This window comes from Rhamphochromis longiceps, linkage group LG10 (assembly GCF_057381845.1).
Source record: "Rhamphochromis longiceps isolate RC_006_pf linkage group LG10, R_longiceps_female_GT1.1, whole genome shotgun sequence".
NCBI classification, from domain to species: domain Eukaryota; kingdom Metazoa; phylum Chordata; class Actinopteri; order Cichliformes; family Cichlidae; genus Rhamphochromis; species Rhamphochromis longiceps.
In genome coordinates, this window is record NC_140566.1 from 17,314,868 (window position 1) to 17,375,257 (window position 60,390).

The 60,390-nt window shown below is 40.4% G+C and overlaps 3 protein-coding genes across 7 annotated transcripts in view; 1 reads left to right on the plus strand and 2 right to left on the minus strand.

Moving 5' to 3' along the window:
• Nucleotides 1-7,722, minus strand: part of tmigd1 (transmembrane and immunoglobulin domain containing 1) — a 19,898-nt gene extending 12,176 nt beyond the window's left edge. The window contains exons 1-2 of one of the 3 annotated variants that reach the window (XM_085420639.1): nt 7,593-7,722; nt 6,590-6,724 (exon numbers count right to left, since the gene is read on the minus strand). The gene's annotated coding sequence lies outside the window, so the exon portion shown is untranslated. Of the gene's footprint in view, nt 1-6,585; nt 6,725-7,592 lie in introns of all 3 variants that reach the window. The other 2 variants (XM_085420640.1, XM_085420641.1) reach the window with 2 other exon arrangements.
• slc47a1 (solute carrier family 47 member 1) overlaps nt 1-21,377 on the plus strand; it is a 24,481-nt gene extending 3,104 nt beyond the window's left edge. For all 3 annotated transcript variants that reach the window (XM_085420636.1, XM_085420637.1, XM_085420638.1), the window contains 17 exons: nt 1-73; nt 429-530; nt 10,655-10,723; nt 10,841-10,989; nt 11,348-11,390; nt 11,640-11,684; nt 13,638-13,735; nt 14,297-14,394; nt 14,484-14,597; nt 15,580-15,647; nt 15,748-15,856; nt 15,951-16,026; nt 16,111-16,180; nt 16,310-16,442; nt 18,772-18,866; nt 20,202-20,306; nt 20,400-21,377. The exon at nt 1-73 is cut by the window's left edge. In XM_085420636.1, coding sequence (XP_085276762.1) covers nt 1-73; nt 429-530; nt 10,655-10,723; nt 10,841-10,989; nt 11,348-11,390; nt 11,640-11,684; nt 13,638-13,735; nt 14,297-14,394; nt 14,484-14,597; nt 15,580-15,647; nt 15,748-15,856; nt 15,951-16,026; nt 16,111-16,180; nt 16,310-16,442; nt 18,772-18,866; nt 20,202-20,306; nt 20,400-20,765 — 1,813 coding nt within the window. In that variant the 3' untranslated portion in view covers nt 20,766-21,377. The remainder of the gene's footprint in view (nt 74-428; nt 531-10,654; nt 10,724-10,840; nt 10,990-11,347; nt 11,391-11,639; nt 11,685-13,637; nt 13,736-14,296; nt 14,395-14,483; nt 14,598-15,579; nt 15,648-15,747; nt 15,857-15,950; nt 16,027-16,110; nt 16,181-16,309; nt 16,443-18,771; nt 18,867-20,201; nt 20,307-20,399) is intronic.
• A 4,550-nt stretch (nt 21,378-25,927) lies between these two features.
• On the minus strand, nt 25,928-42,698 carry LOC146660657 (multidrug and toxin extrusion protein 1-like). Its single transcript, XM_085419604.1, has 18 exons — nt 42,559-42,698; nt 39,226-39,356; nt 38,923-39,112; nt 34,163-34,264; nt 33,921-33,989; nt 33,643-33,791; nt 33,480-33,522; nt 33,326-33,370; nt 33,050-33,147; nt 32,785-32,882; nt 31,823-32,004; nt 31,200-31,308; nt 30,935-31,010; nt 29,756-29,825; nt 29,523-29,655; nt 29,332-29,426; nt 28,104-28,173; nt 25,928-28,024 (listed from the first exon to the last, which is right to left on the minus strand). The coding sequence occupies exons 3-18, from the start codon at nt 39,109-39,111 to the stop codon at nt 27,816-27,818; spliced, it is 1,737 nt and encodes a 578-aa protein (XP_085275730.1). The 5' UTR covers nt 39,112; nt 39,226-39,356; nt 42,559-42,698; the 3' UTR covers nt 25,928-27,815.
• Nucleotides 42,699-60,390: the final 17,692 nt, after the last annotated feature.

Below are 60,390 nucleotides of genomic sequence, written 5' to 3' on the forward strand. Positions count from 1 at the left end.
TTGCATGAAACGCTTGTTGCCGCAGGCTTACAGAGAAGAACTCTACCAAGTGTTACGACTCACAGGCCCACTGGTAAGTAGCAGAAAGTGGTCTTCTTTTTCTTCTTTTCCTTTTTAGTTGGGGGATCCCATGATTATAATACGCACAGTCAGCACACTCCTGCAGTGCAGAATTACTGTTTTTAGTGCAGGTTTACATAATGTAGTGAAACTAGTCACTATTTCTCAAATAAAACTGAATATACTGCATGCCTAAGAAAAAATGTTGTCTATACTGACTGAATATTAATGCAGACAAGTCTGTGCCTTGTGATTTCACAACACTGCTTTGCCAAGTACTGACAAGTCCCCTGGACACAGTTAATGGCAATAAATCACTGTGCTTTCACCGTACCAGCAAATTATTAAAGTCCTGCTTGTTTCTACAGCTGCTGTCGCGGATTCTGAACTTCCTCCTGTCATTTGTTATCACCATATTCTGTGGTCACATTAGCAATGCAGCACTGGCTGGATATGCACTGGCCTCAGCGGTACGTACTGTACTCCTTTTCAGAACAGTTTATTTTAGCACCACTGCTTTGTCTGCTTCTTGTGGGTTGTTATGGTAGCGCAATAAGACCACTTTCTCTCTAAATTGTTTGTCTTTTTGCATACTGGAGGTGATGCAGGTTTGCCTGAATGTACTGGTATGTGTAAAATACAGTGCAGGTCTACATCTCAGCTGAGTGACATAGCCAAGCAGCAACCTCTGTGGATGAGTAGCCACTATGGATGGCTCCATAAGCAATTCAATTCACCAAAATTAACCAAATTTAAAAACAATATGGTAAAAAAAAACAAAAACAAAACTTTGTAGCTTATGCATCTTTTCAGAACAACTATACAGGAACTTTATTATAACTTATTTGCAAAGCAGAAATTCAACTACTATTTTGTTTATTGAGTGCAACAGAAGAGACAAATCCACGTGGTGAAACAAAGAGCAGCAACATAGCTAATAACTCTTATTACTATAGTGGTTTCTATAGTTAGTTATATGAGAAGTGAGAAAAGAAAAGGAAAATCAGAACCACTGATGCATGCAGTGAAGGGATCCAGTGGCTCTGTTACGCCGTGAGGTCCTGTTACAGGTATGAGTTGGGTCCAGTTGTCACCTCAGAGGGAAGGGACACTGCAAATTAATTTAAAAACAAACAACAAAAAACAAACAAACTGGCGGTTGCCAAGGCTACCCCTCAGCCTCCTAGTAGATGTGACAAGTGGTCTAAATGGTATAAATCTGAAAATCCTAGGAAAGGACCTATAACCTTGAGGTCGAGGTCACCAGGATTCAAAATCATCCAAGATTTTTCGTAGATACGTCTAAGATATGAATTTGAAACTCCTGGTCACCTCATTCTCGAGTTATTGTATTTACAAACTTGGGTGTTGACGCTGCCTTCCCACCTGCCCAGCGAGTGGATAAAAATATCTCATCAGCCTTTTACAGCTGAGGGGTAAAAAATACTGAGTTACTGGGTTTAGCCTGTTAAGCAACATTTCTAGCCTGTTCCTACGTACACAAGGCATGAAGGGTTGATGAATGGTTCCTTAAGGCAAAACTTTAATTTGTGATAGGCTTTAATTGTACTTATTCATAATGTTAATGAACAGCCTACTTACAGTTCTGACTGCACTTAGAGGGCAAACACTTCACTTTAAGCTTTTTGGGGTTCACTTTTTTTTTTTTTTTTGCCTGTCCTGTTTGGCTCTTTTGCCATCAGAATTATTGTCTAAAGGTGAAGAAAGATGCCCAATGGATTTACTTTACCAAATAGACCATCCCAGCCTTGCCGTAATGGTCTATTTGATTCACCTTTTATTATTTATTTTATTTTATTTTCACTTGCTAAATACGGGACAGACTTGACTGGGGAAAAGAAAGGGGAGAAAGAAAGAGGGAAAGAAAAACAGTGGAGAAGAGGGACGGGGATAAAGTGCAAAAAACAAAAACCAACAAAATAAGCAGACAAAAAATACATATATCAATCACCTGGATCACCTGTTGAGAAAGAAAAAAGAGAAAACAAGCAGAAGAAAAAAAAAGAGCAACACAATAAACAACATCACGATGATCTATGGGAATATAACAGTAAATACTAAATATTAAACACTACTGTGTAGCACGTAAGATCGACAGCGCACAGTGTGCTTAGAGGTAGGAGCCAAAAAGGGTGTAGTTTGTGTGGGTGAGCACCTGTGTGTACACCTGTGAGCATGAGCGCGCTTGTATTTAAAAGGTTCCTACATGTAATGATCTGTTAGAGCAGCGGTCCCCAACCCCCGGGCCTCGGGCCGCGAGAGTTGAGGCTCAGGTGTGAAATGTATGGTTTTCAGGGTTTTTATCGGTTTTCAGCGTTATTTTGTTATCGTTTTTATCGTTTACTCGGTTTTCCTGGGTCTTTTCACGTGTGTTATGAATAAATCTTCTTTTTTTCAGTACCGGTACTAGTTTTGTTTTGTTGTATTTATCTGCGACACCTGAAAATATTGTTGGTCATAAACCGGTCCGTGGCGCAAAAAAGGTTGGGGACCGCTGTGTTAGAGGGTGTGGGGAGCCACAGCCCCGTCCTCCAGGGCATGAAGCAGGTATGGAGGAGATCAAAACTCCAGACATCCAGAGGCCCCCAGAACACAAGAGACCAAGGAAGACCAACAGAGGGGCAGCCGCGCCACTATCCCAGAAAGAGCTGAGGAGAGCCCCAGATGAGGGCTCACTCAGCAGCCGCGGAGCAGAAGCCAGGGGGGGGGGTTGCAGTGACGTGCCCGTGAGCTCTGTCGGCAGCCAGCTGTGCCAGAGTGACCGAGCCCCAGGCTGAGAGGCTGAGGGCACCCCACCCCGGAAGTGGCCGAGCGAGCCCCAGGCTCCAGGCCCCGACAAGCAGCCACCCGGAGTGAGCCAGTGTGTACCTGGACGCCCATCCTTGGACACAAACAACCACCAATGCACCGATGTCTGAGGGAGTCCGCCACTGGCAGGGGAAGGGGTGGGGGGAGATAGGCCTCCATACCTTGGAGGTCCTGAGATGTCCCCAGAGAGGTTTCATCTGATACCCAACCTGACATATAGACACAGACATACAGGCACACACAGATACAAACATCCATTCCCACCCTCATGCTCTCATATGCACTTACTCCACACTCAACCAACGTGGAGACAGACATAAAGAGACGCTGTACACACGATCACACTCCCCAAGCGTACTCTATACCCCAGGTCTAGGTACCCTTGCCCCTGGAGGGGGAAACTGCACCCAGACCCAGGTAGTGTTACCCTTTTCCCTGGGGTGGAGAGAAGCAGACTGCCCCGACTCGGCAGCAGCAGGGAGGCCCCACATTCCAGACCCCAATTGGATGACCAGCTCCTCCTCCTAGCCCCCCCCGCTCCAGCAGGCTGCAGAGAACGGGGGTGTGTGAAGACTCCAAACCTCCCTCCACCCGCTCATATGTAGTGTTGATGCATGTGTGTTCTAAGGTGCATTTAAAACGCAGGAGGACATGGAGCTACCTGCTAGAGAGCAGCAGGTAAGCGCATAGCCCCTCCTGATAGCCCTCAATGTCTACATGTATTTAAAATTGAGAGGTGTGCAACGACGCCAGGGGTGAGGTGTACACCCTGATGGTAATTTGGAGTCCGTGTAGCGTGCCCACCCCTAAGATCCTATATGTATGTGTAATGAGAGTGTGAGTAATGTGAATGTCTAAGTTGTTGGATAAAACTGAGGCACAGGCAGCCAGAAGGGGACAGATGGGGGGGGGTGCCTCCCCTGCACCCTGGTGACACACCTTTACCCCAAGGCCCTGCATGTGTGGGTGATTGTGGTGGAGCGGGAAGAGGGAGGCAGCTGGAGATGGGGAGGGAAGGAAGGGAGGGGTAAGTGACCCCTCCCTGGGGCCAGCTCCCCCGCTGACCCCAGTAGGCACCCCCATTGTCTGCAACCTGCCAGGGAAAGGGGGCCCAGGCCCATCCGGACCGGGGCCCAGTTCAGCAGCACCGCCTGGCCCCACAGAGCCCGGGACAGCCCACCCGACCCCACCACAGAGAAAACTGCACCCACCCCGTCATCCACTCATCTTCCAGACTACACAAGACAATAGACGCCCAGGCTGAGAGCTTCCTCACCTCTCCTATATCTCCCCCTCCTGCAGAGTGAGTTCCTGAAGAGAGGAGACCTCCTGCAAGATGTAACAGCCTCCCCCACCAGTTGAAGAGCCCCCCAGATGGCTTGATGCACTGGCGGCACCCTGCGCCAGGGCTGGGCCCCCATACACCCACCCGCCCACAACCCCGGCAACACACCAACCAGGACCCAAGCCCCCAAGGCCCAGCCAGGGCCCCAGCCCAGAGACGGGGTTCACTTTAACATGTTAACCATTTTGTAATTTAGAGCACTACCCTGGGCTAAAAGTTGATGTTGGGTTGTTTTGGCTGTCGTGTGCACAACCTTTCTGACTGTAATTGAAACCTTTTCAGTTTGAGATGGCGAGGCACTAGTTGGATATTGAGTTTCTGAATGTGGCTTGTTGCACATTTAACCCTTGTGTGGTGTTCATATTTTTGTTACTCAGCCAGTGTTCATGGGTCTGGTGGACCCGCTAGAGTTTTGGCTTTCCAAATTAACACTATCAAACAATTTTATGTTAAATTACTGAACAGATGTTTACTTCATCCCAATTACAAGACATGTGAACAGCAAACATGGTTAATTTTTTCCCTTTACCTTTGTTAGATCACATTTATGAATTAATGTGCTCCTCGTTTTTTTTAGTTTTTTTTTTTATAAAATGTTATAAAAAACATAAATCAGTTATAATCAAGTGGAGTGAGTGGAAAGACACAACACATTTACACGTGAAGCAATATGTTCCACAACTAAATGGGATCAGCTGCTCATCAATGGTGACATTAGGCCCAGGGTTGTAAAACAGGGGAGGTGGTGCACACACTTATCCCACACTGTCCTGATGGCAGCTAGCTTGTCTCTTTGCCGTCGAGCTGGTCTGTCATCTCGGTTATCAAAACGGATAATCCTGGAGATTTTGTGGAAGTTTTCCAGAGACATTGATGCACGGAAAGGTTCTTGCTGGTTTCTGCATCCCACAGGGATTCTGTCGATTCCCCTTTGGACCTGAAAACTCCTGCAAGGATAAGAACCCCAAAGTAGGCCTTTGGGGTTCTTAGATGAATTTGGTCCATCTCCTTCGACCTCTCTCCAAAAAAACACCTTCCTTCTAGATTACTGCAATCCAGAATAATTTTCTGGATGGAATCTGGGATGAAAAGCTCAAATGAAGACTTGATGTCCTGCACATGAGTAACTGTCAGCCGTGTTGGCCCTGGCTTATCCCAGTAACAGCTCTGCAGGGTGGCTCATTTCTTGGGCAAGAAGACCATTCAATTTCACCAGTTATTGACATCCATGTTTCTTCACTTGCTGTCTGGTGGGCTTGTTCTGGTCCTGGAGCTGGCTGCAGATGGGGTACTCGTCTTCGTTTTGTTACTAAATGGTGCTCAACCTCATCCTCTTCAAAGTCACTGTCAGACTCTGAATTTTCAGAAATGTGAAATATTCTGAAACCTCTTTGTCAACATCATCATCCGAAGCCCCTCTCTCTTCCAAAATCAATTGGATGGCCCTCGCCGCAGATAATCTTTTGCCATCTTGATCAGTTGGGATAAAGAACCACACTGGCAAAGTCTTATTTATAGTATTATGCCCCTAATTTGCAGGTGGGACAGGGTATGAGAAAATAAAATTTGGATCCCTCAAGAAAGAGGGTAAAATGTGCAGGAATGTCAGAGCAGACGGTGTTGATAGTTGAATTTTCAACAATGTTGCAACTTTGTGCGGGAGCAGGAGGGGAGGAAATCACTATCAGCAGCACCAGAAAGGAGGAGGACAGAGTGTGGGAACACAGGACCTACACTTTCAACACTTTTATTAGACCTGGGTCCAGTGGACCCAAACACCTTGTATGTAATGTAAATGCGTGGGGGGAGGTACAGTATGAGGTCATTGAAAATTAGTTTGGATTTATGTTCTTCACAGAAAATAAGCCAAAGCCAATGAATTTCAGGTTGAAAAAATAATTAATTGTTTAATTTTTCTTTTGAAAAAAACTGAAAATGGGTCTCACAGACCAGAACACCATACAAGGGTTAAAACACAACTGAATGAAATATTTAGAAAATTCAAACTTCTACTAAGCACTGGTTAATATCAACTAATGAATCATGTACATTCTCTTAGGAGGGGCTGTCGCCTGTACTCTAACTGAAAAACAACGTTGTTAAGGAAACAAGCACAATAGCATACCAAATCTAGTTATTATCAAAAACAAAATCTCATGCGTTTATGAATTTTAAGAATGCACATAAAAGTGATACTGTAAAATATTAGATTGATCTTATTAAAAAAGTGTTTTAAAGTCGACTAACTGCGCTACAAAAACAAAACCCCAATAGGTCATGTCACTGTCCGAGGTGCTGAAGCGGCAAGGAGATGGGCAAAGAGTAACCAGCCAAGAAAAATATCTACTTACTCACCTGTCCTTGCAGAAGAAGGACTTTGCCTTATCCTTCATTGTAGCTCCAGCTCTCGTGTAACAGAGGATGCCTTTATCAAGTGGACAGGAGACAGGTGTTTCCTTTCTAGCTTTTCGTGCAGGAACAAGTTGTTATCTGGTCCAAAGCAGAAGCAAAACTCAATCATCCACCTCAGTGATAGTGCTGTCCTTTCAGCTCAAATGCTAAAGCTTGTTGAACTTGCTTCGATGAATTAATGAATACTTCCTTGTATTCTCAGGGATGTCAAACTCATTTTACATCATAGGCCAAATACACCACACTTTGATTTTAAGTAGGTCAAACCAGTGACGCTGCACTTTCTTTCAGTGTAAAGACATTTAACTATACATTTAATCCCCGAGATATCCTAATGTAAGAAAAAGAAGTGCAATTTCAACAGTATGTGTCAGTTTTCCTACATAACAGAGAAATGCTGGTGTAGTAAATGAAAGCACAAATTTTTGGATTGAAATGGAAAAAAACAAATGTGTAAAGTTACAGAGAAAGTTCAGGCAGCTTATTGCCCAGGCTGTCCTATAATTATAAAACAGAAATTTCATAGAAAATATTTAAATGTAGAACCACTGTAAAAACTACAGTATACTCTTAAAAAACAGAATCTTTTCTGTCATTTATTTGCTTATCTTCTACTGAATTACTTTGGTGTAGCATGAATGGCAGTAGAGGAGGTCTTTCTCAGTAAGAAATTTTTAAATATTATGTAAAGATAGTTAAAAGTACAAAATCTATAACCTCTAGCTGTCCAGTGGGCCGGATTGGAGCCTGTAATTATGTTTGAGACTTGTGGTTTAGTGTTTAAAAGTGAATGAACTGTAGTTGCTCCATCATATCTTTGATATGGTGTTAGCCACTTTAACAGCTCTGAAATGACCCTACACATTTCTCAATATGCCAGGAATGTAGTCGTTAATGCTAAGTGTTCTGTTAGCATTATTTTTAACTTGGTAAAAGTTTACACCACCTGCATAGTAGTCCACCTCCTGCACGGCATGCCTGCTTCTGGCCTGCTATCCCTCTCCTTCACTCGATTATACTGTACCTTGCTGATTGCAACTTGATCCATCCTTGATCCTGCAACATTTCAGTCGGAGCTCCTGTTTATAAATGACTTCCAGACTCCAGACTGGGTGTGCAAGCATCCAGGTAGCTGCCTGACCGGTACAACAAGAGGCAAGTCCGGTTTAGCTTAGTGCTTGAAAGTTTCCATCTAAAAATGACAGAGCTTCTCCTTTACCTTTGCCTGTGAGTGCGGTCCAGTCTCAGGATTTGGTTTTGGTTGAGTTTCAGTTCAAAAGCAATATTTTAAAACTTAAATTTTATACAAACTCTATCCCCTCTGCTAACCTGCTAACTTCCCGCTACTGGCGTGAGGTTAGGTTAGGCTAGCTCCATAGCCTTACTGCAGTGGGGCTTGATTGGTTATAAAGCAGTTTAATCTTTTCTTTTCTTTTCTTTTTTGTTCGTTAACATTAAGCCTAAAAAGTAAACAAGCAAACAAAAACAACAACAACAAAAAAAACTGGTTGAATGATCTATTGCTGCTTGCTTACTAGGTTGTAAGCCTTAGAGCTGTTAAGAAACACCCAAAAGGATCATTTCACTGACTATCAGACAGATCAGAGGAGATCAGCTAAGCACTAGTACAGTGCACTGTGTGAATTGTTTTTTGTCCCTTGCCGCCAGCAAAATCAACTCAAAATGTCAAAGGAACAATTAGCAAGGGGACTGCAAAACTCAGTAAGAATTAATATATTGTGTTTTCTGTTAATGGGAGATTAGGTTTCCTTTCCTTTCCAGTAAGAAAAAATCAAACTATATTTTATTGTTTAAAAAAAAAATCAAGATTATTATTATTATTATTATTATTATTATTATTATTATTATTGTTTAACTGAAATGCAACCAGAGGCTGTAGTTACTAGGATCTGCTCCTTTTAGGGGTTGTCTGAGCATATCATCTGCCACTATATTACCTGGTCACTAGCATCCTCTTCTGCACACCAACCCTCTGCATGGCCTCCTTCATTGCATCCATGAATCCTATTTGTGATATTTCTCTTTTCCTCATGCTTTGTCCAGTAGAGTCAATTTTCAATTTTTTAACTATGTCTCTAAACTACTCAGTCTCAGCTCTCCCTCTGATAGATTAATTTCTAATCTTGTCCTGGCCACTCCCTGTGAAAATCGTAGCATCTTCTTTGTCTTTTCTTTTCTGTTGGTATCCCTTTCATTTTTGATAACTAAGTACTGACTTCCTGTTAAATTTAGAGTCGATTTTAAGATCCTGGTCTTGACCTACAGAGCTGTGCATGGACTGGCTCCTGCCTACATCTTTGATCTGTTACAGCCCTATGTCCCTAGCAGGTCTTTGAGGTCATCTGATCAGGGCTTACTTGCTATAAAAAATACTAAGAGGAGGACTAAGGGTGACAGAGCTTTTGCCACTGTGGCCCCTAGACTGTGGAACTCTCTCCCCCAAGCATTAAGAACTGTGGACTCAGTAGCTGTTTTTAAAAAACAACTCAAAACTTACCTTTTTAAAACTGCTTTTGGTTAATTTTTTGCCTGTTTTATTTTCTCTTTTTAAATCTTTTATGACTTGTAATCTTATGTGCAGCACTTTGTGATTCTGTCTTGAAAGGTGCTATATAAATAAAAATTTATTTATTTATTATTTATTTATTTATTTATTACTCTGCATGATCTTTTATGTTTGGATTGCTGAACAAATTCAAAGAAATTTCATTCTCCAGGGACAATTTTTTTTTAGCACGATTTTAGTACACCTCGTCTGATTCATTTAAAACAATTTGGAAGTAAACAGAACTTTATCTATCAACGCTTTAACGACCTTTGTTTTCATCTGAAAATCACTCCACTGACACGAGGTTGCTCACTGTTGTTTCTGGCCTGTAACTTGAAATTAGGATCATTGAAGTGCAATGTATCAGAGATGAAAACAGCTCTTATTTTCTCTATGTATGGCAGAAAATCTACAAACATTTTTGCTTTTTCATTTGATCAGTAAGAAAGTTTTTAAGCTCTGAGCATATACTCCGAAAACGGTCCAGTGCTCTGTGTTTGCTGAATCACCCTACATCTTTGTGAGGAGCAAATCAAGTTGCACTAACCTCAGTGATGGATGTTTATAATAATAATAATGGATTGCATTTATATAGCGCTTTTCGGGGCCCTCAAAGCACTTTACAATTTCACTACTCATTCACTCTCACACACTGGTGGAGGCAAGCTACAGTTGTAGCCACAGCTGCCCTGGGGCAAACTGACAGAGGCGAGGCTGCCATATTGCACCACCGGGCCCTGTGGCCATCACCAGTAGGCGGCAGGTGAAGTGTCTTGCCCAAAGACACAACGACCGAGACTGTCCGAGCCGGGGCTCGAACCGGCAACCTTCCGGTTACAAGACGAACTGCCAACTCTTTGAGCCACGATTCGCCCCTATTGTTTTTATATTGTGAGTCTGTCTCTCTCTCTTTCTGTGTTCGTATGTGTCACCATTTTAAAATAGTGGGAACAGCTCTTGGGTGCTTTTCAGTACCTTTCCAGGTGTTTTCTGTCTGTGGACCAATTTGTCCACTCAGTAGCTTCACAATCATTTAAGACTACTGTATAATGTAAGTAAGCTCAAAGTGAAGTCTGTGTTTGAAGACGGGTGTTGCCAGAATGGATGGTGTGACTCCATCTCAAGATCTGGTCTCATTTTATATTTTATGCTGCTTTGTGGCATAAAATATACAAAGGAATGGAGTACATGACACATTTCAGTTTGATGCAACATTAACCCAACTTTCATCTTGGTGTGCAAAACTGCCTCTCTTTGACTTGATACGTATTTTGATTGTCAAAGGTTGAAGTGTAATACATTTTTAATTTAAGAATAATTTGAAGGTGACAGCAACCCATGATCTTAAATTTATTTATAATACAACTTCAAGTTTTGGACATAATGAATGTATGAACTGTTTACTAAAGTGTGGCTTTTTTTTATTCTTCACCTCTCAGACCGTTAATTCGACCACAGTTGCAACAGGCCATGGCCTTGCCTTGGCTTGTGATACACTCATCTCTCAGGTGAGCAAACCACACTGTGCGTGTGTATTATTGTTGCAGCGGTTTTATCCACGGGAAGGTTATAATTTCACTATGGAGTCAAATCCAGTTCCCATTAGCATTGTTTGTGTTTTGCAGACTTTTGGCAGTAAAAACATGAAACGTGTTGGAGTGATTCTTCAAAGGAGTTCACTGATCCTGCTGGCGTTTTGCCTGCCATGTTGGGCTATTATCATGAACTCTTACAGCCTACTGATCCTCATGCACCAAGAGGAAGAGGTGGCGAGGTAAAATCATGGTTTTTAAAGCTGATGTAGCATCTTTGAATATATAACTGGAAAAAAAGGAATACAAATCTATATTTTTAGTTCTGTTGTTGGCATTTTTATCAGCAGTACTAATACTATTCTGTGCTTAGAAAACTTCAGCTTTATATGTGTTTTCAGAGTTTCTGAGTAAATTTGTATGAGATTAAATTAAATTTGATTTCAAGGGACTACGATTGAAAACTGATGTAATGTGAAGACAGTGCTGATGCACTTTCCCACAATGAATGAATTTACAGATGCACTTTTTGCAAACTTGAATGATTGTCTTTATGTTTGCTTCACTAAATGAATATCATTTTGTTTGCTTCCCTTTCAGAATTGCCCAGATATATGTGATGGCATTTCTACCAGCTGTTCCAGTGAGTTTAATGAACTGAGACTGAGACTTAGTTCACTTACTTCCTAACCTTGACTGAGATTATTAGTTATTGTGTACTTATCAGCTGCAGTGTTTCAACATCTGCATTTAGTAACACACATGCAGCAGTTTAGTAAGCGCACTAGTATTGAGTTGTTTAACCCTCATGTTTGAGAATTATTACTGCCAATTTAATTTAGTAAAAAACAAACAAACAACTAAATTCATGTTGTCTTTCTTTCTGCTACAGGCTGTGTTTCTGTACCAGCTGCAGGTTGCCTACCTGCAAAACCAGGTAGGTTCATGAGATGAAACAAGTATGCTTCTGGTGTGTAGGAGTCAGACACCTTCCAGGGGAAACTAAAACAGAAAGGTCATGTTGTTATGTTGTTAAGTGTGGTATCTACGAAGGAGATATCCTCCTTCTCCTTTTACTAAGAAGTACAGCAAGCACTTGAAGAGGTATACCAGGAGAATAAACCAGAGGTTGCAGACCACAGCAACCTCTCTGAACAGGGGCCAATAACCATCATAGTGCAAACATCCAAGAATGAATCTCCAGTCTGAATAACTGGCAGCACAAATAAATCAGCTGCGAATGAACAAGAGACACCCGTAATGGCTAACTGAAGGCCAGACAGTCCTGATTCCCAAGGATCCCCAAAAGGGACCAATCCCATCCAACTACCGGCCAATAACCTGCCTCAGTACCAAATGGAAGCTCCTGTCAGCCATCATAGCCACGAAGATGAACAGGCATCTTCGTGTTAGAAAAAAAAGGTAGGATTATTATTATTGCACATTTACCAAGATATTGCGCAGGAAATTGTCAATAGCAAAAACAGAATGACTGTATGGGAGAGGTCTGCTTGCACGTGCATACCCACGTCCACACACACCCACCCTCCCATGCACACGTACACACACTCAAGGTTACCATAAGTAAACAAAGGGGAAGACTGCAGAAGTGTGTCAGTGTGGTGTCAGTGTTCTGGTGCATTGAGACTTCTGTCAGCCCACGGGAAGAAGCTGATCTTTAGTCTGTTGGTGTTGCATCTGATGGATCTGAACCTTTCTCCAGAGAGCATGATGTTAAATAGGTGGTGGTTAGGATGGAAGTGGTCTTTTAAAATTGCCCAGGCCCTGGAGCGACATCCAGAGCTGGCAATGCACTCCAGGGAGGGGAGTGGACAACCGATTACCTTCTCTGCAATTCTGGTGACATTTTGGAGTCTCTTCTTATCAGCTGTTGTTCAACCAGCGTACCACATGGCGATGGCGTGCACCAGCACACTCTCAATTGTGGCTCAGTAGGACACTAGTAGGTCAGTCTGCAGCCGGTTCCATCTCAGAATCCTCAAGAAATGGAGGTGCTGCTGGGCTTTCCACCATGATGTACAGCAACAAGATCGGAGTGTCATTCGGACTGGAGAAGTGTAGTCGGATGGAAACAAAGAGAGGGAAAGTAGTTAGAACTGAGGGGTTGGAACTACCAGAAGGGAACACCACATCTTCCTGAGAAGAACTTGAGACAATGTGGATCGTGAAAGTTTCCGTGGTCCCAGTGATTGCCGGAGCACTCGGTGCAGGGACTCAAGCTAGGCAAGTGGCTCCAGCAGTTCCCAGTAACAACATCTGAGATTGGTGTGTAGAAGAGTGCAGTCCTAAGAACAGCAAATATACTGTGCAGGAACTTCCAGCTCCCAGGCCTCTGCTAGAGGACCCGAGCTTGAAAAATAAAGACTGCCCACAGGAGCAAGAGGGGAATAATATATAAATATTCAGATATTTATATGTATATTTGTATATATATGCATATATAGACACTGTGCCATGTTGTGCCATTCCAGCTGTTTACCCACACTATCAGCTAATGTTAGCACAATATTATATATAACATCGTAAAGCGCCCTTTTAAGGTTCAGACTTGTGATTTTCTGTGACAGAAATGTAATCATGCACATACTATGAAATTTTTTTGAAATCCTATATTGTCCCCCTTTTGTCTAGTTCAACTGTCAGGTCTATTTTTTTTTTTTTTTTTAGCACCAAATACATCATAAGCAGCTAATGTGCAGTTTCAGTGAGATAATGTCTTATTCTAGTTTCCACCAGTGTGCTACACTTACCTGAATTTGTCTTTGGGAAAATAGTAAAGTAATTTAAGTAAATAAATACTCTTGCCGAAGGAATGGTGGCTCTGCATACTGGATTGCTAATCATGTCTTTTAAAAAAAAAATCTTTCAGGGGATCATATTGCCACAGATGTACACAGCGGGAATAGCGAATGTTTTAAACTTGGGCTTCAACTACGTCTTGATCTTCACCCTCAATTTGGGCATCATGTAAGTGTGTCACACTGCCTCAGTTTGCCTTTTCATTTTTATGTACTTTTTGATGGTGGAATAACAGATACAATCTATGAATAAAACAGAAAAAAGCCCTCTGTCACTGCCATGTTCACTACACTGTTGTCCAAAGAGGGGACTGAGAGGAGAAGAAAATTTGTTTTCTGTTAAATGTGAGTCAGCAGTGCACTGATGTTTATTATTTTTGAAATTTATTTAAGTGAGGGGGGCAGTGTAGGGCAAAGGAAGAAGAAAGTTCTCTGACAGGAGTTATTCCAGCTGGAAAAACATTTGATTCATCAGGCAGATGACTCAACCCAGGCCTCAGTCTGGGCCCTGTTTCTCCTATCCCTCACATTTACCAAGCACTCACTCCTACTAATTGTGAAAAGTCTTTCCTCAGCTCATGAGAAACCTAGTGTGCCAAACCACAGTCTTTCTGTTAGTTTTTTGGTCCATGCCTCCTCAGCGTATTCCTGTGTTTGTTAATGTTGTTTGTTAGTGGTCATTCCTCTGGCAACCACAGGTATAAATACGTTTTATCATCTGTGTTTTCAGTGGATCAGCAATCGCTAACAGCCTCGCTCAGATCACCCTCTTCCTGCTGCTGTACGGCTACATCAGAATAAGGAAGCTCCATCAGAAGACATGGGGAGGTGAGTGCTACACATGAATAACACAAAGTGAATGATACAGCTTTTCAGACATTAGTTTTACTGAATTGAGTTTTCTGTAAACCTTACAGGTTGGTCCACTGAATGTCTGCAGGAATGGGGCTCTTACATGAAGCTGGCTGTTCCAAGTTTACTTATGGTCTACTTTGAATGGTGGCTCTGGGAGATTGGCAGTTTTCTCGCTGGTCAGTGTTATTTGCCAGACAAACAAACATGCACGTAAACGGCCGATTACACACACTCATCTTACACTTATTTTCTCAAGAAGAAAACAAAAATCAAGCTATTTTTTTCCTTTTAACCTAGCAGTTATCACTATGACAGAACATCTCTGCTGTGCACAAGTCACAAAAATACAGTGATCATGTCTCAAAAACCCAGATTCAGACTTCCAGGGTTTCATATGGAACAAATCTAAAGAAAGAGTGCATAATCTTGCTGGTTTAGGCTAAGTTGTTATAACTGGTTTCTAGGAAAAAGATTTATCTATCATTAGCAGCATATCATTAACTGTGTGATAACTTGACCTTGATATTACTGTTGGTGCTTCTGGTTGTTTTTGTTCTTCTATTAATCCAATATTACACTATGCAGCATAGATTAGAATTAGGGTGACTGAACAGAGATGAGCATGCTCATGCTGGAGGTGAGCAGAGTTGGGGAGGAGTGCATATGCAATACTGATAGATCTACATGTAAAGGAAGCAAAGGGTTAAATATGATAAAATAGTAAATTCTGATGAAGGGGTTATGTTTCAGTGATTTAATAATAACGATTAAATCTTAAACCTTTCTCAAAAATGCACTAAAATGTTTACCAGGGTTGTCTTATCTTTCTGTAAACAAAAATCTATACTCTAATCAGTGGCCTGATATTTCCGGTTAGAATCTGTTCAGTATCAGCGATATTGTAAATTATTACAGTCGAAATGCTGTTAAAATATATTTACTACTTTGCAATTCTCCCATCTTCTTTGAGGTTATCTCCCCAGATAATGTCCTGGTTTTCACTTTTTTTTTTTGCAAAAAAATCATCATGGAAAATGGAAAAGTTTAATTCACAAAATCTTACCTCACTGTAAAATCTTTGTCTCAAAAGTTTGTGTAAAAATGTCGCATTCGTGCACAGCAGCAAAACCTTTCATGAATCTCTCTAAATCATGTCAGGTTTACTTGGTGAGGTGGATCTTGCTGCTCAGCATGTGCTGAATGAAATAGGAACCATTGCATACATGGTACGGATCAGCCATTTACTTAGTTGAACACAGTCATCTTATTATTTAACAGCACTTCTGCAATTTGGGAAAAATGCTTACTCTGGTCTGGACCTTGTAGATTCCTTTAGGTATCCATGCAGCTGCTTGTGTGCGTGTTGGGAATGCTCTGGGGGCCGGGGACACCACCAGAGCTTTGCTCACCTGCAAAGTGACCCTATTTCTGTCGGGTATTAGGATATTTAAACATTTCTTTGAAAATTCAAACATATGTAATACATGATAAAATAAGGACACATGGACTTATATGCATTTTCTCTATAGGAACGCTTGCTGTTTGCCAGGGTATTGGTTTTGCAAGCTGTAAGTCAGTTGTTGCCTTCATATTTACCTCTGATGTGTGAGTATTACAGCAACACACACATTCAAGCCTGTAAAATATTATCATAACACTGTTTTAATGCTCTTTTTCTGCTCTCTGCAGTGAAATTGTGGCGACCGTGTCTGAAAACCTCACAGTGCACATTTTTGTACAGTTCTTTGATTCACTTCTGGTATGCCTTTACACAACAAAAAACTATGTTCTCATCTCACTTTACAAAGACTAGTTCCGAGAGCTGGTTGTCTGCTTGATCAAATCAAACCCTCAACTTTGTTTCCTTTTATTCTGTGTTCCATTTCAGTGTGTCTGCTCAGGAATTCTTGTAGGATCTGGGATGCAGAAAATTGCTGCCATCTCCAACCTGTTGGGTTACTACCTCATCGGCCTGCCAGTAGGAATAGCTTTGATGTTTTATGCCAACCTGAGGATATTAGGTAATACTTTTATTCTATTGTAGGCATCTTTCTACAGACAAGCTATAAGTTGCTGTAGTGGTGCACACGTTTTCACTTTTGCCTCACAGCAAGAAGGTTTGGTATTCATAGCTCTTTTTTTTTAATTTTTTTTTTACAAGTTTGCATGTTCCCTCTTTGCCTGTGAGGGCTTTCGGCTGCCACAGCCTAAAATCTTTCATGTTAGGTCAAGGGTGTAGGTGTGGATGTGACTGTTAGCCCTGTGTTAGCCAGGGTGTACTCAAGCCCCTTTAACAAAGTCACCTGGGATAAGGTGCAGACTCCTGGTGACTGTAGTTGGATAAATGATTAAGAAAATAGATGGGTGGACTGATAAGTCAAAATCAAAGGACTCAACGGCATAACATGAAAAAAAGTTTTGAAATAGGCTTCAAAGCCCCGAGATGCAGTCTTTACTTCAGGCAAGAGACAGTCAGGTGCACTCAGGAAGTTGATCAGAACAGGCAAACCAAGTCTGACAGGGAAGAGCAAGGACAAAAACCAGGATACCAGGTAGGTTCAGACTCACAGATAGAGCTTCATGGAGAAGAAAAGGCAGGAATTCTCAATGCAAAGATAATTTGGCACAGAGACAAGGAACACAAAATACACAGTGGAGAATGCACAATTTGACAGAGGTCATATGACATTAGGGTGAGACAAGTAATAAAACAGCCGATAACAATGTCTGATACCAAGATTTATCACCAGTGGCACTTAAGCCGGCACATAAGAGCCTGTAGGCAGCAACACTGGGTTTCTAAATGTAACTACATGTAACTGGATTTCAATTATTTACGATTAGTTTTGCAGTCTGATCATTTTTAATACTAAGATATCCCATTACCCACAATGCACTTCAGCTGCTGTTGATTTAGGATTTAGTTGTATAACCCAGCCTTTAGTATCAGTCTGATAAAGAGCCAGCTATAGGTCACACTCTTCACCTCAACAGCTGTTTTGTAACATTTTCCACAAGAGCTGAAAAACCTTGATGTGTAAAACTGGATGGATATAGATATGATTAACTTTCAAAAAAAGATTATTAATTATTTATGTTTCTTTTTTTTAATCCAAGCTGATTAAATTAAATTCTCATTCACTTAAAAACAGTTGCACACAACACACAATTAAATATTATACAGTATTGTGCAAATTTCTCATTTCTTAATTTTTGCTTTCAAGGAGTGAGACTTGTAATTTTTAAAGTGTTCTTAAACACATCTGATCAAAATTAATGGAATTATGAACGCAAAAAAATGCCATCAGATTATGATTCACAGTGCAGTGCCATCTTGCCAGCAGCTTAATTTTTCAACACGACAATGATCCCAAACACTCTGACAATGCAGTAAAAGGATATCTGGACAGAAAAGTACACAGTGAAGCACTATCAGCCCGCAATATTATTAAAGCAGTGTGGGACTCATGACTTTTGCACAGTATTGTAAATAAATCTGATTATCCTAATGTACATCAGGGATGTGAACTTTTAATCAAGTGTGTCTGTTTGTGTACACTAACACTTTTTCACTTTTTTGTGCAGTCTGTAGGATTTTTAAAATTTTTGAAGGAGACTTTTTTTGACCCCAAAAAGTTGATTCTGTTCATCTGGACATAGTGTTTTCAGTGGGAGAAACATTTTGTCACTCAACCAAGTGACTTCTTCAGTCTCAGCTGACTGCAGGTTTCCCCAACCTTATAAACAGTATCTTTGCATACTGACTGAAACTAGCACCACTGAGTGAACAATGAGCTGTGAGGTCAGTTCCTGGATCCTTAATGTGCAAATTGTCATGACCATTAATCAAAGACACTCTTGACACTCCTGCAATGATGAGGATGTACGCATCCTGGACAGGGAGGAACGCTGGTTTGAGCGCAGAGTCAAGGAGGCCATTTACGTGAAAAGGGAAAGACCATCTCTGAATCGAGGAGGGGGCCTAAGGGTACATCTTTCACCATCTTACAATGCTGTGATTGCAGCCATTCCCCAACTCTCTGTGAATGGTACTCATGGCTTTCATAGTGGTTGTCACAAAAATAAAATAAAACAATTCAAGTACCATGGGATTGCAAAGATAGTTGGAAATTCTGTACACAGGCACAGCATCCGAACATGGAAGCACAGTCTAGGTGTGCTGTCTCTACTTTATACGAGCATATGGACTCATAGTCTACAGCTGTGAATAAGCAGAGTCGACTGTCAGCTTGGCTGTGTCTTTAAAGACCATTGGTATAAGCAGTTTGATAGCTTGATAGCTAGACTATTTCTTGATGTGTTTGTTTGAATTTCTGTTCCTCCTTTCAGGTTTGTGGCTGGGCCTACTTGTATGCCTTTCCCTCGAGACAGTGTTATTTCTGGTTCTGATCTTTAAAATTAACTGGAAAAAAGTCACTCAGAAGGTAAGACGCTCATATCTTTCTCTAAAAGCATAGATATTATTTCAATCTTCCAAAAAAAAAGTATGAATGTAACAGGTGACATTTCTGAGTTAAATCTTTGGAGGTCTGTCAGTAAGTTTTTTTTATCTGTATATCGTTATTTTAGTTTTATTCTTAGAACTTTTTCTTTTTTTTGTTTAGCTTTAATTTTTTCTTACTTTCAAAAAAATAGATAAGACATAAAAGACAATATGTACTCTCACATATCCCACATACTAATACATTTAATTATTTGTGTATAAGCTTGCCACAGTGGACTGAGCGGATTCAAGCGCAGACAGGGAGAAAGGTGCAAAAGGTTTATTTACAACAAACCGGGTGACTATATACAAGTACTGAGGGGAGGAAAGGGGAAGGGCAGCCACAGGGAATGGTGAGGGAAATTCCACACACGCTCCTCTTCTGCCACGCCACTCAACACACTCCTCTTCACTTCTCTCCATGCTTGTAATTAACACTCACACTCAGGTAGTCCAGGGACGCGAAATAAGGATGGAACCAGGGAATCTAGGTACGGAGACAGATGAGAGAATCAACACCAGGAAAGATACGCAGGAAACACTGGAGATCATTTTACAGCTGGGCAACGCTAACGATAGTCGTTTAACGTTCCAGCGACAAGAAACTCCGAGCCACCATCTTGAACGGTGGCTGGGAGAGGCAGGAATAATGAGACACAGGTGAGCAGTCGCTTGCAGGTGTTTTGGCTCACCACACATTGAGCTCCGCCCAGGCGAGCGAGACAGAAGAGAGAGCGAGCTAGGGAGAAAACAACAAACAACAACGAATACCTGTAGCCTGTTTGAGCCGGCTAGGGAGACAAACCTGCCACATCCGGCTGCTTTAGCGAGCAGAGTAAAGATCTTAATGCCCGGTTGTGCCAAACACATTTGTTTGTCAAGAGTAGCTCTATAAACTCTATATAATCTCCTTGTTTTTGTCAGTTTCTTTTTATTTACATTTTTTGTTTTTTTTATTATTATTTTGTTACTTATAACATGTATGTAACTTTGTAATTTTAACATGTTGTCGCCTCTTGGCCAGGACTCCCTTGAAAAAGAGGTTTTTAATCTCAATGAGACTTTTCCTGGTAAAATAAAGGTTAATAATAATTATTATTCATATTATTGTATAACGATGCCAGAGCTGACAGGTGAGTAGTAATGTGTTTGAAAACAGCAGGAAGAAAGCAGAGGACTATATCTGTTTTTAGATTGTGGTTTACTTTTGTGGATTTATACCCAAGAGTTACCAGATTTTTATTTGCTTCTTGAACCTCGCTCTGACATGTTTTAGGCTCAACTGCGAGCTGGGAAGAAGTTATTGGTAGGACCTGGACACCTTCCTGGTACAGGGCTCAATGAAGCGATGCTGCTGGATGGTCCTGTCTGCCCAGACTCAGTAAGTCTTTCAACACAGCGTGTTTTTTTGTATCTTGTCATATCATAATGGAGCCACTCACACATCCATTAACTGCATCTTTGCACTGTGAAGGCCCAGTCGGATGGTGGAGAAGCTCCAAAAACAGATGGCTACAGTCCTGTCAACACCCTGGATCAGGAGATGAAAGCTGCTCAAGAGCCAGGCATCATCAATACTAATGCAACACCATCTGAGAGGGACACTGAACATAACGAAACCACCAAACCCAAAGTGGTGCTTTCTACAACACAGCTGATTTTCCGTCGGGGAACCGCCTTACTGGTTTCGCTTCTTATTTTGATTATAGGTGTTGCTTGTCATATTGCTTTCCCTGTACCAGAGGAGAGTGCACAGAGCAAGGCCAACTTTACTCTGAACTGGGCCAATGACTCCACTCCCACGCCACTGGCTCCTCTGAACTTTACACCACACTTCTGAGATATTTTTAACTTCCAAATATTGACTTGTCATGGCTGCATATAGTAAGTGTTAAATTCCTTCCTAGTTGCACATCTTCTCATAAACCAGGGGTCTTATTTTCTAAAACTGGTGCTACCTTGTGTAGAGAGAAAAAAACCCCGTCTCAGTGCTGCACTGCTGAGCAAATCCACAGAAAGCTGGAAGCAATATCAAATGAGAGGGAATCTGGCAGGATTAACAAAGGTCTTGTTACAAAGATCGTGTTTTAACCAGCTCAGAGCTGAGATTTCTTAACTGGAGCAACAAGGTAGGTTACAAATCCTCACAGGAAAATCATGTGGGCATCAAGCAACAGATGTTTTCCCACAGATAGCTTTTTGTTTTTCAACCTGTTCTTGACTTAATTTACATGTTGCACTGTGAGGTGTATATCGCAGCTTACTGACCTCAAATCATTCTCTCATTTTTTTAACTTGAAGATTGACTGTAAATATGTGATGCTAAATTTGACATGTCTGTAAGTGAAATATCATCGTCACATAGTCTTTTACTGTTGCTCTGGCTCTGTTTATTTTCAGGACAGAAGTGAATAATAAATAATAAGCTATGTGTCACTGGAATACATCACAGCCTCTAGTCTGAACTCTTTTTTTTCTTTACAAACAAAACACGAAGACTCATATACTAATATGCAAAAGAACCATAGTTCCTTCTGTTATAGATGCTCTACTAATACCTGCAAAGTGACTATCATCACATGAAAAACAGTGTGGAAATAAATCCTTTAAATAATACACTATATTGCCAAAAGTATTTACTCACCCATTCAAATGATTGAATTCTTGTGTTACAATCACTTTCATGGCCACAGGTGTATAACATCAAGCACCTAGGCATGCAGACTGCTTCTACAAACATTTGTGAAAGAACGGGTCACTCTCAGGAGTTCAATGAATTCCAGCGCGATACCATTATAGGATGCCACTTGTGCAACATGTCCAGTTGTAAAAATATTCAGTCACCAACAGCTGACTGTTGGTTATAATATCACCAACAGCTGATATTATATGGTGATATTATAACAAAGGGTCAATGATTGGGAACAGCAACTCAGTCATGTAAAATCACAGACCCGGGCCAGTGGATACTGAAGCGCAGAGGTCTTTCTGCAGAGTCAATCCAAACTTCCTGTGGCCTTCAGGGTAGCTCAAAAACAGTGTGTAGAAAGCTTAATGGAATGGGTTTCCATGGCCGAGCAGCTGCATCCAAGCCCTACATCACCAAGTGTAATGCAAAACGTCAGATGGACTTATATAAAGCACACTGCTACTGGACTGGAGTGATGAAATACACTTCTCTTTCTGGCATTTCAATGAGTCTGGGTTTGGCAGTTTGCCAGGAGGACAGTACTTTTTTGACTGCATTGTGCCAAGTGTGAATTTTGGTGGAGGGAGGATTATAGTGTCGGGTTGTTTTTCAAGAGTTGGGCTCTGCCCTTCATTTCCAGAGAGAGGAATTCTGAATGAAAAACAGTTTTTACCACCAAGCCATATGACACTTCAACCACAACACTTAAACACACACAACACACAGGACGCACTCAGAAGCTACCTTGCAGCTTCACAAGTACTCTGTTTAATCTGCACTGGTCACTTTATTGTTATTGATATTTATATTTAAAAAGTGCAATACTGTAATTTTCTGCTGCTCATTCCTGTGCAATATCCCATCTGCCCCCCCCCCCATCATATTTCTTTTCAAGATTTTCTTATTTAATCACTAGTGTACATATATTTATATTTATAGATACATATATATTTAGTTATCTTTTCTCTTTTACCACGTCTCTCTAATATTTTGCTCTTTACTAATTTTCTATTTTTTTTAATTATTTTATTTTATTCTATTATATTTTCTTCTACTGTACCATGCTGCTGAGTGACTGCTGCTCGTCAAACACATTTCATTGCAATGTTGACCCTGTGCTAACTTGCATATGACAGATAAAACTGAATGCTTAATCACACCAAGACATATTGCACAATTTAAATGCTCCCAACTTTGGTGGAACAGTTTGGAGATGGCTTGTTCCTGTTCCAACACGACTGCGCACCAGTGCACAAAGAAAGATCCATAAAGATGTGGAGGAGCGAATTTGGTGTGGAGGAACTTGACTGATGCAGGTAAGACTGAAACAAAGCTCACACCCCAATCAATAACCGCTAATGTCTATTACATATTAAAAAGAAGCTACAATTGTTTCTGGGCCTAACATACCCATTCAACCTCTTAGCACACAGATACTGCACAAGCAGCACAAATGAAGTATTCAAAAGAGTGGCAGTATCGAATAGAGCTTATATGATATGCACTCTACACAAAATAAGACTAGAAAATTGTGTAATCATGGGGACAAATCGCACAGGTAATCAGGTTAATTAGTGACAGGACTGGGTATGAAAAGAGAATCCCAGAGAAAAAGCCTAGAAATAACACAGCAAAAAAAAAAAAAAGTCATTGTCACTGATTATGGTTTGTTTGGAAATAAAAGAAAATAAGAAAAAAGAAAATAGAAGAGTATCAATATCCAGGAGGGCATCGGGGTGAATGAATGCTCATAACTGCAGTACTGTGCAAAAGTCCTGAGACACTCATTTCATTAAATTTTGTTAGGAATATTGGAAACAGGTGCAGAGATTTACTGACATATCCAAACACACATTGAAAGACAGTATATAAAAAAACGAGTTTATACAAGTCAATGTGGTAATCCGGTTGTTCAGTGATGACGCGACGAATCCTACTTCCGGGTCTAAAGTAGTCTGCGTTTAATATGGCTTTTGTGTTGTTAACATGTTTAATGCTATGTATTTTCTTCTATTTGATCTCAAAAAGCTCCTAAAACAGTCAGTGATCCCTGTTGACCTCCCTCGGCTTTTATTACCGCTAATCATTTATTTAAGCTCAGTTTTTAAAACCTTAGGATGTAACTACAGCCCAGCCCATGCAGCAGTATATGAATGACTAACTTTGTATTGTGGATGGATTATCTCAGTTGTTCTCCTGGCTGAAGTTTGGTCCTTTTACAGCATCCTGCCATGCGATTACATTTGTTTCTGACCACCGAGAAAACTCACGTTAACTTTTATCGAGTGGAAAAAAAGTTAGCTTGTTTATATTATGCTAACATAGCTGTGTCGCCAGCGGTCACATAGCACATCATTATATACCAGCTAGCCAAACTTCAGTAACCCTACAAACGTCACTGCTGTTTAGTTTTCTGTCTTCATTTATGCTGGAAGTGATAAGAAAGCTGTATGTTTTAATTTGTTTCCAAAACCCCGCAGTCAGGACATGCTTTATTGTATTTAGATAGAAGCTAGCGAGCTAACTCCCTGCTAACTTCTAACTCTGTTAAATGTCATAAATTCCGTTTTCATGGATGCCTGGATGTTAAACTCAATTGTTACACCTGGTAGAGCAGAACGCTGATCATTTTATTAAAGATGAAAGACTTTAGACAGTTTTTCAACTCTCAGTAATGCCACAGTGATCGTTTGATATATGGACCTGCAACGGAGTTTAGACCCAGACACGGCTAGTGACGTCAGACTGAACAACCGGATATTTGGTATGACTACCTGTATTCTTCAAGATAGCCTGAACTCTCTTAGCAAAACTTTCTTGTAATTTCTTTAAGTAGTATTCAGGAATACTTCCAGGTTTCTTGAAGGACATTCAAAGTTCTTCGTTGGTTGTTGGCTGCCTTTTATTTCATTCTCTGCCACGATGACACCACACTGCTTCAATAACATTGAGTTTCAGGCTCTGGGGAGGCCAATCCATGACTCTTCCAGTGTGTAGTTCAATGCAGTATGCTTTTACTGCATTTGGGATCATTGTCATACTGAAAAATTAAGCTGCTGCCAATCAGATGCTTTCCAGATTCTTGTATCCTGACTTCATAAGCATTTGAAATTTCAAATTTGGATTTATCACTCCATCAAACCTGTTTCTCCTGATTTTCAGTCAAGTTCTTATGAAATTTGGCATATTAGAGGACATGACTATCAGGTGCTGTTCATCTGCTGTGATAGGTTTTCTATATTGGCCACTACTTATTTTTTCCTCCACTTTTTCACATTACTCAAATATTTTAAGTACAACAAACCGTGCTTTTTACCTCTTTGAGAATCACCTTGTTAGTGCACATAAAATACTTACTGTTATCTTTGTGTTATCCTTGGCATTTGTCATACCGTTGTTCGAACATACAAGAACAAATTATGTGTTTTTTTTGAGAGGCTGCTTGTAACAAAGTGCCAATTTAAATGGTTCTCTTTGCTAAGTTGTCCAATGTACCAGTTTGTCCCTTGATATATGCCTTTCTTGTTAGTTTTTGTGCTTGAATGATTCATAGTGTTAAGTGCCTTAAGAAAAACAAACAAAACCTCTGAAAATGGTGAACATAAGGTCTGGAATGAAAATGAATGAAAAGCAGACAATATCCAAAGAAAAATAGTAAAAGACTTTCATAAAGCCTGGGAAACGATTTATATTTAAACACCACAAATTAGGAGAACGTTTGGTTCCTTGAAAACAAAATATAAAGTAATGAGAGGTGCTTCAAGACTTATGCACAACACTGTACTGTTTTTGCAGGTTTTGGAACAGCACTTGTTGTCCTGCAGATGATGTCTTTTTTTAAGAAAGCCTTGCTTGTGTCTGTGAGATAGTGCCAGACAACATTATGCAGGTAGACCAAGGAGACCACTATGGCAAACTAGTGCAGGTGATAAATGGCCCTGCCTGCAGTCCAAAGCTGTCTCCCCTTGAAACATTTTGTACATTATGAAATGAAAAATACAACAAAGGAGTCCCCGAATTGCTGTGGAGATGAAATTCCAAGCAACAACACAAAATCATTTTGCTTTCAAAGCTACAGCTGCTGGCTTCCTCAGTTATCAAAAGTGTAGTTTAAAAGTACATGTATAGCCACATAATGGGATACATGCCCCCATCCCAACTATTTTAAAGCATGCGAACTGGCATCGCGTTTAAAACGAGAATGTATTTCTTAAAAAACAAAAAACAAGCAAGAAAATGTGTTCGTTTCAACATTTATTACTATTTCTATTTATTTCCATTTAAATTTGAACATTTAAACTCAGTCCCGGCTTTATATTGTTGCATTAATTCATAATTTAACTGAGGTTCAAGAATATTATTGTGCTTTGTGGTTACAACACCTGAAAAGTTATTATGAGACTCGTAAAGAGACTAAGTTGCAGTCTAAAGATACTAACAGCAAATCTTTAGACAGTCACTTTTCACTTGTTAATGACGCCGCAGCGTGTTACTGATTGCAGTCTCTGGAGGTGAGCAGACCAAGATTATGGTCTCTGTGAGGAGCCTGTGGCAATACCTCCACTGATGAGCAAGACTGAAGCTCAGATGACGATGTAACCTTGTATGAATCAAACCTGATTTACATGTTGAATAACGATAAATTAATATGCAAGTTTTTTTTTAACCGTACTGTTGCAAACATCAAGCTGTAGCAAGTGCAGGGCCTTGTGTGACCATCCATTAGCTGCTTAACATCAAGGTTTAGCATTAGCACAAGTAAAATAAAAGTAATGTAGTAGGGGAATACGCTTGATGAGAAAAAGCAAAAATAAAGCTAGAGCAACCAAAACCTGTTCCCCTGTTTTCTATTTACTTAACATGTTATGAGCGTAATTTGGGAACTTCTCATGCTGGTTGAGTTCAGATTAAAATCAAATAAAAATCAGATTTCTTATTTACTTGTTCTTGACTTGCTCCAAAAAAAGAATTAATTGAAATCTGGCCCAAACACAATAGCATGTCTTTGCTTTAGGACAGACTGTACAAGGAGGAGCCAGGCTCTGGTATAGTCACTGGTCACAATTGAGTAGATAGTGAGCTTTAGAGGTATTTAAATGCAGATTGTTAGGGGTTGTTATCTTTGAGCAGTGATTCCTCTTTCTAGCCTTTGCGCTAACTGATTCCAGGCTAACCTTAGATATTACAGACAAACAGTCAATTTATTTAATTAATAGCTGTGTACAAACACCACATATACATGCCAAAATCCCACATGGTTGACTGTTCATTGTTAAGCAGGTTGAATCCTTTATTTATGAGCAGGCTTCAGCTGTGAGCTGGTTATCTGCTCGGGCAGAGGGAACAGGTGGTTGATTTGCTCAGGGTGACATGTCTTTATCCAGCCAGCATGTTACAGTGAGCACATACAGGCCTTTCATTATCATCAAATTTGGCAACACAGATCAAAGGAACGCAAGATAAACCAAGCAAGAGAGTAGCATTTCTGCCTTTTGATGATGAAAGCACCCTTCCACAGATGTGCTGTAGCCTAAATATAACCTTTAATCATGTTAGGTTCTAATTGCGGCACCAATTCAGGCTATGAATTGTAGGATGGGAAATTTTATTTATTTCACAGTCTCGATTGGTGCTCAGCTTACACAGCATGTTCCTATAAAAAAGAACGTCTTGTCTATACAGTAACTATTTTCAGTTTGGCTTTTCATTTACTATATTTTTCCGACTATGGATTAAATTAGATCTAGAAGGAGCTAGAAAACTGACCTCAAATACTACTACTGAAATGGCAAGCAGATAATATTCTGTGGCTTTAAAGACATTTTGATTGTGCAGTAATGTCAGGAAATGAAGCTATAATTCAGCCCCAAGAAGCGTGTTTGACTTTTAGAAAGCTCAGTAATTACTGCTCATTCTAATGCTGCTATTTGCCATCTCATGCACTAAGTGCAGAAAACAAAATGGCCTAAAATTGTGTAAAAGTTGGACTGAATATTTTAAATGATGAATTAGTTGAGATGGGGCAATTCACAGTCTTCACAGTCATCCTAATTACTTCATATTATGGGTGCAGACAGAACTTCACAGCATCCTGTGATAAATATTAAGCTGGTTTATAAGATATGCTTTACTATGATACATGTCACATATACTCCTAAAGGCAGACTTGTTTGTTTGTTTTGTACTGCACACATTATTCAATCACTTTTCAAGGCGTCTGATGAGAATCTCACTGATGATAACTCCAGCAGCAAGGATGACGAACATTAGCAGCACAGTGGCACCACGTCGTAACACCAGCTGCCTGGTGGATAAGGCCATGGCGCCCAAGGCCCTCTCATCTGAATTGAGTGGCTCTGGCCTTTCTTCTACTGGAATCACAGAACTGGATCGGCTGGTCGTTATGCATTCTTCCCTTGGGTCCAGGGTGCTCAGGGAAACTTTAAAATCACGGTAATCTTATTTCCCAGAAAAATGACCAAAAGCTACTGAAGGAAATTTTTTTTTGCTTACCATTAGTATTCCTCTCTGTAATTTGGACTCCTGCTCTTACAAGTGCCTATTCAGAGATATTAAAAAACAAGAAAAAAAATAAGTATTTTAAAAATAACACAGATCCCAGATTTTACATAGATCGTGTTAACATTACATTAACTACATTTCTTACATTCACACGAAAGAGAAAATGCCCAAAACGCATAAGCTAGGTCTCTGACTACACAGGCCTCAGAACACTGAGAAAAACGCTGAACAAACATGGCTTCTTTGGAAAGGTTCTCAGAAGAATCTCTGTAATAACAACATAGCAGCACAGCTTAGGTTTGTAAAGCTGTATCTGAACAAAGCACAAAAACGTCTCTCTTTTGGAGAAAAATGCTCTTATCTCATCTTGAAAGCAGAGGAACATCATATCAGAAAGGCCCTGAGTGAAAGTGGTTATTCCAGCTGGACATGTTGTGAAAGCTGGGAAGTCCCCTAAAGAATGCTCCACACATTCCAGAAGAGAAGAAGGACAACCGCTGCCTAAGCAAAGAACTTTGGTCATCCTTTGTGTCAGGCTATTTCAGAATCTTACAATGCTGTTTTTCTAGTCATTCCCTAATTCTCTGTGAATGGCCATTAAGCAATGGTCTTGACAATTTGCATGTTAATGATTAGGAAACTGTGCTCATGGCCCAGTGTTGGTCAGTGGTGTTAGTTGGGGAAACCTGCAGCCACGTGAGGTTGAAGGGGTCATTTGGATGACTAACAAAATGGCTTCTCCCACTTAAAACACTACATCCAGATGAAAAGGATCAACTTTCTGGGACCTCATACCAACTGTCACGCACTTGTCACTGTCACTTGATCCCAAGCACAGCAGCAGATCTACAACAGAAAGGGTAAAAAACAACAACAAAAAACTAAATCCGAATCAAGGTGTTGGAGTGACCCAGTCAAAGTCCAGACCTCAGACTGATTGAAAATGAAATTTGGTGGGACCCTAAGAGAACTGTGCATAAACAAATACCAGCAAGTCTCAAGAAACTGGAGTGCTGTTGTAAAAAAAATGCACAACAACATGAGAGACTGAAACTCCTTCTGATAAAGTCACATTGAAATATATTACTTCTAGTTCTTGCTACTAAAAGTGGCTCTGGAAGCTTTTTTCACAGGACTTAACATGTTCTTTTTTACATGACTGTATCTTCCTCTTCCTCACCCAGGACTTACTCACCTCCTCAGTGGCTTTCGTCCAGTTTAGTTTACACAGGAAAGTTATAAAAAACATGGACTGTAAAGAAGTACTAACTAAAAACCCAGTCCAAAGCCCTGCAACAGAGATAGAAAGTCATCAGTTAGTTGTTAGTGTAAATATAATTTAACTATCTTTTGTATATGGTGCAAAAATATATTGTTGACATTAACCAAAAATTCCCATTTTCACAGGGAACATTAAAGATACTCCAATCGGGAACCCAATGAGGTAGTATCCCACCAAGCTGCACAGCGCACCAATCTTCTGCTTCCCTGCCCCCCTGACAATGCTTCCTGACACACCCTGTGAAGGTAAAAAAGCAAATAAAAGTTTTCTGTCGACACATCAGGCTGGTTTTGCTCAGCAGAGGGAAAAAGTGTTTTTGAACTGGGAAGGATCTCACTGCAATAGTCTCAGCAACATGGATGAAACTGTATATCTTCATGATATTAGCCACCCTCTGTATAATGTCTCTGAAATAGAGGAGTAAGTAGGAGTAAGCCAATTTAATTAGATTCAGTTTCATTTATATAGTGCCAATTCACAACAACAGTCTCCTCAAGGTATTTCATATTGGAACGTAAATATCCCACAACAGTAGAAAAAAACTCCAACCCCAATCACGTGACCCATTATGAGCAAGCAAGTGGCTGAAGCTGGGAAGGGAACAAACTCCCATTTAACAGGAAGAAACCTCCAGCAGAACTGTCTGCTGTGACCGGTCGAGGGCGAAGAGAATGAGAAGACAGCAGAGAGAATCAGGACAAGACACGCATCTAAAAAAAGCCAGAGTTCCATAATTATTATTGATTGAATGCAGAGTGGTATATAAGCACAAAGCACATGGTCAGTTCATCACGGGAACCCCCCAGTAGCCTAGTCGTATTGCAGTGTAATTAATGGATAGCTCAGGGTCATCTGATCCAAACTGGGAGCTGGTTCCACAGAACAGGACTCTGAAAGCAGAAGGCTCTGCCTCCCATTTTACCTTATTTTACCTTCAGCCACAAGTAACCCAATAAAGAGAAGCTAATATGGGAGAAATATTGTCCCCCTTTCTAGTATCAGTTAGTATTCTTGCTGGAACATTTTTTACCAACTGAAGGTTATTCAGGGAGCTTTTAAAGCAAGCTGATAATAATGAATTAAAATAGTCCAGCCTAGAAGTAATACATTCATGAAGTAGCTTTTCAGTATCATTGAGGTAAGCCAAAGAAACGCCTTCTAAAATAAATATCAGGTTATAACCTTAGTTATGTCTGAATTTAGAAGTATGAAATGAGAGGTCACCCAGGCCTTTATGCCATTAAGCTGGATGTCAGCTGCATAGCAATGAAAATGTTATTCAGTGTCAAATAATATAATTCAAATAATATTATATAAGGGGAACATGTATAATGTAAAGTATTGGTTACCACTACAGACCCCTGTGGAACTCCATGACTTACTTTTGTGTATTAAGAAGCACAGATGGATTAGTACTGAAGTTAATACATGATGAATTACTCATGACTGACATATACTCATAGTTTCTGCACCAAGGATAAACACACAAGTTTATTCACCTCTCTGTATTACTCACCTCTCTGTGGTAAATATGTAACCAATCACATCCTTGGCTATACCAATACCGGCTCCAAGGAAACATGAGACAATCACTGGATTGGATATAAGAAAGGCGTTTTTTAAAATGCGAGCAATAAATTAACTAGGCATATAATTATTTTCTTGCTCTCATTTTTGAGATATTTTTCATTTGACAACAGCATACTAAAACAGGAAATTCTGATTTTGGTGTGACATCCCAATATAATATAATGTAATGTGCATGTAATATAATTTCATACATGCACAGAGAAGGGAGACCTTGCTGGACAGCTTAGCTTGTTCTGTGTTCCCACCACCAAGAGCCTTTCCAACCCTAACACTGGCAGCAGCAGAAAAGCCTACAGGAAACTGTGGAAGAGCAAATGTTAGCAATTACTTCACAGTAACAGAGTAACATTTTGCTCATGAAAATCATTTAGTTACTTTAGAATTTATCAATAACTTTATGTAATGTGTGTAAAATAAACTCAATATACAGGCTCGCCAATGTGGCAAAAGATCTTTTTTTTCACAATTATTCACCACATGAATAAACATGAATCAATAATTTTAAGTAAAATGAAACTGAAATATATAAAAATATTTAAATAATTAATCATTAAGCAAAAAAAGAAGAAGCTTAAATTGAATTTATACCAATCAAGTACATTTCATTTGACACTGCAATAATGTAACAAAACTATGTGGAGAATTTACATGTAATCAAATAACTTATATCAGCATTTTGGGCATAAATATATTTTGAGTGTGTGTGGATTAGTGACACAGTGTTACAGTTATTATCAATAAGCTACTCAGTTATGAGCCCTCTTGCACATACCTTTAAAAAATGTTTAAATAACTATATCAAAAAACGAGTTACCATGAAAACGACAGCAGACACTTCATAAGCTACAGACTGAGCCGCCAACTCTGTTTCACTGATGACACCAGCCAGGAACCCTGCAATCTCATACAACCACCACTGCAGACAGTACATCAGCATACTGGGGAGGGCCAAGTGGAGGAAGGAACCCCATTCTTGCAGGCAATCTCTAGACCAGCCTGAAAGATAACAGAAGGTATGAAAGGTTTAGCTAAATGCTCACATTTGCCTTCTTTACACTGTGCTGCCATTTAAATTACACTTCTTTCAGTATCTACTATGCTACAAGGCGTTTCTAGCAGTGTGTTAGCATGCTAGCATTCCTTAATTTTTAGGAACTTTATGTATCACACTTGCTTTGAAGGACAAAAATATGCCTAAATTATTTAAAATTGTAATTCTTCTACCTCAGCTATGTTGCTCTTTAGCTAGCTTAAGCACGTTAGCTAAACACTGAAACCCAAATGTCAAAAAATTTGACTTTTACATATATAGACAAGTTTTCAACTCAGCACATATTAAGGAATAAAAACTAAATAAAGTAATGATTTAAAAAACAAACAGCTTGTACATGTTCACCGACAGCAAAGCTGATGTAATTTAATGTAACGATCATGCCACAAATTAATAACAAATCTATAATTAAGGTGTAAATGTGCTTTTTAAAAAAAATAGGTTTTTCAAAAGTATTTGCTGGCTTGTCTTTTAGTATTTTTCGTGTACACTCTGAGGACAATTTAAAAATATAATAGCATCACAAACTAAATCCTCCATAATGATTGTAATGTGGAGTCCAGTCAGTTTAAATAGCAACACCCTTAAAGAGTTTATGCACAACTGATTACTATAATTGTAATGAGGAGCAAAGTATTAGTTCCAAGAGAGTGGCTTTGCCCTTTCTCTGATATCCTGTCACTTAATTTGAAAATTTGAAGAAAAAGTATATCTAGTAAACTTGCCATCCCATGTAGGTATGTGCAGCCCTTTGATGTAGATGCATAAAAACAGGAACACAGCCAGGGAGTACTGTGAGATGGCATTGGCAGCTGCGGATCCGCTTGAATGTTAAGCAATAGAAAAGTAGAAAAGGAAAGTTGCACATACAAAGACGTTCCCAGATTAAGCATTCAGCTGACTATCAGTAATCAACATTATATTGCTTTCCAAAGCTGATTAGTGTAAAATATTAACTAAGGGGAGCAGGGAGTGATGGTGTGTACTTACGCAATCCCCAGATCCAGAACACTGAGGAGGATGTAATTGATAACAGCATTTAAAACATTTCCTATGGCTCCGGATATCACCTGGGGCCACATGATGCCCTGTGAGCCAAAGCAAACTGTATGAAAAACACAGGGTTTTGGTGCACCTGCTGTTATTTTTGCTATTTTTCCCCAAAAAATGTCTCTCTAGCAACACACAAAACAATGTCATTGCATACTCCAAGACATCTCATTAATATTTTGTTTCACACCAGTGTTTTGCAGTCATCAAATGCACCTGATTCTGAAGATACCTCCCCTGCAGATAGTACATGAAGGCAGCCTGCCGAACCCAACGTGTTGAATGGGGGTTAATTAGACTGATAATGCAACACATTATGGAAGGAGATACAAAAGACATTTGGGAAAAGCGTGGTGGCAGCTGAACTCACTGGCAGAGCCGGCATAAAGATCTTCACATACAGCTGTGACAGTCTTTATGGGAGAGAGAAAAGGGGAGATTGTAAGTAAGTGCAGAACCCATACTGAATAACTTTGTGAGTAATAAGTGTATATGTGCCATTGATGTCAGTTTGATTTGTGTAAGAAGGTCACCTTGCAACCTGCGTGCTCTGCTTGACAGCCAGTAAAATGGACTGAGTGTTAATAAGGAGAGCCCAGCAGGGGAAACAGGCTAAGAGGAGGATCAAAACTCCTCTTTGGAGTATCACTCCTACACGCTTCAGGTTACCACTTCCATAAGTCTGAAAGCAAAATGGTAAAAAGGAAAATCTCATAGTATTTGCTGAGGTGCAAGAAAAAGGTAACCACAAGTCTGAAAAAGCAGACTGTGTTTAAGACTGACCCGATTAGATGAATAAAGTGAATTGTACCTGGGTTATGAGAGTATCAAATGTTGATATCAAACCATAGCCGATGGAAATACTTGTGATATTTATGACCTGCATTGAAATTAAACTTTATTACATTACAGAAGAACCTCAGGCTCACAAATGAAAAGCTGAATGCGTGAGTATAATACTTATTTAAAGGCAAAAAAGGCTATTGAAGCGATTTTCAACATTTCACAATAGCAAAAAAAGTAGAAACAAAAAAACGCATCGAGATAGCTTACTGCCATTGCTAACATCATCCCTGCCAGCTCCGTCTTTCCCAGGTGACCGCAGAACACCGCGCTGACGAAGCCGATCAGGAAGCTCATCAACTGTGAAATGAACTGAAAAACAAAATCAAGTGCTTTCGTTTTTATAACAATAAAAAGATAAATGAACGTCGCCAAAAATGAATGAAATGTTACACTTAATATTCAACACATAAAGTTGCTGGCTGGGTTCTTATTCATAAAAGAAACATTAATTCAAGAGGCCCTGAGATAAGAAAAAAAAAGTTCTTATTTGCTCTGGCAGCTGACATGTGTCATGCTTTGATTTTGCTGCAGTTCCTTTGTATTTCTAAATGTCTTTTACTACTTCTCCTTTCTTTAGAAAGTAGTTCTTATGATTGCTGGTGTAGGTTTTTGACAGGTTTTTGGCATCAAAAGGTTTGCACAAAGGAAACTAAATGCCCTCATCTATCAAGTTCTGGCTTTGTGCAATGAACAGCACTCAGTGAAAAGTGGATACATGTTGGGGTTATAACAGTTATAATTTTCTGTTGAGGGGGCACTTGTAAATGTGCCTTATTTTCTGTGGAGACTATTGTTTGAAAAATATCTGTGATTCCACATTTGCTATCGTATTGCATTGAATTTGATGGTAGATGCATTGCAAGGTGTTCAGGGTAGTGTTTTAATTTAGATTCATTTACATTTTGTGCATGACCTGGAACTTCTAGAACATTTTTATATACCCGGCCAATGCATCCAAGAAATGTTGCTGTGTTTGTTTTCTACTACAGTGCTAAAAATAAAAAAAGGGAACACTTTAGCAGACAAAATCAGTTAGACTTTAGGGATATCAGCAGTGTTGGGACTAACGCGTTATTAAGTAACGCGTTACAGTAACTACGTTATTATTGTGGTAACGAGCACGGTAACTAGTTATTATGCCAAAATCAGGAATGCGTTACTCGTTACTGGGATTTAGATAGGCTCGTTATTCGTGGCTTCCACAGATTCAGTAACATTAGCAAGTGGTGGAGGCCAGCAGGTGGAGGAGAGAAAGGGGAGGCAAGAGGAGAGACCCGAAGCGGCCGCCGGTCCGAGTGTCAGGTGAACTGAACTTCAGGTAAGAAGTTATGACCTGCAGTCTATCTGGGTCAGATATAAACCAAGTTTAGTTGGAGTTTATTTTCGTTGTGCTGACTTTTTCGTACTGCGTGCTAGCTAGCATGACGGGGTTTCTATACAGCTGGGTGGTGCTATGTTACTGATGTTGAACTTCATTTTGTTCATACGGTTAATTATTAGAGTTGCCAACCGTTCCCTAAAAAATGGGATCGTCTCATATTCAGAGAAATTATTATGCGATTTGTATTGAGGTGAAAAGGAACAGTTTGTCCCGGACTTCAGCTACAATGAAAAAGACACAAAGCTGGAGTTATTCTGTCTTTGCTGCACAGCTGCCTCTTCTTCTCTCATTCTCTCCCCTCCCTCTCCTGTTGCTACTTCAATCATGAAACTGTTCAATGATCAGCTGATCGGCTTTTCCCTCTTGTTTATTTATCGTCCACTTTGCGCCAGAAAGAGGAAACCACCGGATGTTGCGTTAAACAACAGCAGCACGTTTGATCAGCTGTTGTTAGAATTTATTTAATATTAATTTCTAGTATCAGCTGATGTTTGCTGGAGCCACAGCTGTAAAGCTGCTGGTCATGATATTGGTTTGTATATCTGGTGAGTGGGAAACATGAAGATGAAACCAGGAGATGTCCTTACTGAATCATCAGAGCTGAACAGGTGATGGAAAAACAGGTTCACCTTTTAGGTGACATGAATGAGTTGAAGGGAAGTTATGAACTGTTTCTGAGAGACAAATAACACCAGGATCCTTTTCTAAGTAGCTGACAGCTGGTAACTGTGCAGGGGCGGATCTAGCAAAGTGTTGCCAGGGGGCCAGGTAGGGCATTAACAGGAAAAGGGGGGCACAAAGAAATACTTTCTTATTCTCATTTCAAATGTCTACCTTTTAATAAATAATTATCTGAGTCTTACAACAAATGATTGAAAGATTGATACATATATACCATCAAGACAGTGTACATCACTGTCACAACAGTGTTTGTTTTCATTCAAAGGCTTTATGATTTTTGCTATAATGGCGGGCCAGTCTCTAGATTTTTTGTCCCAGTCCAGCCCTGTATGCAGCTCATCTGCAGTCTGGTGTTGCCTACATCTTCCTATTCAGAAGGCAGAATTTCTGAGTACAATCAAAAGCACCACGACTGCAGTTTTTGTGTTGGATGTAAAAAGCGCACATGACGCTGTAACGTAGGCTAGAATCATGGCGGCGGTCAACGACGGTCCAGGCGTGGGATTTCTCTCGTGGAAATATGCACATAATTTTTTCCTTTGGTAGGTGGCACAGTGCACTTGTGGCAAGTAAGCAAGCTAGAAGACTGGCAATCTTGCTGGGTATCCAGTTAGCAACACATTAACAAGAGAATTCTGAGTAAAACCAAAGTTACTTTCCCTAGTAACTAGTTACTTTGAAAGTAACGAGTATCTTGAAGTAACTGGGTTACTTTTGATGGAAGTAACTAGTAATGTAACTAAGTTACTAATTTAAAGTAACTTACCCAACACTGGATATCAGTTATCAGATTAGGAAGCACAAACCAATGTGAAGGAGTTTCACCTGTTTTGATGCAAATTAAAATGCAGATGCACTACAGAGGTAACAATAAGACCTCTGAATCGTTTCAAGAAACCATTCCTCTCTCCTTATTCAATTTGTCTCCAGTGTTGCTTTTTTTAGTGTCCTTGTGACTACTGCTAGCAGGGGACAGTAGCTGCAGCTCATTCAGGTTGCACAAGTAGTCCAGCTCCTCCAGGATGACTCATCCATATGTCAAAAACAGGTTTGCTGTGTCTCCCAGGACAGTTTCTATTGTGTGAACGAGATATCAGGAAAGGCCATAGAAAGGCGTCAACCCTGCAATAAGACTGGTTTCTGCTCCTTTGTGTGAAGGGGAACAGCAGGAGCACTGCCAGTGCCCTACAACATCACCATCACAGGGCTATTCATGTGCATTCTTTCTGACTAAACTGTCAGAAAATGAACCATGAGCATGGCACAAGATCCTGATATCCTTTAGTGGGGCAAGCACCATGCAGATTGATTGGCATGTGCCACAGATCCACAGAACTGGCAGGTCCACCAGTGGTACCCATTTTCTTCATCGATGGGAGCAAGCTCACACAAGAGTCAATGCTTTGGCAAGCATTATGATGCATGCATATTGGAAGAGAACAGGGCGCCAGAGGTGAACCCTCTGTGGCTGCTAATTGAGCTACTTGATTGTGAATGTGTCCCACTAAAAAACATCAAGTCCTCACGACAGTCTAATGGAGGCTATTTCTGACAGTTTTATCAGAAAGATGTACATGAGTAACCTACTGGAGGTTATTTTAGGGCTTTAATAGTGCTACCCTTTCTCCTTCTTGCCCAGAGGAGCAGATACTTGTCCTGCTGGTTCCTTCTGTCCAGCTCTTCTGGCGTAACAACCCAACTCCAGATATCTCTTCCACACTCTTGAGACAGTGTTGAGACATAGCCAGCCTTCTTGTGATGCCACATTAGATGTGCTATCTGGAGGAGCTGGACTACTTGTCCAGCCTGAATGGGGTCCGGTTAGCGTGTTATGCTGTATTGAAAAAGATCCTAACAGAAAGTGAATGTAGAGAGAAATCAGTCAGCAGGGATAAGGAGACAGCACCTGCTTTTTGAGGGTTGTCTTGTTGTTGCCTCTCTGGTGCACCTGCTTTTTGAGCAGCCTATTTATCTGTCTTGTGTTTAAAGTGATCAGTGTAAGACTGCACAAGTTTGAAATAAAACATTTAAATAAAATAAAAAATACATTACTGTGCTGTATATTGCTGCAAGGAGCTTGGAAAGAAAAGCGTTTGGACTTCTTTAAGTTCCCTGAAGCACCAGTTGCTCTTAGAACTGAAGAATCAATCAGATGAGGGTTGAAAGATCTTCAAGAAACTTAAAGAAGTCCAGAAGCTTTTCTTTCCAAGCTCTTTAGACTACGATGACCTGGATGACTGACAAACTTCACAGACATATACAGCATAGCTTCTTTCTAATACCACACAATTTCCATTAGTCATCAACAATAAGAAAAGATCAGTTTAGTAAAATAAAGGTCAACATAATAACAGGAAGGTATTTTTTGGTTTATTTTCCCTAAATAATTCATATTAATTCAACTTAGTTTAACTCCATATTTTATCCCAAGTCTTCTACATCCACCCTGCAGTGATTGTATCCTCCACCAGGGGGCCCACCACACAGCCTGAGAGCCACTTCTCTAAAGCATACAGTATACTATATCTTAGGTCAGTAAAAGGGTGAAATTAGTTTTAGTTAAAGTGCTATCATGATCATACTTTTATCACCATTGGATAATTATTTATCAGTGAGCCTCAGTGGTTTGAAGCAATTAACCTGTTCATTACTGTTTTAATAAAACAGGTGTCACATTAAAAATAATTACTGGTCTAAAACGAACCCCAAGTTAAAGTAACAAACTTCATTCATGACAACTTGTGATCTACACTGCAAACTGCTCAGTATACACTAATAATAACTAGAGAGCTGTTCCAGCATTTACAAAGATTCACATTCAAATTGGAGTACCTTAGTACCGTTAGATTCAGTCATACAGACAGGGTAAAACTTTGTCAGCTGCTTCAGCTAAACACAGTCTTACCACAGGACCTGCAAGTTTTAAAAGCTGAACCATTTCATGCTTGTAGTCCAAAGGCACCCAGCGCTTGATGCTTTTCAGGCAGGATCCGCAGGATGAGTCAACACTGAGAGCAGCAGAAGGAGGCAATTCGTCTGTTCTGGACTGACCAATTACCCCTCTACATCTACTTTCAGATACTAAATCTTCCATCCTGAAATGAGATTTGGCAGAAAACAAAACTCAGTCCCAAACTAAATGATGTTCGCACAGTGCATTCCCTTCAGACAATGTGAAGGAGGCTGAAAGCAATCAATAACCAATTACCAGAGTATTAATCAATAACCAAGGCTCTTCTTGCCCACGTTGCTCCTTGTCTCTGAAAGTGGACATGCACTGTAAATGGCAGCAGGGATCTCACCACCTCTGTCCCACCAAAAAAGCCAGGACACTGCAAGCTGCATCACAAATAAGGTTGATCATTGAAGAATCACTGGTCTTCACCGCATCAACAAAGCAGTCAAAGTGCAAGTTCACAGTTCTATGGTTAAACACTAACAGGTCAAAACAGTGTTCATCCTGTTTCTCCCTGTGCCTTATTGGTTATTACAGGGGTGGATTTCACAACTTGCTATATAGAAGAAGTAGTTAAATCTCCAAGGTGTTACGATTTAGTCTAAAAATAAATGCAGATCAAATAAAGAGAGAGCTTTATTAAAATCTCATAAAGTCTAACCGTTTCAACATAAAAATACAAGAAATGAAAAAAACAAAAACACCCCCCCCCCCAAAAAAAACCAGACACAACAAAACAGAGGACCTAGGAATCCTGATAACTCACACTAGGGCACACTAGGGAAAGGAAATAACAGGGAGGATTGGACTATTTATACACATGGGATTGATAAGGGAAGTGGAAACAGGTGGGGAAAGTAGACACAAATGCAATCAAGACAGCCGTAGACAAAGAGGTAAAACTCAAAACAAGATACAAGAAACAATTAGCAACAACCATAATTTAAACATATATGAAGTAATACATTGGGTAACATCGGAAGAGGAGAAAGAGTGAGTAGTAGAAAAGGAACTCAAAATATGAACTGAAGCCTAGTAGGAAAAAAACAAGGATTCAAAACCTACACTGGAACAGTAAATCATATTAACACGATTTCGATTCTGTAAACACTAAACAATAACAAGACAACAATGGGAACTAATGCATAAAGTGAAATCAAAACCTTAGCCTGACTATAATCAAAAACCAAAAGCACAAGAACAACGAAGAAAGCCAACAAAAACACAATAATCCAAAAATGCAATAGAAACTGAATCAGGACAAAGGGAGCATTTTGAACACCATCAAAGAAGAATTAAACAGTGCAGGTAAATGACACATTATCCTTGGTGCTAAATATGTATTGAGGGATTAAAAAGACACTGTCACTGGTTCCAAAGATTTAGCCTGCTCTGGATTTGGTCTCTTTTTCTTTTAGGATCCAATGCTGCCATTTGATATAAGCTTTTCTTTTTCTGTTTTCTGTTTTGACATTGATAAAGCCAATAATAATAATAATAATAATAATGGATTGGATTTATATAGCGCTTTTCAAGGCACCCAAAGCGCTTTACAATGCCACTATTCATTCACTCTCGCATTCACACACTGGTGGAGGCAAGCTACAGTTGTAGCCACAGCTGCCCTGGGGCAAACTGACAGAAGCGAGGCTGCCATATTGCGCCATCGGCCCCTCTGGCCAACACCAGTAGGCAGTAGGGTAAAGTGTCTTGCCCAAGGACACAACGACCAGGACAGAGAGCCCAGGGATCGAACCGGCGACCTTCCGGTTACAGATGCGCTTCCCAACTCCCCGAGCCAAAACAACTAACGGCAAAATACTATTATATTAAGATGCTGATTTTACCATAAAGCTGGGTGATAATATACAGTCACGTGAAAATGAAAGTTATCACATGTGTGAGCAATTTTATAAAAAATGAAGTTTGGGTAGTTTGCAGGACTGGAGCATTCAAGTGTGTTAACATGACACTACAGTCTTCCTAGGAATGGAAATCGTACCACATTCACAAGATCACACTGTCGGATGCTCAGAAAAAATGCAAACATGCAAATATTTCAGTTAGCATATTAAATGTTATATGTATCAGCACAAATACCTCATACCAACTGTCAAGCGCAATGGCGGAGGGGTGATGATTTGGGCTTGTTTTCCACAGTACTTGGGCATCTTACAGTTGTTGATTAAACTTGAAGTTTATATACCAAAGTATTCTAGAGTCAAATGTGAGGCCATCTGCCTGACAGCTAAAGGCTGGCCAAAACTGGATCACGCAAAATGACAATGACAATGACAGCATGAAATCTACACCAGAGAGGAGGCTGATAAAGAGAATCCAGGTGATCCAGTCAAAGTCCAAACCCTTATCTGTTTGAAATTTTGTGGCGGACTTTATTCCTGCCAGAGAATTTGCCCACAAAGCTCAATGAAGCAACATTATAGAGTAACATTTCCTCCACAGTGATATGAAAAACCGATAAAGTTACACTGCATAGTGTCCTGTGAAAATGTTTTTTATACATAACATCTGAGAGATTAAAAACCAATCTCGCCTAGCAATATACCACATTATCTCAATATGTGTGTTTACCAATGTAGCTAAAAGTTTAAAATCAAGACTTTGCTATATTTTTGTGTCTGATGCAATCATGAGACCAATGGTCTTTGAGTGGAAGTTGCTGGACAACAGTGTAAGGTTGCATTGACAACCATGCTGACATTTGCCAATTTGTTCATGAATCTGACCTGAATTACAGTTTTTAAACCTTCTCACTATAGGCTCAACATCTGTGAATCACCATGTTCACTATCAGCTAAGGGCAATAATTGAAAAATCAGCTCACCAATAAAAACTGTACTGTAAAAACTATGTGCCTTTTAGTCAAAGGAGAGACATAAAAAGAACTGGGTCTGTGCTTTTCAGAGACAGACTACATTTTGTTTCCCCCCTCACTGAAGTAAATCACTGAGTCACTGCTGCTGTAAAGCGTCGTGCATGCTTGTATCCTGTCAATTTTGCAGCTCATTGCGTAGTATGTTCATGTTCTTTTCTGCCCTAGTAACACCTCTCAGTGAGGCGTTCCTCTCTCCAGCTGTGGCTATGAAAACCTCCCATTGGGTGGTGCTGTTTTGCTCTTGTGAAAATTCAAATGCACAAAATTTCTGGCACCAGCACCAGACTGCTTAACTGAACTTTGAATGGATTTCTTACCATATAATAAATGTAAAAAAACGCCCATTTGTTTATTCTTCAGCTGCTTTAAATAACTGAATACAGTTAAAGAACCCTGTAACATACTGTCGAACATACCGTCAAACACTTGGATAGTTTTTGCAGTTTTAACTGTTTTTCTTCACCTTGGGGGCCAAAAGGAGATGTGAATTAGAGGAAAAAGGAATGAAAATTAGCGGAGACCAATGAGAGAGGAAGGGGTGACATCTAATGTAGGTTCTCATTCATTTTCCTGGTTCAGTGATGCAGCAAGGCCCAACGGGTCCACCCACTCACCAAATTGTATTCCTCTGTCTCCCCCATCCCATCCACATGCACAGAATCACACACACGTAAATATTCTCCACCAACCAGCGGGGCCGGCGTCCGCCATGACGTCACACTGCAGTTCTTCTCGGGCTCCACTGGATGACAGTGGCAATTCGCCGCTTACACGCGATGAGCCGTCATTCTTAATGGCGACCGCTCAGAGTGTGTGTACGTGAGTCCATTCGTGTATGTGTTTGTGTGCAGTTTGGGTGGGGTTTGTATCGGATGGGTAGCGATGGGGTATTGAGGAGGTGGAGAGGGTTTATTGGAAGGGGGTAGGTGGGTTGATGAAGGTGTAGGAGGCGGGGGGCGGGCCGTAAAAATCGCAAATGAGAGGAAATTGTTTTGAGTCAGAGCAGATTTGGTGGAGGGAGATAAGGGCTGATGACGGTGGCGGTGGTGTGATTAGGATTAGGGTGGGGGGTAGGGGTTTGAAAAGAGTAGAAGGTTGTGGAGGTGGTCGTGGTGGTGTGGGAGGAGGAGGAGGGGGAAGAGGAGGACGGTGGGGTTGGTGGGTGAGAGCATTTGCACGCACGCCCTACGACTGTGTGTGTCTATCTACGTCTAGGTTGTGAAATTTTTCCTCCTGAGCGTCAGCGAGTAGAATTGGGGGGAAAGATGAGGAGATGGGTGGTTTAGATAATGGCCGCCACGGAGAACGGACGAGGGCAGAGGGTGTCACGCTGAAAGATAGAGTGTGATGGAACAAGAAAGCGTGGACGAGACAAACGTGAACATTCGATAATAGAGAGGTGAAAACCCCCCAATAAACAAAAAACAAAAAACAATAAACACAGAAAGATAGAGTGGAGAGGGTGTATGGGAAGTAGGGTGGTGGTGGTGGGGGGCTTGGAGGCCTGGATGAGAGGAGAGACATTGAAAGAGTGCCAGAGTGATTTTTGTCATGTTCTCCACCCTCCCTCCCTCCCTCCCTTCCATTTGTTGGCTATGTTGTGGGTAGCTTTGGCGGCAAGAGCTTTAGGGGCTTTGGAGTGAACAATGACGTAGAGGGACCCGCTGCGTCTGCTCCAGCTGATAATGATGATGCCTAAAAACGATAACGATAATAAGTAGCTTCTTGTGGAACCCTAAAACCGCCGGCACGTGACGCTATACGTCACAGGCTATCACACGCGACGCGCCGGACACGCAGACATGACTATCTCATGTTGGCAGAGTGTGTGAGGGTGGTCAGAGGGAGCGAGGGAGACACAAAGAGAGACAGAGGTGGAAACAGAGAGAGAGAGGGAGAAAAAAAGGGGCACGAGGAGGGAAAGAGATTAGAGCCTGTCACCTGCATATACTTGACATTCGCGTATGGGACGAACGTGTAGGAGCTGAAATGAAAAAACAAAATGAAAGCATTTATAGCTCCCTCTATTGTATGTGGGCAATCTTGTGTAATTTTGCTTTTATCAGTACAGAGAGAGAAAGAGAAAAAAAACACTCAAAGGCAGCCACTCAGAGAAAGCTGAACCCTACTGGGAAGCATTATTTTGAAACATGGTAAAAGCTGAATGAGATGGTGGGAGGTGTCGGGTGGGTCCGAGGGAGGTGGGGTGTCGGGAGGTGGTAGTGGTGGTAGAGGGGGTTGTCTGACATCACTTTGACCACATTTTCAGTTTAAATCCACACGATGTCAAGCACGTCATTTGAATTTTGGACTTTGCTAAAAATAAAAAAAAGGGAACCCATAATTGAAGCGTGGACTCATCTGACTGAAAAATGACGATACAGATGAAAAGTAATTCAGCCATGACTAAAGCAGAAAAGAAATTTTGCTGTCTGCCTTTTGATGATGTACGAGCCATTGAGTTTCTTTGGTGAGTCATATAGAAATTACTTGAAACAGTCACAGCAATCAAACTGTAAAGTAGGCGCTATAAATACGCTCGGATGTTTTGGGAATTTAAACTCCCGTCAGCTCGGTGAGGACGGACGGCAGAGGATGGCGGAGGATGGCGGTGGTATTCTTCAAAAACAAATTACACTCATGACATGTAACTGCGGAGCCTCTCAGGTAATTAGATTAGACTATGCCTTAATCAATTCCATGTCTGACCCGCTGCAACAGGCATCAAAAGACCACATTATAATTCCGCTCTTGATTTAGCAGTGCTGTCTTAACGCAACGGACGAGCCTTCTCAAAATGCCACCAACCCTGATTTTTCTTCCATGACTCATCCAGCCTCTGAAACAATGCGACACCATGCCACACGCTCCCTCATGACACACTGTCCTTTCCGTAGCACCCCTGATGAAGCTGCAAGGTTTGTCCGCAGGGATAAACGCAAACCGACAGCTCCAAAGGGTATCTCAGGGACTTCTCACATGGGGATGGTCAAGAGCAGGAAAACAACCCAAACCTCCCCCAAAACAAAAAGAAAACACAGGAAGCGATAAGAGGTAAACATGTTTTTGCGGACATCTTGCATTAGTCAGTCAAAAACCTCTCACTGAGCCCACATGTGACTATGTGCATGACAGGGTCGGCATTATTGATGACACATTTATAATAGGAAGTGATTCGGTGCTTTGTGGACTCACAGTCTGAAGAGGCTCATTGACTGTGGCGGCTGGTTGACCTTGGTGAGAAAGCAACCTGTTTCTCTCACTTTCAGTTTGAACCTCTGGAGCTTTCTTGTGCGTGCCTTGTCTGAAGGAGGGAAACAGAAGATATTCGTTCTGACGTGAGAGTCGGAGGTGAGAGGCACCTGGCCTCACCCTACGGTGCATTATATCTAATGCACAGAAGTGATGCCTTACTGATGATCTCAAAGTCTTTCAGCTCTTTAGACTCATGGTAAAGTATGAAGTATGTTTTGTTGAAGAGGGGGGCATTGTCCTTATACTGGCATGGTCCTGATTACCCAGAAAGATAGTCTTTGATTCGGGCTGAATCATAGCACATGTGCAACCTTTAAGCTTGAAACCTTCACTTGTACACTCACATCACACCTGTGAAACAAAGAGTAGGGAGGGCAAACACACTCCACTTTTTGCTTGAGTTTTCGACATTATATCCTGTAACATTTGTTTGCTGCAAAAAACAAAAAACAAAAACAAAAAACAGACAGTGGTACGTCTTGAAGTTTCCTGAATGTTACATTTGAAATGCGTCACTAGAATTAAGCAGATGGCAAACAAAATGTGCTCCATAAAAAATAATAATAATATGGAAACTGAAAACGTAATGTGGCCATGCAACATGAAGAGCTCAAAGAAAGGAGATCAGTGACTTGAAAGACGAGCTTTATAGCTCCAACATCATCCATTTCACCCAATAGCTTAAACTTACGTCATAAAAATACATTTCAATTAAACTTAATTGAAACACTAAGTGTCCAGTGCCTTTTTTTAAACATTCCCTGCCTTCTAAGACTATCTACGGTGCAACTACCATCTGTAGGTTACAATTATTTGAGGAAAAGGCGGCTTATAGAACATAATTTATGACAGCATTATCATTACTGTTATTGTTTAGCAAGTTAAACCAAGAACTTTCTAAAAATATCGCCTCGCCTTCGTCTTCATATTCAGACAAAGTTACTCATATAGGAAGCGTGGACACAAACAAACATACTGTGCAGTTCATTGAAGAGGGTGAATCAGAGTCTTCCTTTCTTCCTTTTTTGTGCTTTCATCTTGATCATCTTCATTCTCAGTGACTTTATGTAACACGTTTTTGCATATGACACAAAATTTCAAATCTAAGATGTAATCACATCAATTTTTATTTATTTATTAATCCTTTATTTATCCAGGTAAAAAATCTAATTGAGATTAAAAATCTCATTTCCAAGAGAGACCTGGCAATTACAAATGATGCGCTAAGAAACCAGAGAATAATTCACGTCATTTTAAACCTCTTTTTGTTTCCACACAATTACATTAGAGCGAAGACTAAGAGTTGACATTCAGCAAGTTAAGTATTTCAGTTTTTCAGCGATTTGTCTCTTTTTAGACTTGACTGATTAGGTTTTGGACTAAATCTGTGTGATGAATCTGCTCTCCGGCTTGGGTGAATCTCAGATTTGGTCCAGTGTGGATGTTTGTCCATGTACGCATTGTGTTTGAACAGGGTTCAGCCAAATATGTGGTCAGACTCTAGAGTTAAAGGTCACCACAGACTATAAATAAGAGCCTGCTGCACACAGGTGCAGGACCCGGTGTGTCTTAAGTTTGAAGAGATAGCAAAATAGTAATAATCAATATGTTCGTCTTTGACATTGTATGGTACTGAAAAAGCTAAATCACTGCACTAATGATTACTGTTGTCTTTCTCATCTGAATGTCTCCTGTCTCCTGGAAGCTGCAGAAAGCATGTAACTAAAACATTTCAGAAATGGAAGATGCATTTTTACAAGAGGATAAATTGTGCAAACTGGAGCACAGGCTTTTAGCTGCATGCATGTTTATATATCAGAGTGAGACCACAGCACTGAGGTAATGCTGTGTGAGCGTACAGCAGACAAGGAGCATGAATTTATAATTTTTTTTCCACTGCTGTTAGGGAACCTAAAGGAGCATAAACAGCTCCTGCTAATACAAATGGTCTGAATTAGTCTCATTCTTGTTCAGGAACATGAGTGTGGATGGAGGAAATTGGGGAGGGGAGGGAGGTGGCAGGGCGGAGCGGGGGAAGTGCTGCGTGTTGGTGATGAGGCTTGAAAAGAGATGAAGCCGTGCGGGGGGAGGACTAGAGAGTGAGAGTTAAACGCAAAGAGAATTGGAATGAATGATGACAAGATCTACTCCTTTTTCCCCCACATCTGTTTTGTCCTCATTGTCGGAATTCGATGGGCATCGCCTCACGACCCAAACTTTGCAGCAGTCAGACGTTTCACATTCAAATAACAAGGAAATTTTAACATCTGATGATGGATTGGCAGTTTGGAAATTAGCTAATGTTGCTGGTGAAAGCTCACCTGATTTTCTGTCAGGCAGCAGTATGAATGAATAATGAGCCAGCTCAACATACAGAGTCGTTTAGAACGGAAGGAGACACAGTTCAGAAGATGAAGCGAATATTTGTGATAATCAAACCAAAGTAAATCCAGTGTTGGGCTCCACAAGATTTGATAAAACTGTAGCAGGAATTTGATCAAATCTACAGTGAAAGTCAAATGTTTTTCCCCCCTCTGTTGTTGTCATTTTTTATGAGGATTTTTCCTTTTTGATTATTTGCCATGAAATGTGCTTTCCAGTTTGCCCCGATTTGCTATCACACAGGAGGGCTGAGATATTCTATTAACCCTTTTAAAAGTGTCAAAGTGAGGTTGTCTTTAATTTTAGCAGTGCAGATGGTTACTGTATCATTCTAAAAATAATAACAATAACACTAAATTAATCCTTTTAGTTGATTTTTTTTAAAAAAAGCTAATATCTCCAGATCCTTTAAACAAGATAATCAAATGCTTTTTAAAGCCTTCCATTATCTATTTTTGAGTTTTAGGCATTTTCTAGGGTCACCTTGTGTCGTAGGATGTTGCGTTGGTTTTATAGTTTATTATAGACCAAATGATTCATTGAGAAAATAATGGAAAGATTAGTCATTAATGAAAACCATAATTAGCTGCAGCTTTAGTGCATATGTGGTGTGTCTGTAGGTTTGATTATGAGTGAAAAAAAAAAGAATGGATTAATCACACTGATGACAGCATATTTGATGCAGTTTTTTGTTTCACGCCCTACTCACAAGAAGAGGAGCAGAAGGGGTGCAGAAGGAAATATGTATACAAGATGCAGATGGCTGATTTAATCCACAGATTTGTATTTTAACTAATTACAAGAGCAACAACATCGTTGCTGCAAGTAAACCATGTCTTTTTTTGCTGCCTTTCATTAACATTTTGTTCGGCGGTTGACGTTAATTATCGGGGCGAGATCTCGAATTCGCCAGCAAGGCTGTAAAAGGTCGAATCATTTTGCAGTTTGATTCCATCGTTTCACTTTGGTTCTCACTCTCAGCAGAAGATTGCATTCCAGATTTGACAATGCAAAGCTCTCAGTAGATGCAGCTCATGAAACAATATGGCATTATAAGTACAGAGATGTGGGCTGTGATTGCAAAGCCTGTCTCTTTTGGGTTAGTGCGCATTTGTGTGTGTGTGTATGTGTGTGTGCGTGTTGCCTACAGGTGACTCATCGCACTGCAGATGACCACAATGTTTTTCTGCTGCTTGAGTGTTCGTGGCTCTCTTTCTACCTTTGCCTCTCCTATGATTCTTAGTCCCTTTCTTTACTCTATTTTTGTAGCTTCAGACCTCTTGCTATCTCCTTCCCTTTGGTGCTTTTAAGCAGCTTACAAGCCTCCAGATTACACAATGCGGGATCCCATACAGTTCTGTGTGTGGATACTACAGACATGAAATGCAAATAAAAGAGATAAATAAAAGAAACATTTACATGTTGAGCTAAAGATCTTTGTTTTTTTTTGTGTGTGTCTCTGAGAAGGCTGGCCACTTGCAGCAGACGGTGCAGCCCAGGTATAATGAGCCATAATGTCACGTTACGATCTGATTGGCATGGTGAGCGTCACAGAGAGGGGTGGGACAAGGGGACTGTTGACAGAGCTCGAAAAAAAGGAGCGAGGGAAATAATTATGATGGTGATGATGATGATGAGGGTAATGATGAGGGGCGATGAGCCGAAACAAAGGCAGAGTGAAAAAAAAGAGGTGTATATCTCTTTCTCTCTCTCTGTCTAACCCTCCTAGTGTCAAACTCGCATCAATCATACATTCATTTACCCCGTTCCTCTCTCTGCCTCTCAATAATACTCTCCCCTCCATTTTTTGGTCACCCAATATCACAGATTTCAAGCGCTGAAAATAATTTAAAATGTCTATTCTCTCTTGCAGTCTAAACTGTTATGCCTCTGTGATGCCAAATCTGAATGCTTACTGAGCAGAAAAGTAGCTGAGCCTCATTTGGACGGTAAAAAGGCCATCAGAAAGCCAGCATGTGCCCGTATTGACGTTTCCAAACATGACATGTAGCCATTGCTAAACTTTATTGGAAACTTATACTTTGGTAAAAGAGGAATTATCTAAAAAATCTTCTTAAAACCTTTCAAAACAAACCAAATATAGCAGCAGGATTCAAATATACAGTGTACATCTGATATGTTTAAGAAAAGAAATGCACAGAAAGTGAAACTGTCCACACACATGCATGTAAAAAGGTTCAAATAAGTGGCTTTCCCCCCCTTTTTATAAAAAGTGTGATTTTTACCATCAAAATCAAAATGTACAACTATAGATTAGCCTAATCTTGAAAATACAGGCAGGAGGCCCCTCCTTACACACACACTCGCACACACACACCCAAAAGGAGCATTTACATTGTAATTACCCCTGAGCCTCTCTCCAGGTCCCTGTGGGACCTCAGGCTGAAGACGGTCTCAGAAGAGTCCCAGTTGTCCCATTGAGGAGATCATTAGCCTGGTTAGAGTAATCCACAACAGCCTCTGTGTGTGTGTGTGTGTGTGTGTGTGTGTGTGTGTGTGTGTGTGTGTGTGTGTGTGTGTGTGTGTGTGTGTGTCACATGTGTGCCCATGCGTTAAGTGGTTGTTAAATGGACTCCATAGCCTTTAATGTCCGTGGACATTAGCTTTATTGGTGTGATCTGAAAAGTTATTTAGTGACAGCTGGGATTTCCCTCCCTCGGGATGTAGCTGCTGACAACTCATGATAGGAGACATGAATGAAAGGGGAAATAGGCGTTAAATTGAAAGACCTGGAAAACTGCCGGGAAGAAAAACACCCTGAATTAATTAAAAACAAAACAAAACCCAAAAAACACACACACAGTAACAGTAAAAAATATTTTTTACAAAAGTTATTTGTGTCAGAGTGCTTTTCTTCCTTTACTTTAAAATTCTGCAGAACAATAAAAATAGTCTGGTTTACCTAAAAATGTGATGATTTTATTATTGTTAATAAAAAATAACATTTTAATAAATGTTTGCTAGATTTAAGCAATTGCAAACCCACATTTTTTCAGACATTGCAGACAAAAGACAGAAATGAAACGCTGGAGAAATACACGTGCATATTTACTAGTATGCAAATGTAAGCTGTTATCTTCTTCCGGTTCTTTGTCCTGGGATCATTTTAGTAGATGTGATTGTAGCTGTGTCTTTGTATATTTTAGGCTTTATAGACTCTGTGTCAGGGGTTATAGAGCAGCTGTGCATTTGCCTGTCTTGGCTTAGGACAGCAAACATCTGTATGCGTCGTTGTATTGTCAGATGTGCCTCTAGACTCTTTGAACCAACGTGACCTGGCCGATCAGCAGTCCCTCTCTCTGCCTTTATCTCTTTCTACCTCTCCTTTCTCTTCCCTCTGCCATTCTACTCTCACCGCAGTTGTTTGGAAAAAATTATCCTCCCTTTGCACTCGTTGCTGGAAAAGAGAGTGAGTAAAGGGGCACAGAGGGGGAGAGGGAGTGAGGGCAACTGATTGCTCCTATTGTTTAAGAGTGAGGCTTGCTGCCTCTTAGGGGATAATTGGCACACAAGGAGGGTAATGTGTTTGGACAGGAAAGAGGAGTCAAAAAAAAAAAGGAAAAAAAGAGTGGGGAAATTAAAAGGAACGTGGCCCTTATGCCACAATGAGAGGATGCAGTGGATCAGTTAAATCTGAAACATTTGAAATTAAATTTGAACCAGTGAAAGCAGCATATTCTGAAATCGGTATTTCATTTATTCTTTTTTTGCCCTGGAGCTCTTTTCTCTTTCACATGTTTTTTTCTTTAATTTCTTTTTTTTTTTACTGCCACATCAAAGTACAAAGAGGCCTTGGAATCAAATTTCCCCACAGTTTCCTGTTGGATGAAATATAACAGAGAAGGAAAATAGTATATTTAATATGTTTAAACCCATGACAAACACAGGAAACCTGGAAATGATAGCTGATAGCAGGATGGTGAAATACAAAAATAACTTCTGCTGCTTTGAGTTGCCTTTGTATTTCTGTGCAAGTCATGGCAATTTTGAAACATTATTTGTTTTTATCTGTAGACACAGAAACTGAAATCATCAGCAGATATTATCTTTATTATCTTATCTTTTTATTTCTTATTAGCCTAGTTGTTGAACATATAAAAATCACTACTATTTACATTAATTACAATTTTTAATGTTTTTTTTTTACCTGCTTTAAGTCTGTAATAGAGAATCCCTGTAAATCCCTGTAAATCTACTGTATTAATGCTTTATTTACATTTAGCTTCCTCTCTTCTGATGCTTCAACAACACAAAACAAATATTACCAGAAATACATGCAGTGAACGCTGCACGAAGCAGCTGTTGCATTTTCTTCTGTTGCCAACAGCACGCTCTGCACCCATTTCCTAATATTCATGATGTTCTTGTTCTGTGTCTTGCTTCCATTTCTATCTACATGTGTCCTTTGTTTCTCAAAGTGGCTGATGGAAAGCAGGTGTTAAAACTTGACTCGACTATGCAGCAGGGAACTGTGCAAACAGCTCCTTCGATGTAAAGAATGTGATATTTGGAGGGGTTTTTTTCCTCCACAGTTTTATCCTTTTAAAAAATCTCTCAGGTGTGGCATTTAAAAATAACAAGCTCTCCATGTCTTTGTCAAAACCACACAACCATGTATAATACAATGAATAAATAACAGATGATGCAGAAATCCTGCTCTTACGGGGCTGACCTTTAACCAGCAGGACAACTTGTATATCACGCTGCAGCGGCTGTGTGGTGAAAACTCTCAAGCGTGCAGGATTTTTCTGAGAGAAGAGTTTGCTTTACTGCGTCATCAAAGCCAGTCCTGCACGTCCCTCTGTATGTCTCTGTCTCTATTTCATATTCCAGTCACAGGCTGTGTGGTGCAACTGCTCAAAGGGTACGATTTTGTATTTTGGAATTCTTTATTTTTTTGGTGGTGGTGGTGGGGGTGGGATTGATAAGTTTTGTGCCTCAAGGTCTGTCTGGGATGGGGTGGCTGCACACAGTGAACGTGCATGCTCAACACGCCCATGACTGTAATCGTTTTAGCTCGATACCGCTGACAACAAAAAAGGGAATGCAGAAAAAAAAGGGAAGGGATGTAAACATTTTTACATCCAGCTTGCAAGTAAAACCCAACGATGTCATGTTTGAGGCGCTCACAGTGCGCCCTCCATCCACGTATTCCTACGTGTTTGTGTGTCACCAATTAGGGTACTTGCAAGACTATTATTTGTGATATTATTTTGTGCAAGTGTGTGTGTGTGTGTGTGTGTAGGTGCGTGTGTGTACAGTGTGTCTAAATTGGAAGGCTGTAATTAAATGCGTAGACCTCTCCACTATCTCCTCCTCCAGCCAGCGCCAGTGACGCACAAACCGCAGCACAGCCATGAGTCATCAGGCCCCCAGGATCACCACCCCTCCTTCTATCTCTCTATCCCTGCCTCCATCCACCTCTACACAGCTCTCTATAACCCTCTCTGCCTCTCACTACACATTCCTATGTCCCACTCTTTCTAAATTACCCACCACCCTCTACTCCCTCCGGCACATGCACGAAACCAGCCGCTTTTTTCCATGAGCACTCCTTGAGATTCGTGCTCAAAATCCACCTTGATCCGACACGCTCCCGTTTATCTCTCCACATCGGGCCATCGATCTCCCTACTGCACCCCCACCACCGTCCCCTCTTCACTCGATCTGTCTTTGCCCTCTTTATCTCCCCTGTTAACCTCTCCACGCCCACCCCTGAACCGATGGGTTATTAAGTTTGCCACAGTTGCAGGCGGTGAGGGGACAGAAGGCGACATTGGGAGGAACAAGAGCGAGAGGGACTTAAACGGGGGTAGACAAAAGAGATGGGCTCAAATTTTGAGGAGAAAGGAGTGGGAATTGGTGAGCAGAAAAGAGCAGCAGCGACAGTTCGTGCGGCGCAGAGAGCAGGGACGGCAAGTGAACAAGTAAAAGGAAACGAGGGAGCGAAAAGGGGGAGAGCGTGATTTGAGGCATTTGCCACCTGGCGTCCTGAATCATTATCTGACTCATGCTAATCTCTTATCTTCTCAGCCAAACACATGCACACAGACACACACAGACGCGCAGATTATTTAAAAAAAAAAAAAAATAGTGCAAGGAGAGTCAAAGCAGCACTTTTGTGTGTCAGACAGCGAAGAAGAGAAGAGTCAGGGGGCACCGGCGCGTACGGACGAGAAACACTCAAAGGACAGAGAGGAGAGGATCTCTCTCAGCTGTCTGACGAAGTCTCCTGACGCGGGTAAAGAGGAAAAAAAGGGGATGTTTCATTTCCATCCCTCTGAGTGTTTATGATATGGGTAGGAAGGGAGAGCATATTAAATGTATGACTCATAAATGTGCGCGCCTCTGTGCCCCACCAACGCCCTGCAGAGAGGGTTTGCATCCACTGCTGCACGAGGGATAAAAAAAAGGCAATTTCGTGCTTTAGTTGGTGTGGTTATCCAATTAGTTACACAAAACATGTGGCTAAGCGGATGTATGCCAACATGCTTCTGTTCCTGATAGATGTTTTATCCCCAAGAGAAACCTTCACGAATACGTAGCAAAGCTGTCTGATGAAATATTACATTTTGAGTGCAATAGTTTTGTATTCGGCATTAGTTGTTTCAGTTTGACAGAGGGGATCCTGCACTGTTATCCTCTGAGCTGGTTATTCCGCACACGGATGCCGTAAGCTGTGTGTTCATTAACAAAGCCAAGCGGCTTGACTGTATAAGGGTTTCCCACAGACCAGTGTTATTTATTATCTTGCTCCAGCATGTGCACATTAATCTTCTGCACATCCTGGACACTCCTGATAAAGACACCGTCTTTTTTTCACCGTGTGAATGAACCACAAAAATGATGTGTGGAAATCTTCATTTAGAATAGACCTTATCTGCCAAACATGCTCTAATATGGAATAATCCAGGAGTATTTCCTTTAAGAGACAAAAATAACTTGTATGCCACAAAAATCTTCCTGTCAGTTTTCAAAGTTTGGTGATAATACTAGTTGCATATATGTATATATACATGCAGGCAACACTCTCTCCTCAGCATTTATTATTCAGAATCCAAGAGCCAATGACTCAGTGTTATGGCACTACATACTTCTCCATCAGAGCATCCCACATTTATTTCAAACATTTGAAATATTTATGACTTGAATTGGAAGTTGCTGAAAGCGTATTTTGAACAATGCAGACTTTTAATAGCCTATGACTGTGGAGATGACAAAAAAAAAAAGAAAAGAAAAAGGAAAAGCTTAGCAAATACTGTGGTGTAGTGATACGATCACTGTGAGTAGGATTTAAATGATTGCCTCTAGTCTAATTTCTGGCTATATCCCACTGCCAAAGCTACACAAACAAAATGATATACTTGATATAAAGAAAACTATTAAGATTTGCAGGAGCTAAAATAAATTTTTTATACTGAGAAATTCACCATTTCACTCCTGCTAAAGGTTGTTTTGAGGCACAAAGGAACAACATAAATCTGAGTTAGTTTAACTTTAACTGCTTTATACTAGAGTAGATCCAAGATTCTTATTACTACTACTCATCTACTCTATGTAATACTATGATATAGCAGCTCTGAACAAGACCAAGAAGGAATGCAATGTAATTTAACCTCTTCTGTTCTAGTTATATATGATATATAACATTTCTACAATGTTCCTAATGCCAACAAGCTAGAAATATGACCTCACTAAAATGAAAACTGTAACATCAAAGCACAATTCTAAATACCACGTTCAAGACACTAAAAGTGTTGAGATGTGCAAATGTTTTAGACATTTAAAACAGGAATAGGATACCCTGTTATAGGTGCCTATGTCTTAATTGTAAACCAATGACAGCATAAAAGATGGACGCTACCCTGACGTCCTGATTTGAAGCCTTGAGATGAGCATAAACTTGGGCAAAGAAAATACAATGAATCATAATTTTATGATTGAAAACTTAGAACAGAGCATAGCCCAAAATTGTAAAGACTTGATTTTTAAAGATTTCCTTTTATTTGTTTAATATGACCCAAAACGAATGACTGAATCCAGCAAAGTTGGAAAGTGTTTACAGAGGTGATGTCAGAAACATGCTATATTATAAACTTCCATAGGACTCGAAGTCTTTTTTTGCAACCACAGCTATCACCTGATGTATACGCCCATGTTGTATACTGTCTTTGATGGAAACATGATGTGGTGTCACTCATTGGTTTGTGGAACGCTTTTTAAAGACATAAGTTTTCAGCTAACGCTAACAAATTTGGAAAGGAAATGTAATGACTAAACTGGTGCCCAGACTTCGTGATTGACCTGTTTTTACAATTAATCACACACTGTGTCTCTTCATTTCTCAGGTAATAGCCTTAAAATGACAAAGTATCCAGTTTGTCACTCAAAATGGCCAAACCTGCATAACTTAAAGCCTTAAAACCTTAATGCAACCTAAGCAGGGTTTGCGAGTATTTTGGAGTTATTACTACATTATTGCATGAGTATTTAGTCCACATTTGTCAGATAAGCCGACAAAATCTATCCACAGACTAACAAACATACAAAGAGCGGCTACAATACTTAAAATGATGGTTCCTGCAGCAGTGGGTGTCTCTAGCACCATTTCTTTGCCATGATAACACACATACACACAAACACAAAGGTTTTTGTTAGCTTGCTGATAAAGACACGTGTCATAAAACAGCAATATCTGCAGTTTGAATCCAGTTCGAGAACTTTGCTGCAAGTCATTCACATCACTCTTCTAATGTTTCTTTATTCCTCTCCGCTGTCAATAAACTCTCAGATGCTTTCAAATTTGCATAAGAAAGTATAAAAAAGGCCATTTGATTCATGTGAAAATAAAGCACTAAAACCGAAGTGTTGCATCACCGTTTTTGCTTTTTTTTAAAAAAAAAATCAGCTTTTATTTATAATAATAGATGTGGAACACATGAAAAAGTGGTTATTATTGTGATAGCTGGGTTTCACTAAGTGTGTACAACAACTGCTTTGCAAATTCTTAACCAACAACACATAATGAGCCACATTATGTCCATCTTGTCCTCCTGCTGTTTCCCAATTTGTGCTGTTTAGCAGATCCTATTCTACTCCACATGTTGCTGAGCATCCTTGGATCCCATGATGATAGCTACTTATCTACCTGCAGTCAAAATGAAAGCTGCAGGTTTCCCAACTGGTTGTTATTGTCTTTTTAATAGCTGCATGTTTTCCAAGTAGTCTCCAAGGTAGACTCAACTTGTCAAATGTGCCAAATGTTTTGGAAATCATTCCTAAAGCCTCAAAGCTAAACCGTTCCTATTTAACCTAATGCTCCATTTTTCTCCACAATACATGTTCATCTGAGAGTTTTTGCCCAATATCATAATTCGTGTCCTATCAGGACATTATACCAGATCATGGAGGCAGGTGGGCATTTGTACCCTTTGTGTCAGGCGGTTGCTGAAGCATTGTGAATTCTGATGTTCCAGCAGTCTTTACAATAGTCTACCGCCTTAAAAACAAGCGTGCATCACCGTTTGCTGGTTTTAGTGTCTAAATGCAGGCTAAAACAACCCTCTGATTGTGTATTAAGTGTGTTTGACAGTTACAGATTATGGCATCTCTCATTAGAGTGGTGACTTGAATTCACGACCCTGACTGACAAACACCCTGTCCTTGTCGGTCAGGGCAAAGCAGTGTGTTCCTGTCATGACCCAGGGTGTCGGTCATGTGCCGTTGCTTGTTGTTTTCCTGTCCGGAGCTCTAGCCTCACCTCCGGGTGGAGTTCAGGGTTTCCACTTCCACCTGTCTCCACCTGCAGCTCATCATCAGCAATCAGCATGGCAGTCTTAAGGACCGGTTCAGGCCTTAATTCTTCCCCAGATCGTCAGCTAAACCATAGCTGTAAATTGGACTCCATGCTTTGTCTGTTCAAGTTTTTCTTCGTGTAAACTCATGGTCTCATTTCTCCGGTTGCTTGCACCCCTGGTTCATTCTCCACTTACTGCTGTAACTACCTGGATTTCCCCTGACACTGTTCCTTCGCTCCAGTTTACTTCCACCCTGATTCTTCCTCCCAGCTGCCTCCACACCTCCTGTGGAAAATCAGGAAACTCACTGGCCTGCCCTCTTGCTCATTGCAACCATCCACAACTTCTAGTGCCTGGGCATTCTCGTTTCACTCCCTGCTAACTTTGCCATCACCCCCAGTGAACCACCCTACCCTCAATAGCTTCTTTCCTCTACCTGCCAAGTAAGCACTCTTCTTTTATCCACCTCATCATTAAACTCTCCTGTAGTCCACTGCACTGGAAATAATGCCTCTCTCCTCCCGTTGCAGTGGATCCAGCCCCTGTGAAGTTTCCTCTGAGCCCTGCTCTGCCTTTGATAATCCCTGTGTTAAATAAAATCTGTTTAAGTTTGAATTCTTCGTGTATTGAGTCTGCTTTTGGGGCCACCTTCATACCAGCCTCTTAGCCTTTTGACAGTGCATTTTCATGCCAGAAAATGCCAGACTGACGGAACTACCATTGCAGAGGTTTTTTTCAGGAATTCAACAAGTGATTAACAAAAGTGATAGGATTCTTCTGCCTCTTTTTTGTGGTTACAACTGAATATAACTGCAATGAACTCCTCCAACAACAGAAAGATTAGACAAACCTGCTATTCAGCCGTGTTGTTTACTTTTAAAGAGACTTGTTCTGTCAGTAAGCAGTCCGTCCAGATCAGGACAGGCACAGGATATAATGTTTCAATTACAGATAACACTCTCTGTACGAACATAACATTAAATACATCCCTGAAGTAGCTCGGCTCTCTAAGTCTTTGACCAAGACAGCTGAGCAAAGGTCTTTTAATGCCAAGTCACAAAAATATTTATCAGCCTTGTGCATACCAAGTGCAGTGCATTTTGTCTTTTAAGAAACAACACGCGTAGCAGAAAGAAAATATAAAATATTTACGGCTCTTTGATTTATTTATAACAGGTGGAGATTATTACATATTGTGTTAATTGACATGTAAACTTTCAAGTCTGAAATTAAGAGTATGATAAGTATAATAATATGAATTTTAGAATGTTAAAAGTAATGAGATTTAACAAATAAAGGCCAGAATTATTCCATATCTTTGTGCTTAGACCATCTTCATTTTCTGCTGCAAATGCTGCCTCATGGATGCAGGCAGGCACTCAGAACGTATAGAGAAACACTCTTGGAAAACTGAAATCATAAAAATAAAATGCATGCAGCCAGAATAGAGGAGGTGATGAGCTCAAATGATAAAGGAGAAATGAGTTTATGACAATCAGTTACATACAGAAAGCAGAGCTTTGTTTCAGGAAGATCAGTGTCTGGATTAGCAGAAGTGACAGATAAAGAAATGGAAAATTTCATTGTACACTGCTATCTGGAAAATGGATTTTGTGAATACTGAGCTAGCTGAATATAAGCTTTATTCAGTCCCTCTCTGGCTGAATCCTTTTACACTGACAAGCTCAGGTTTTACCCCTGGCTACAATGAGGCCCTTTTTTCTGTGACACGCTCTACAGCTTGTAAAATAAAGTATGTGTACAAAGTTTAACATGGACCTGCAAAACGTGTTATTTGTCTTTTTCCCAAAGTGTTCCGAGTGGGAGCCAGTGAAATAAATCCCACCTGCTCATGAGGAGGTGCGCTTTGCCAAGATTTCATAATTTACAATGACATTTCGTGTCAAGTAAATAGTCTTTCCGCCTGTGGAGAGAAGCAAACTTTTTCTATAAGACTTCTAGTAAAGGTCTGGGCTGCTCCTGAGTTTTAGAAATTGTCGAATGCCACAAATTTTCTTGAATCAGATGCACACACCACAGAAATGTAATTGTATCTATGTATTGTATGAATGAAGTAAAACAGTGCGGTGGCCACATTGGCGAAGTTGTGTTGTTTAAGGTACCAGTCCAGTTTCATTCAGTTCTCTAACCGGATCAGGCGCCATATGTCTAGAAGTTGTGAGGGCGTTAGCACACCTATAGTTTGTTTACTCTGGTCCAAATCAGTTGAGAAGTTTGAAAAACTGGAGCTTTTTCCTGTGGTTTGGTTTGTCTACATACAGAGAAACGTCCAAGTGAACTGAAAGTAAAACAAAAAGTGTCTCTACAAAGCACATGACAATGTTCACTCTGCTCATTGGCCAGATGTGTCTGGGGCGGGAGCAACAAGAGTAAATGCAGGAAGAATATCCTGAGTTCTGGGCTATTGGAGAAATAAGGAATCTACAGACTAGAGATGGCACGATACCACTTTTTTATGTCCGATACCGATACCGATATCATAAATTTGGATATCTGCCGATACCGATATGAATCCGATGTAGTGTTTTTTAATCAACAACTGTTTTTTTTAAATATCTTGCTGCATTTTGTATATAAGTTCATACTCAAGTTTAAAACAACAACTACACTAAAGCTATTCTGTTATACCTGTATGCAAAAAAAAATATTTCATAGTTCAGCAATACTGATCAATCTAATAAACTTAAAACTACACCATCCTCCCTATTCTGGTATTTTAAAGAGTACTTAGCATAAATATTAAGCAACCTAACTAATAGGGTTCCAACTCCCAGCAACAAAAATAAATAAATAAAAAATAGGGAACCACCCCTCACGCTCCACCTCATGATGCTTAATCGACGTAATCAACCTTAATTTGATGCAGTGTGAAAAAAAATGCACAGAAATCAATTATTTTTCAAGAAATATTAAATAGATTCAACATCTTTCTTCAACAAAATTGCAGACTGCACAGATGGTACCTTCCCAAAGGAAAAAGTACTATAGCTTACTAGGGTATATATATTAGACTTAATAGTTACTATATACAGTAATTGACTTCTA

What these genes read in the sequence shown, in the direction of transcription:
- LOC146660657 (XM_085419604.1), bottom strand. Translation starts at nt 39,111, where the DNA reads ATGGAAGATTTAGTATCTGAAAGTAGATGTAGAGGGGTAATTGGTCAG. An exon ending in GGATGATGTTAGCAATGGCA is followed by an intron (nt 33,990 to 34,162) that starts GTAAGCTATCTC and finishes ATTTCAATGCAG; the next exon opens with GTCATAAATATCACAAGTAT. An exon ending in GCACATACCTACATGGGATG is followed by an intron (nt 32,005 to 32,784) that starts GCAAGTTTACTA and finishes GTTATCTTTCAG; the next exon opens with GCTGGTCTAGAGATTGCCTG.